This window comes from Anabas testudineus, chromosome 18 (assembly GCF_900324465.2).
Source record: "Anabas testudineus chromosome 18, fAnaTes1.2, whole genome shotgun sequence".
Taxonomy (NCBI): Eukaryota; Metazoa; Chordata; class Actinopteri; order Anabantiformes; family Anabantidae; genus Anabas; species Anabas testudineus.
In genome coordinates, this window is record NC_046627.1 from 13,521,749 (window position 1) to 13,593,837 (window position 72,089).

A 72,089-nucleotide genomic window follows, 5' to 3' on the forward strand; every position below is an offset into this window, starting at 1 on the left:
TTACATCTCAGTCAACCTTTTAATTTTACCTGAATTAGTGGGTAAAAATCCTAAAATCTTGTTTTAGGACACGGACAGATTTTAAGCTGGTGCCCCCTGCATCACAACCATACACTGTGTTCCTACCCTTACACATATATAAGTCATACAGATAGTCTTGTATGTTAGAATGAGAAATAAAAACAAAACTTATTATAAGGTAAAGGAGGCAGAAGAATGCAAAGCAGCATCAGTTGGCTGTGTAGAGGTGCAGGCTGAAAACAGGGGACCCAGTCATGGCAGGGGTTCAATTTAAATATTATAAAAGTGAGAAGAGGAGTGAATATCACTGCGTGTTACAATATTTGAATCAAAAAGCTGCTGATTGTAAAATCCAGTATAACAAGAATAGCACTAACCCACATTAAAGCGCCCATATTAGGCCCTTTTGTCCCTGTAATCCCAAAATGTGCCTGTACACCGTCATGCTGAAAAGCCATGTAGATCATAGTGAGCAGCATGTCTGAGAACGTGTGTGAACCGGCTCTCTGAAAAACGGCTGGATTTGAGGTCGACTGTGAGATTTTGAACCATGAATGAAGTTGAAAAACAAAAACAAACAAAACAAAACAAAAAAACACGGACACTCTGCGAGTTACAAAGGCACAGCGGCAGGATCACAGATCACAGCTCCTGCAACCTGCACTAAGTTGTAACGGTGTCATAAAAATAGCTTTAACCTTTCACATGACATCTCTGGGACATCCGGACTGTTAGCTGGTCACCATGTGACCCCGCCCAGCCACCAAGGGCGACCCCGGTGCCAGTCATGAACCCAGATAAAAAACTGGAGGGTTGCAGCAGGAAGGGTGGTGTAAAAACACATCAAGGTGTGGAACAAAACCCAAAGTGTTGGTGACACTTACGGGTTAAAACTTTGACTGATGTCCCAGAATCTGTATCTTTGAGCTTCATGTCACAGCTCTACTGTGGGGGAGCTAAGTGCCGCCCCTGGAGCTGGATGTGTCTCTGTGTATTGGCCTTAAATAAACCTAACCTCACTTTTGAACACAGTTTTCTGCCTCTTTGTCTGATTTTTATGAAGAACTTCTACAACGTTTTGACACTGAAACTGTGACATCACAACAGGGAGCTCCTTTCAAAACAAATCAGCTTTAGGAATAAAAAAGTCAGCAAAGTGGGCAAATTAGGTTTTACAATCCCCAAACCCACAGTCAGAGGGGGGGAAGAAACAAAATTATTGTGGTTGTGACCACGGCAGATAAAAAAAGCCATTAAAAAAGTTTAAAGGCTGCCCTTAACCTGGGTTTTATTATGAATCTCAGATATAACACCAAAATTGCAACACCAAAATTTCCCCTTGGGGATCAATAAAATATCTATCTATCTATCTATCTATCTATCTATCTATCTATCTATCTATCTATCTATCTATCTATCTATCTATCTATCTATCTATCTATATAATTTTCTCTGCTGCAAACCCAAGTTAATTACCTTGTATTTTAAAATGAGTTGAGAATCACCAAAGGAGACCGTGATGTTTAGAGCTTACCTGTAACATTGAGGCCACATGTTGTGTAGTTACTGTATCTGTCAACAGAGACAAAACACTGATACGTCCCTGTGTCGTCTAGTGTCACATTAGTAAAGACCACGTCAATCCGTCCTTTCCTGGCGAGCTCTGGATCGCACTGCACTCGTCCTCTGTAGAACTCATCTAGATACAGCGCGGTTTTAAATTCATAATGGAAAACCGTTCTGAAAGGTTCCACAAATATAATGTCTATGTACAGGGAGTCAGACATGTCAGCAGTGACAGAGAACAGCCATGTTAGTGTGATGTTACTGTGCTCCTCTGCCTGGTAGACGTCCTGAGATCCACTGACAGGGAACGGAGACTGACCTGCAGGATGTAGAAGATTACACAGATGCAAAATTAGAAAACAACTACAGAAATGTAGAATACAGGTCAAAATGAGGCTATGACTAAAGTGAAAAGTTTAGTTTCAGATCTTACACCTGGATAACTGCACATGTTGTTTAGAGCCACATTATTCTGATTAGATCAGTCAAGTTAGTGTGAATTTAATGATATACAATATTTATATACAGTATTTTTGTGATGACTTTTCAAAGCATTGCATGACACTGTCCATTAAGCAAAGGCAATCTTGATTGATCTGCATGAAAAGCCCATGTACTGATCGGTAGACAATGGGTCCCCAGGCACAGACAGCTACAAATCCTGCTTTAACTGATGTTGATAATGATTTCTAACTCACCCACAGTAGGAAAGGAGAGCAGCCATAGAGTTATCACCACCAAAACACCACCAGCAGCGTCCCAGGCTGTCATTCTTCACTGAGCCATCCTAAAGCAAACCAACACTGTGACTGTCAGCCTCTCACACATGGGAGTAATTGTTTTTGTTATGCAATAAGGAAAATAAGGAAATAAAAACTATGATTTTTAGTTTCACTTTTATTCAGGCTCAGCTCACAAAAGTAGCTCTCAGCCAAAAGACAGAAAGAAACAATCGAATACAATCCAGCAGCTCTGCCATGAATTCTACTTTCACATGTTGATCATTTATATCTTTTCCACTCTCTTTATATAACTGAAGTGGCCAAAACACCATAATGCCCTTTAGTAGGACTCCACCACCCACTATGCCCTTAATACTACACACACACAGTAGAATGATCACCTGTCTTGGTGGGAACTGCTTTATTCTCGTCGCTTTTATTTTTAAACCGAACAATGTCGGAGAAGAAACGCGTCCTACCTTCCACCGTGAGACCCGAAGACAATCCGGAGCTGGGACAGTGCCAAGATGCAGTGATCCGGACTTTCTGCTGTGTCTTCGTCCATTTCCAGGATGCAAACGTGAGTGTCGCCGCCCAAGAAGACGATAAAAAAGAAGAGGGTGAGTTAGTGCCCTTTAGAGAAATGTGGGAGAAAAAACATTCAATGGGCAAAAGGTGCACGCTGCTTTATAACTAGTGCGCTGTATTTTGCAGATATTTGAAAGTACAAATGTTTCTATGTGGTGTAATTACTCAACATAAAAGTGAGTAAATCAGTGTTTTATTTTGACGGGTCTGTAATAGACCACCTTAATGTGCTAAATTAATTTAATACCAAGCTTAAGGTTTAATGGCTTTTGGGATATTTTATTGACAATAAAGATTTCACAACACATTAGTAAACACATTAATTGTAATGCAAACAAGATGATGAGATTATCTGACAAGATGAAAAACATTAGAACAATGGATAAGAATTAATGGAAGCTTAAACACGACTTGAAAAACTTTTTGAATCCATGGTATCTGTGATCACTCTCGATTATACTAATTTCCAACTCATTCAACTAATTGTATTTCTTCATCATTTCTTATTCTGTTTCTTCTTCTCATTCAAAAAACATTTTAACTAACTTGTAACTCCTTGTTGTCAGTTTTATGTTGTGTTACTTTTGTTCTTCAATATTGCTTTTGAGTTCAGACAGTCCAGAAGTCAGAGATCTTTGTCCAATGAACCTGTCAATCTCCATATGACGTGAAGTTGGAGGAGGAATCATTCTGATCATCATGCAAAAACCAAAGGATATCATCCCGTCGTGGTCAGAACAAGTAGTCGATGCCAATCTGGTGCAACATTTGACTTGGACATGAGTTTTATTCACTTCTTGAATCACTGCAGGATACATTTCCTCATCATATTTCAGACGCCATCACTGGCTGATGATGTCTGAGTTTTGCCAAAGAAGCTGGGACCATTCCGGGTTTTGTCTTCCTGTGTGGATGCTGTTGCGTGAACCTTGAAGTAAAGGTTTTATAGGCAGCTCACAACACAGTAACTGATTACCGACAGAAACCGCCTGCCTGCCTGTATTGAGTTCATGTCCCATTACTGCAAAAATGCACCATGTTCACATTTGGACAGGAAGTTTTAACCAGGTCAGGAATTGGGGATAGATGGGTCCACGTTGCTGCTGGGTCTTGCTCCTTTGTTAGGCTGATTGTGGCAAATCTCAATTAGGTTTTGCAAAGTTGTCTCCGTTCTCTGTTTCACTGTGGTTCGACAGAAACTTTCACATTTTTGCCTTCTCTCTTTCAACATCATCTGTTTTCCACTGTGTAAGAAAACACTTGAGTCACAGCACATTAACTCTGCCATTTCCCCCCCCAGATGAGTTGGAGATAATATCAGGATTCTTTTTCTGTAATAAATGGCTGGACTACCTGGAAGGGCTGCAAATCGCAGTACAAACAATATAAGTCAGCAGTCAGAACTCTCAGAGGAATCCCCCAAGCAGATTTCACATGGTGTAATTTAAGAACCTTTTCTGTTTCTTAATTTTTCCACTTGTTATTGTTTGAGATTTTCCAGCTGTCAGGCGTCTGTTTGTATCTCTTGTTAAGACAGACAATATTTTGTTTTCTAATTTGTAGCATAAGGATCTATACTTCAACATGAAGGGGGATGGCTCAATGTAGCTCTGCTGTTCTCTTGAAATGGTTAAGGTGTCCTGAATTCTTTTTGAGAACTTGAACTGAAACAACAGCTGCAGTTACCCACTAGTTATTTTGTGTTTGGTGGAAATACTTCTTACTGATGTTGTCCACTCGGACATGATGGAAAATAAAAATTTGGTGCACTTCTGTAGACACAGGAAACCTTCCTAACAAGTGTTTGGTTTTTGATCTGGGTGACTCTGAATACTCCTGTAGTCTCTTGCATCTATTTCTGTATTTGTCGTTTTTTTTCTGTTAGTAGTAATAATTTCAGACCCTGAATCTCTGTGTAAAACCTGGACTCCCATCTCTTTCTTTTATGTCTGAAATGATGCAAAAATCATTAGTTAATTTAGAAATAATAATAGATACAGAGTAAAAAGACTTTCACCACTTCAACACACTGACCAAGATCAGTGTTACAAAAACGATTTTTTTTTCTAGCTTTTAAGTTTGAATTATTGACATAAATCAGTTTTTCATTTTTACTGTGTTGATGTACCAAAATATATTTAGCAAGAATAAAGAATCACAAGTGCAACAATTTGCTTTAACAGATTTTTTTTTTATCATATTCAAAAAGGAAAGTACATATCTTAATGAACGTGTGCACCAAATTTGGGTAAGAGATGCTGATGGAGAAGAAAGATACATTAATTTCTTGTAGTGACGCTCTTTGTTAAAATGCAGCTCACCAAACACTGAACTGCACGAGGACAACAACAATCAACAAGACAAATTTTAAATCAGATTTTTAGTGTTATAATATGTGTATTAGTATTATTATTTAGAGATAATTCTACTTCAGTAAAGTGCCTTCATTCTTCCGCCATCACATCTCATTTCACATTACCTTCTATTGGTTTTAAAAACAGGAACATTAATAATATGCAGCTTTTTATAAGCAACAAGCCGTAGATGGGATGGTGACTCATTGCTTTGTTTGAGGTCAGTTACTTGATGACACTGAGAAGGAAGGAGGAGAAGGAGAATGATGCAACTTCCATCCTAGGTCAAATCTGTAGGAGGGACGTGAGATGACAGTGAGAACAGAAGTAAATGACAACAAAGATATAAACGTATATACATATACCCACAGCGTAAACTACTAGCAGTGTCAGACAAAAGGCTCCAGGAACTGGTCCGACAGTGGTCAAATCACCTCGATTCTGCATTGGACATCCTGACGGACGTTTAACTCCTGTATAAACACATAAAGTGATAATGATTTCTGAGTTAGACAATAGTAAAATGCTTCTGAAAGGTGTATGAATACATATTATATACACTGCTCAAAAAAACTAAAGGAACACTTCAGATTTCAATGGGGGAAAAATCATGAGTTCGCTGCTTCTCTTACCATACTATCACAGGAACTAAAGCTCAGGTTTCCCAGCTCAAGTGTGCTCAGACTGATATGGTAGCAGTGGCTGAGCTAGTCGATAAAGGCTAATGGATGATGTGTTTGAAATGAAATGACGCCAAATCATTTAATAGAGATTAAAATGATCAACCTACAGAGGGCTGAATTCAAAAACACCATGAAAATCACAGTGGAAAATGATGCAGCAGGTTAGTCCATTTTAGTAGATTTCAGCTAGTCAAAATGGTTCTCAGTACTTTGTATGGCCCCGTAGTGCTTGTATGCACGCCTGACACCATCGGGGCATGCTCATAATAAGATGATGGATCATGCCCAGGTCCAGATCTGGTCCAAGGCATCACTGGGTTCCCAGAGAGTCTGAGGTAAAATCTGGGGGCATTGGATGGACAAAACCTAGTGTCCATTAGGTGTTTTATTAGATTTAGGTCAGGCGAGCATGGGGGTCAGTCAATGGCATCAATTCCTATATCCTCCAGGAACTAACAGCATACTCCCACCACATGAGCCCGGGCATTGTTGTCACCAGGAGCAGCTCAAGACCCACTGCATCAGTGTAGGTTTGACAGTGTGTCCAAGGGTTTCAACTTGATACCTACTGGCAATCAGGGTACTGTTGTCTAGCCTGAAGAGGTCTCTGCGTCCCTCCACCGATATTCCTCCCCAGACTATCACTGCCCCACCACCAAAACCATTCCTGTTTTGGGTGTTGTCTCATTGTTTCTCCTCTAGTTCACCTGTTGTTCATTTCATTAACACCAAAGCAGCTGAAACTGATTAACAACTCCCTCTGCTACTTAACTAACAGATCAACGTCCCAGAAGTTGCTATACTTTGATTTACTGTAAGTGATCCTTTACGTTTTGTTGAGCAGTGTGTATAATATACAGGAACAACCTGTACATAAAAACATTTAGCATTGTTATTTTGAATAGTTTGAATGTGTTTAGTAACATTTAAGAAATAATTGATGCAATATTCATCCTGACAGTGTTAGATGTGTGGACACATTTTTAATATTACAAGTTAATCATTGGTGGATCAGTAGAGTTTTCTATGTGAATATTAACAGTCATCCAACAATCCAATTTGCCATAAACTCTGTTGAATATTGTTGTTCCCCTGTTGCCATCTTCAAGAAAGAAGATGTTTGGTTCTTCAGCAGCTCTTTCCCCTCATATAGCGACCAGCGAGATTTTGGCTAACTTTAGGTACTTTTCTGGTTTCAGTACGTGTTGCGGAGAAGCTGCAGTCAGTAACCCACAAGAAACATGAATAACTAATATCTAACATCACAAGAACTGTAAATGACTAATTAACCGTGAAAGAATTTACAAAATTACCAGTTAAGATACACTGTTTGTCAAATAACCTTCTCCTTTGTCTTTGTTAAAGTTAAAATGACTTTTACCATTATGGTACTATAATTGTATTGATTATAAGAGTTAGTTAAATTCAGTGTTTACTAGAGATACTCTACAAGCGATACTCTTTAGGTGCATATTGATTTGGTTACAGCACATGAATGAATACAGGGGTGGACAATGACGGCAAAGTTTCACTCTGTGTCATGAAATCTTTCTGTTGTGGGATACTCATCTATGATTTGCGCGATGTTGCGTGAACATGCACAGAATTTAAGACCATGTTGTGTGTGATGGAGCTGATCTTTCCTTACGCTCAAACTCACTAAAGTGTGCAAAAATCTTCCCTCCAGTTGAAGTAAGTTTCAAATAATTTAACTATGTTGATGATTCATTTCCTGTGCACTTCTTGTCGACCTACCTGAAGCAGGTTCTTTTGTTGCTGTGTTGATGTTTTCGTCATCAGAGGTTTGAGTCACATTCAGGATGAAGTTTTCTGTACGGATCAGTATTACAGTAACATTACAGTAGAGTACATGTACAGTGATTAAATTGTGGATTTAAAAAAAGACAGCTTACTAGATGTATCCAGCTTCCATCTCTTCATGGACTTGTCATAATCAGCAACCAGATCACACCAGTATTTTCCAGAGTCTTCAGATGTGACTGTGGACAGATGGAGTCTGATTCGTCCTTCTCTCAGAGCGTCTTTGTCCAACTGAACCCGTCCAGCAAACTGCTGATGCTGAGACGCTGTGTGCTCATTGCCATTGGTCATTTCATACAAAACCTTACTAGTGTTTGACTGTAAAACACAAAAGAAGTTGGCGAGAGTCAAGTCAGTTTTAGTGTGAGCTTCCCATTCGATAGTGATGTTGTTGTTTTCCTCTGTGTGATAAAAGTTTGGAGTTTCTGTGATGACAAACGTCCCTGTGGAGAAAGGAAAGGAAACAAAAACCAAAGATTCATATTGTTGACTGAAAAACAGGGCTGTCGATTGAAATATGAATAAAATTCTAAAATAAAACAGAAAACCAACCACAGATGCAGATCACTTGAATAAGAATCCACATCATGTTCGCTCTGTGAAAAGAGACAATGCATGACAGGTTTAAGATTTTATTAAAGGGACAGTTCAACATTTTAATAGTTTATGTTATATGCCACATGGGGAAATAATAATCGATAATAAAAGCTAATTTCTTATTAGCAAATGACAAATTTGTTCTTTGATAAGGACATGAAGACAAACACACCACTATCGCATTTGTTTTGTTTTAAACAATATAATAAATATTACAAATGGAAAGATTTATCTTCTTTGTATGTTTATGCATTATACGTAATTATGAACTAGAATAGTATCTTCAATAAGCTGCTTTAGTTTATTTGTTTTTAACTGTTTAATCCTTTTAGACATTTTTCACATCAAGCCTATTAAACCTGTAACTCTAAGTCACCACTGGAATCTCCGTCATGGTTTTATCTACTGCAAATCTCTTTTTGCAGAACCTTCCACTAGCTGCTCTATGTAAAAGCTGTTAATTGTGAACTCCCACCCTTTAATGATTGATCACGCTTCCTGTGTCACGTTAGTTTTGAGGTTTTCACTTCCCCTACATCTTAATGCAGTGAACACGAGGAAAATTACAAAATCAGACATAAAAGCATCCCATGTTTCTTTAAAATACTCTGTTTGCGGTAGGTTAAGTGTCCCTTTGTCCTGCGGACAGACAGAAGCACAGACTGCTGCTCTCCTGGTGCAGCTCGGAGCTGAATTTAACCTAGTTTCTGCAGTGGTTACCTACACCTAACGTCTCGCTCTGAGAGTGAATTCCCAGAATGACTCGTCAAATCTAGAGCGGACTCTTTCACAGCTTTGGGTTTGAGAAACGCTTTTGAACTAACTGTTGTTGTCCAGGTGAAGAAAACTCACCAATTCGCAATTTTCAAGTTTCATGAAACATTTTGAATTTTGAACTATATGTGGATCTGAAATTGTCGCCAACTGTCATAGAAGTTGCATTTGAAGATCAGCTATCTTACATTTTTTGGTTGTTAGACTTCATTTAAACTGAATTCTTTCTGTTCAGTAAGTAGAACCTGTCCTTTACAACCTCAGGCGGGTTGACGTGCATTTAAAAACCTGTAACTCTGAGTGATGTTCCAGCTGTTTCATCCTAACCTGAGGACTCCTTCCTGCATCACCTCACAATACAAGCTTATTTTAAAATCCAAGTTTTCCAGGATGTGTGTAAATGTTGATAAATTAGAAAATACATGTTTAATACAAGTCTACATCATGCTGATGGATATATGTTGTAATTACAGAATGAATACTGCCTGTTTTGTCATACAAATGTGGCGTGATGTCTTTTGTAGCTTATAAAATATATAAAATACTTTACATCAGACAAGTTTAAGTATGTAAAACAATAAACCATTCATTGGCTGGTATATAACACAAGTTCTTATCACTGTTAATTATCCACTGCCCTTCATGTTTCTGTGAAATTAATTTTTTTTTAATTTTTTTACTGTAAAATGTACTGTTAGTATGTTAGATAGTACTGATAATGAAAACTACAGTATGAACTTGTATTTTGACTTTCACAGTATTCACAGTTAACTGAACTGCTTACAAATATATTATTCAGCTGAACTTAACATCCACTTATTTCTTCAAGTTTTGTATTTTACACACATTTTAACCATCTTTTGTTTTAGAAGTTGAACACATAGCAATAGTCGGCCTTCACACATTTAAATGTACTGTAGCAAGGAAAATAATATTGTAATAGTCTATAGTTGTTGTTCACAGCTGGCTAAAAGGGAAACAATTACAAACAGCTTTTTATTACACTTTACATTTTATTTTGAAATCAACAACTACAAACACAAATCAGAGAAGAAAAGTTTCCTCTCTCAGTGGCTTTTTGCTGAAAACAGGCTCAGAAATATTAACATGAAAGATTTTATACAACATTTGATGATAACAGACAACGTTTCTGAATTCATAGCATTTCTGACGATGCTGAACTATGAATCTGGTTTTTGTGGTGTAGCCACAGTTACAGCTACACCAAAGCACATAGTATTGCACCCTGTTTCATGTGAATCTACAAAAGATTTCAGTAATTAAAAATGTTTTGTACTTGAAATTAAAATAAAACGCACAGCAGCAGCCATGTTACATGATGTCCTAATATAAGCTGAATGTTCTAACAAAGCACATGGTTAAGTACATGTTCTTGATTGGACGAAGGGAGGAAAGTCAGAGACTGACTGCTGTTTATTTCAAACAGCCTTGATGGACCTCTGATTGTGAGTGTGTGTGTTCAGCAGATAGATAGATATACAAACTCAGCAGGTGACTCTCATACATATCAATACAACATCACATATATATATTAACATCATAACATATTTAGACTGAATACAAAAAAATACAATGAGAAGCAGTGAAAAAGTGTGAGAAATAAACAATTAGGGGATAAATATCTGATGAATGTACGTTACCTTCTTCGACAAAGTCCCACTCATAGTTCATTAGTTTCCTCAGATAAACGTGAATTCACTGCTGTTGCCTTTTCGTTTGTGGCTTTGCCCCATCCAGTCCTCGTTCTTCTTCTTCTCTCAGGGTTTATTCCAGTAAAAAGCCTGAAAAATGATGTTTCGTCATCAACTATGTAAAAATCGAGATGTGACTAAAGACTCAGTTCAAGTTTACATGCTGCATGTTCTTCATTTTGGAGTTTTTGGAGGTTAAAGGTGCAGAAAGTGGAAAGTAACTTGTTCAATAAATGTCCACGTTAGCTTGGATACAGAAATGAGCTCCTTTAAATTAATTTTTAATTTATTACTGGCCGGGAGCTGAATCTTTCTATCATAATGTGCACATGTTTAACAAAGGTAATAAACTGGAAACATCACCAAACAGTTCTCACAGATGAGGAAGAGAACTGATGCAGCTTCACATGTGCTCATGGTGAATTTATCACAAGGTGCAAAAAGATACTGCTTAATACTGCTGCTTAAGAAAGCAGGTTTACTTTTATTAAACAGTAAAGTGATGCATTTAATATTCTAATGTAAAACTATGTGAACATGGTGTTTTTATGCAGCAATGTGCAGTAACCTGCTCAGACATATGTAAGGATACATATAATTAAAAATGCATTCATCAGTGATGCTTACTGGGAAGTGATAAAGACTATATCTCCACAATTAGAATAAAATCATAATAAGAAACAACGTGACAAACATTTTTCTCATCTCTACTCACTGTGTTTGCGCAGCAGCGCGATGATGGCGGTGATTTTAAATGTTGAGTCTGACGAGGAAGTAAAATTCAGACAGCACCGAAAAGAACCGCACACGAGAAATATTCGCGCTATTTTCACCTTTAAAGTCCTCTGTGTGGAACTAGTCGCACGCAAAAGTGAATAAACGTCTTCATCCGTAAAAATTTAACAAGCGAAAATGTGAATATTTGTGGAGGAGCGACATGTACAGACGGACACAAACGCATCACATGCACCGTGTGAGCCGGTGACAGCTGGTTGATCAGAGGGAGGAGGAAGGACACCACCTGACATCTGGAGCTGCTTTGTAGACAAATAAACCACGGTGTATTATTTTACTTCAGAATAAACTAAATTCCTTTTATAAAGAAATCAGCAATAATAATAAAAAAGCTCCATTTTCTTTAGCTGCACAGTGAAAGTAGAGATGTCCACATGTTAAGGTCTTTGATTGAGGCTCACTACTAATAATTAGTCACAAAAATATTCTCATTAAGTTTTGGAGCTATTGCAATTTTAACAGACTGATACCTGAAGGGCTGGACGGAGCAAAGCATGAAGAATCATTATTTAGTTAAATAACCCCAAATGTTTTTCCAAGGGGGGTCAATAAAGTTTTCATTATTATTATGTCCATTTGCTGCTTAAAGTAAAGGTTCTGAGTTCTTCCACCAGCTGTGTTGTCTCCAAACACTGAAACTGTGTTGATGGTGCTGATAGTCAGAATTTCAGATGAACTTTGAAGCACAAAAAAGAAACTAAAGTTACCGGCTGAAGCAAAGTTCATGAGCTCCACTTTCCAGCAGTGTGAACCATTTAGTGTTTTAAGTACTGTACAGTAATGCTTGGATCATTATTCAATTTATACTGAAGAGTAAGTAATTAAACAAGATTAGTTTAGTTTAAAGTGGTAACACTGTGTTCAATTTAGAGTTTTTGTTTTAGCTTAAAGCTCCATTACTGCTGGATTATACAGTTTTCAAGTTATAAAAAAAAAAAAAAAACTGCTAATACATGTAATAATTCCTCTCAAGACTCAGAGGTAGCAGCTCACCTGAGACGGTAGATGGGGCGACGTGTAGCAGCCCCCAACAGATTTTCAGTGGAACTTCACCAACTCCTGACAAAGCATTTTCAGAAACAAACTGATCAGAGTGAAACCGGGGTGTATCACTAAACAAACGTTCACGTTCAGCTTTGGGTCTCTGACTGTCTCTAACATGGGACTCCAACTTTACATGTAAAGCACAGACTCTGAAAAGCATATTATGAGTGTTTTTATTGGTTCACTAATGGAAATAAATCTACAGAACATTTGACAGTCAGGTTAAGTTATGTAAGGTCAGTTCTGAAACCTTCGTTGTGATTTGGCGCCACATAAATGAACTGAACTGAACTGAACTGATAGCAGCATATAGACCTGTTGTCATTTTAATTCTCTTAAATTCCTTTAATGCAATTCAATTCATTTTAATTTTCATGGCGCCAATTCGTAACAGAAGTCATCTCAAGACACAGGTTTAGGACCTTACAGAGTATAATTATACAAAAAAATGATATAGAAAACCCAAAAATCCCATTTGAGCAAGCTTTTAGGCAACAGTGGAGAGGAAAAACTCCCTTTAGAGGAAGAAACCTCCAGCAGAACCAGGCTCATAGTGGGTGGCCATCTGCCTCGACCGGTTTATTTGATTGTCTGTTACCTTTGTTAAAACACGTTTTCTGATATTCGAATTTAGGGCACCTTAATGTCTATTTAAATTAAATAGAGAGGGGCTTTACCCACCTTTTCTTAAAGCCATCTTTAACTAATAACAATACTAACACGAATAGTTGGATTGAATGAGCTCAGATTGTCTGATGTCCTCAACTCTGTGTGATTGTTTCTCAGGAAAAGTAAAATGGTTTCAGTATTAAGCCAATTAACTGTTCTAATATGAGTCAGACACGCTACAGTACAAACGTAACAAACTTATATTAAATGTGATAAATTGTGCTCATTGTTAACTGATAACTAAAATTGTTTTATCTGATCATTTTAATATTGTGATATGTGAAATTACTGATGAAAACATCCCTGATAATGTTGTTTCACTATGACATCACTATTTCAGGAGCACGTCGTCCACATTAATGAAAGTCTGATGACACAAAATACAGCAGCTACTTCATTTCCCCTAAACAGCTCAGACTGTGTCTAAAAACCGCAACACAGCTTTTTTTTTTTTGTCTTTTCTATTTCTGAATCAGTGAAACTTTTGGTGGAGTTTGTGGCAGTTGATTAGCGTTACTGAGGGACGTTTGACTTTTGATCTGCAAGGCCTCGTCTGTCACTTTGGCTTCAAGGTTATGGAATGTAATCAAACACAAATCACACATGGTGAGTTTAGTTCATATCAAAGATCTGGTTGATTTGCAGCATTGATTTGTGCAAAGAAGACACATATTTTAAGACTACTACTCAGTTTGCAATCAACTCTGTCTGTTGACTGCAAATCAAAAGCAGACATAGAGTTAAATGAAATATGTAGTAATAAAACTACAATATGTCTACGTTTGCATTTACATAATACATTTATTTACTTCAGGTGCATTTAAAGAAAACTATAGAAAGATGTGGCAAAGACATCATAAACAAGGTGGGCAGGAACAGATGAATATACAGTCGGGACTGTCCCCTGATCATGGGACTTGCTGAGCAAATTCCAGGCACTTCATGTATGAATGTCAGTGTGCATAAAAACACAGTGAAACAAAAGCAAAACAAAGCAATTTAATCCAAATCCAACTAATTAGAATAATTTAAAGCTAAATGTTGTCTTATGTTGTAAAACAGATGCAGATTTTCCCAACAGGATGACAACAAACCAAAGTCTGGAGTCTGGCAGTAGCTAAAAATTGAATGGAAACACTTGGTAAAGAAATCACAATAATCATCATCAACATCAACATGAAATGAAATATAATGGAAAAAATGTTCAATTGTACATTTCCTTGGTTCGATGGTTTACTTGTGATGACATCGTGCCCAGACGCCCACAACATGAAACCAATGCTCTGCTCTCGGTAGTAGGTGTTAGATATACACTATGCAAAAGAGATCTGAAAATTAGAGTAAGAGTTTTTCCAACACACCTAAACCAACACATCTACACTTGCCCTTACGGGCCGTGCGTTTTCCTGTTATAAGGTTTTCTGAATTCTCACTATTGGTGATGCAACTTTCAGACACCTGGAACTTCATAAAGGTCGTCATCCATCACAGTAAACAACAACAACTACTGCTACTTTATTCATGTTTTCTCCGTGATTTATTAGCCTTACTAATACAGTGGGAAATTTACACTTATTAAATGAACATTGAACATTTCACAAGAAAGATGTTCAGTCAACTTTAAGATAACACATTTGGATGAATGAATGAGAATCTTCACAGACTTTATTAAGATATTTTCAGACATCAGTAAAAATCTTTTACAGACGCCTTTTTAAAAACATGATGCTGAGTTGGACTGATAAATTCTGAAAAACGTTGGAAAAATGTTTTGCAAATGTTTGGTATTTTGTTTATTTCTAATAGTACCCCCACATACCCATATGTCAGGCCTGAGTCATCAGCCCTGAGTCTGGAAAGTTAAAAAAACTTCTAGCACCACTTCTGGGGGTCTCTTTAAGATACATGAAGGTGGGGGAACTATTCAGTTTGAATGTGAACGGCAACCTCAGGCATACTGAATCAAACTATATTGTCACCAATAACAAACACAATCCAATCAATGACTGAGGATAAAGTATGTCTCTGATTTTCATTAGGGGTACCCATACATTTCTTTTAACTATTACATTCATGTTAACACGAGTAAACATGTGCTTTGGATGCCTTATTTAAACTCCTTTTGCATCCTACTATTTCAAATAACAGCAACCTTTCATCTAAAAGCAAAAGCCCTTCAAATGCCCTTGCAGTTTTTCCTCCATGTATTTTGCTAATTTAGGCAAAAACACCTCACTTTGCACATTTATGAAGCCAAAAGTGCAAAATCCACATCATGTGCTATTTTGCTTTTGAAGACACTGTGCTCAGAGTACACCCTTAGTAGATCAGCATGTTAAGTTTGATGTTGTGACGTTCGCATGTGATTGAGTGCAGTCAATCTTTAGTAAACTAGACCAGAGGGTATTGTTGTGAATCAGCCAAGGTTGGATGGACTAAGGGGAGGACATTATAGGACACACGGAGTAGAAACGTGGTGTAGTACAAATCTTCCTACCAGAGGTCAGTCCGTGTGATTTGATCTCCACCTTGAAGACCTGGAAAAAAGGACAGAATTAGCAAGAGAGTAAGGGAGAAGGGGAGGCAAACAGCGAAGACGCTCATGAGCTTGAGAGAAAATGAGTAAGAGAGATGTAGTGAATTGTAGAACAGTACAGGACTGTTGGCAGGACTACCTAGATTATACTGCATCCATGTAGTATACTCCTCTTGATTCAGTGTCACATTTTAAGAAATGTTGTTCCACGTGGTCTGTTTGTTTTTTTTCCTATCTGACATAATTAGTTTCAGTAGAAATGGATCTGGGTTATCTTGGTTTAAAATTGATACAGACCCACTGGCTACGATTGGTAATAGGTACAAACTCTGCAACTATGTCACAGATGGAAAGTTATGGCAGATTAATTAGTTTTAAATGTTTATTGCAACAGTCTGTTCACCTGTCTCAGCCATAAATCTATTAATCGGCTCCAGATTGTTCAGATTTCAGCTGCAAGACTCTTAACTAGAAAAAGAAAATACGATCACATCACTCCTGTCTTAGCTTCCCTACACTGGCTGCCAGTATGTTTTAGGATAGATTTTAAGATTTTATTAATAACTTTTAAAGCTTTGCATGGCCTTTCTCCCAGCTATTTATCCCAGCTTTTAAAGCCTTATGAGCCGGCACGTAGCCTGAGATCCTCTGGTAGAAATCTTTTGTATGTCCCTGATGTCAGAATGACTACAATAGGTGACAGAGCCTTTTCAGTTAGAGCCCCTAAATTCTGGAACAGCTTACCCGAGGATATAAGATCAGCTGACTCAGTAACATCTTTTAAAACTCTCCTTAAAACATACCTCTACCGGCGAGCCTTTTGCGATCTTCTGTAAGCTAAAACAAATCTGTCCTTGGGAGGACTCTCCATTAGATTACAATGTCTTTACATTGGAACTGGTCTCCCCAAGGACTGACGTGGTAGTTGTTTGCATTATTGTTTTGTTTGTATAACTGTTTCCTGCTCCCCAACCGGTCGAGGCAGATGGCCGTTTAACTTGAGCCTGGTTCTGCTGGAGGTTTCTTCCCCTAGGGGCAGTTTTTCCTCTCCACTGTTTGCCTAGTACTTGCTCAAGTTGATCTTGTTGGGCTACATGTGTTTCTTGTCTGTCTTGTGAAGCACTTTGTAACATATGTTTAGAAAAGTGCTCTATAAATAAATGTATTATTATTATTATTATTTATGTTTAAACTCTTTATTTTCTGTAAGTAGTACATGAGAGGAGTATGTGAATGTTTAGGATTTATTTTTAATTGTAGGTGAGAATAGGGAGAGGTATTTGAATTAGAGGAATTTAAAATCAGGTGTTTTGGGACTGATCCTAGCTAACGGCTCACAAGGAAGTCATAAACAAATTAAACCACTAGCTTGGCTTCCAGCTCCCTGTGGGTCTTTCCCCTACGCAACGATAGCTCATAGAAAGGAGCAAAGAGAACGTGCTGTAAGCTGCTTTAAATGAGGCGGTTTGAGAGGTTGCTGAGCAAAGCCATAAAACCACAGTGTCTTCCTTCCTCTCTTTGTCCCCATTTTTTTTTATTCCCTTAAGTAATTTACTTAAATACAGTACTTAAACAGAGTTGTGCACTATACTAGATAAAATACTTAAGTATTTCCATTTTATGTTGTTTTTATTCCACTGCAGTGGAATACAAATTTTTTCATTCCACTGCATTTTCACTGCAAGTACTAAATGTATTTGTCAGCCCAGTTAAAATAGATACTTTACAGATATAATAAGCTAATAAATTATAATGTGTTATTATGTATTAACCATCTGTCAGTACATAAAGTTTGTTATATGAGTTAAAAATATATATGTTCTGTTTAAAAAGCTTTTATTTCACTGGGGTGCAGCCACCAGAATTAGCTTAGTCTAAATTTCTTCCAAACAATGAAATGGATATTTATGATTTTTTAAAGTAAATTCATAGCAACAAGGTTTGTGAAGTCATTATCTGAGTACCTCTATCACCTCTGCAAAAAAAGAGTGTTACCATGGTTACTAATTAATTAATTTAATAAAATATGCATGGATAAATATGTTTAATAAAATAAGGAGCAGTCTGTACTTTGTAAACAATATGCTGGACTAGATACTGGATTAAGACCTGGACGAGGTCTCACTGCATTGTGGATTTGGGTTTTTTTGGGGTTTGCATAAAGGTTTTTCTGGTTAAATGTGGTTTGGATCACTCACCAGTCCTGGACAGACTCTTCACTGCTCAACCTGCTCCAACTTCATCATCATTTTTCATCATCGTTAAATCATCCGTTGATTCTACAGCAAGAGTTCATGTGAGACATTGATCAGAATCAGACTGAAACGTCTTGATTTACTGTCACAAATCACTGTCAAGAATGTAAACTTCATAAACGTCATTTTAATTGAATCCACAATTTTAAAGTCTGGATGTAAATGTTTTTACAATTAGTTCATCCAGATAAGTCAGATGATAACAATAAAGCACTTTGTGATACATCAGATACATTTTAACAAGCTTAATGATCTAAAGAAGACAAAACAATAAAAAGCTCTTTTAGTGATTTAGGGAAATAATAAACAACTGTTAACTAACAAACAGAAAATCTTCATTGTAGCTACATTTCAATATGTGTAACAGGTAATGCTCTATATTTATTTTGGACCAAAGGTAGAACTCACAATGAGAAGGGTCAATATAAATATTTCCTTAGGTTACATTCTGCTGGAGTCATGTTTGATAGTATTTATTAGTATTTAAATAACTTATTTTGTTTTGGAAATTTAAGAATAGGAGGAAATTGTTATGGACCTCTTCTACATTCAAGATGCTACTCGGACATTTATAGTGTTGTCCAAGGACACTGGGAATCAAACCACAGATCCTGAGCCACAAACAACAAAAGCTTTTGTTCTAAGTTGAAAAACAAATAAACAACAACAAACAGCTGCTGCTGTCAGTCCCAGTCCACAGTAAAGACCGATCCATCCTCGATTTACTGTGTTTAGTTCAATTTCTTCCTGAGGTTCAGACGAGTCTCTCACTGCTGTAAAGAAGCAAACACATCTGTGTCATTCATGAGGAGAAATAAACATTTCTCTAAAGAAGAAACTAAATTATAACCAAAGAATAAAGTGGAACATAGTTCAGATTTACAAGAAGGAAAAGTCCAAACTTTAAATAAACTGTTTCTCCTTAGGTTTTTAACAACCTGCTGATTTGTTAATAAAGTTTTACTGAATCTACTCACCAGTGATGTTGAGTCGACATCTGTCAGAGCTCCAACCTTGATCTGTTTTCACTTCACACAGGTACAGTCCTGAGTCATTAGTCCTGAGTCTGGACAGTTGGAGTCTGATTCGTCCTTCTCTGAGGACGTCTTTGTCAAACTGGACTCTTCCTGAAAACTGTTGATCCTGAGACTCTGAGACCTCAACAGCGTCATGGAGATGAAACAGACCAAAACGTCTAAGTTTATTTATCAGTTCACAGTAGATAATAATAAAGGTGATGGATCTGTCAGGTCTGATAGTGAACGTCCACTCCAGTGTGATGTTGTGGTTCTCCTCTGCCTGATAGGAGGTCTGTGTCACATTCACTACAAATGTTCCTGTTGAGGAGACACAGACACAAAGTGACAACTTCAACATGTGAACATTTACATTGATGGTCACATAAAAAATGAAACCACTTAATCACTATCTGTGGTGAAGATGTGAACTAACCAGAGACACATGAGATCAGGTTGATGAGCAGCAGGATCCTGAAGATCCTAAAAGTAATCATCATCACATCTAAACCTGTAAGAGGAGAAAGATATGAGATCAAAGTTGCCTTATATTAAGACACCTGATGCTACAATACAGATACATAATAATATAAAGCAGCTGAATTACAGTGCGCACACAGCTCAATCTCTCCTGCGTGTTTTCAGTCATCAGCCCACATATCAACACGACTCATCTCATATCATTACCCACATTCAACCAAGCAACAGGAAAAGCAGAGTAGCTACACATTTGATAGAGTAAAACAATTCCCACACAAGTTTTACGCTTTCTCATCACTACACCAGTAAAACCAGTCTGGTCCCTGGTCTCCATGATAAAACCAGTTATTACATTAAACATATTCACCTCTACCTATGCTGTTTATCTATTAATAAAATATATCAATAACAACTTATAATGAAGTTACTACGTTTTGTTTTAACGCTGTATGAATAAAGGTACCTTTTATGGACCAGATCTAAAGTCGACATGAAAGTTGAGGCTGATCGTACAGAACCAACACGTGGAGCGTTTATTTCCTTGTTTTTACGACCAGGAAGTTTTGATATATTCATTCATTCAAAATCACATCGCTAAAAACAAACAATGAGACTCGGAGCGCAGCGTTTTAGAACAGTGTGTTGTTTAAAGTGATTAGTGTGTTAAAAGAAAGAAGTTTGGTAGTTTTAAGGAATAAATAAATACATAAAACGGTCTTTATTGAATTATAGTGTGTCGCGCTCTTCATGGAACACCATTTCCCATAAGCGTTTGCGGGCTAGACGTCACTCCTCGCAAAATACGAGCAGAATTTGTCATAAATAACATAAATAATAGACATGTGTAAAAACAGCAAGACAGAGAAGACTGGACTGTAAACAGACTGTCTCTGGACAACAGAAAATAAAGCTAGAATTGATTTTTAGGTTTTATATTGAACTTTGAACTACTTCACAAATTGCTTGAAGTTAAAACCATCGTTTACTACTCAAAGGCCTGGTTACACTGAAAATACCAAAGCAACAGTGCTCTTACTGTTCATAACATCAACACACAGATACGTTCCTGTGTCGTTCAGTCTCAGATCAGTAAAAAAACATTCAATTTGTTCCTTCCCCTGTAGAACTCATCCTGATATGGCTCAACTTTAGATCTACTGTCATTAATTAATTAATGAACAGGGAGTCAGACATGTCAGCAGTGACAGAGAACAGCCATGTTAGTGTGATGTTACTGTGCTCCTCTGCCTGGTAGACGTCCTGAGGTCCACTGACAGTGAACAGAGTCTGACCTGCAGGAGGTAGAAGATGTTGCTTATAAGAGTAAAAGACCGAGTGGTGACACATGGGAACAGCAGTAAGGAAATCATGTGGAGGTTTGAGGCTTCAAAAACCAACAGGACAGTGACATCTGGTGGAAGTAACTAACCTTCAAAACCTGCAGTAACTTGTTCACATGTGCTGCAGTAAAAATAATAAATGTCCAAAGTGTCCAACATCAAAACTCCCCTCTTCTTATTCAACAAAGATACGAATCATTCAGCTGCAAATGTTTCAACGCTACTAAAACTGAATGAGAAACTTTCTACAACTACAAAGTTTCAGCTTTTACAAACCACTGGTCCACAGCAGCTTGATTTATTGTAAGGGTTCAGTTTAGACCTGGTAACAGTCCCCACAGAGCACAATTAGTTTTACAACTACGTCATCTGTTAACATCACATAAGCTAATGATGCTGTAAAAAGATTTACCACAGAGAGAGTGTGTGAGACTTCAGAGGAGAGTGAAAGAAAAATAACAAAGGGGGGACATATGTGGGCTGGTATAAATTGTTTTTATTTCTAGTAATATTTTAATCACAAATACACTGAAATATGAACAAGTTAAAACAGGAAAATTATCCTTTCATGTTTTTCAATTCATTTCAATTTTATCTGTATAGCGATTTTAACAATTGTCATTGTAGCAAAGCAGCTTTACCCAACCAAAGAAACTACGGAAGTTAATATGAACAGTGAATGTGTATGAATCATAATAGTCACATTGTCCCTGATGAGCAAGCCGAGGGCGACAGTGGCAAGAAAAACTGCCTGAGAAGGCAACAGGAAGAAACCTTGAGAGGAACCGGACTCAACAGGGAACCCATCCTCATTTGGGTAACAACAGAAATCAGGAACTAAGCATTCATAATGTGTGTTAGGCAGCAGGCAGTTCAGTATAACAGCTAATGTCTTTAAGTTAATGTAGAGTCCAGTTAGTTATTGGAGGCTCACGAACTATTGAGTGAACCATCGAGCAACTGTTGTTAAGTCAAGACCTCAGAGAAACAGCTGTCAACATCAGCAGGGGCCAGGACCGTCTTCATGGTGGCGTGGAGCCAACCCCAGTCACCACACGCATTCCAAGACACCACATAGACCATCCAGGCGACAAGATCTCCAACCAGAAGCGGGGCATCAGGACAAGTCAGACAAGTCCAGAGGGCAGAGGGTGGTTGGCAGCTCAGGAATGACATGTGTAGCTCGACAGAGAGACAGAAAGGTTTTAATTGTGGTTCGTTGAATGTACGAATGTTTTCAATGTGTCATACTTTGTCAAGTCAAGTTTAATGTAATAAAATATCTGCTAATAATAAGATTTGCAAGCTTCGGTAGGATTTGAGCTCCTCACACTTTTGCGTAAATGAATTTTCACTTTCAGCCTAAAATAATCTAAAAGATGGACAAATGACAAATGGCATTTTGTCTTGTCATCTTTCAGCTTTTTCAGCGGATGCATCACTGGACGTGTGCGCCGGTGGGATGGTCTTAGCCCAAGCTTTGGCTGAGTGATTATGCCGGAGAGTCGTCACCCACTCGCCCCACGATGAGGGCTCTAACGCCGGAGTCGTGGACTGGCTATCTCCACCTGTGGAAACTCTCTAACCCTCTCTAGAGTCTGGATGTGCTCCTCAAACGCTGATATCTATCCTTCAGAGTGCTAACACAAATAAAATTATCACTAATGACGGAGGAAGACTGACTAAACATCCTGCACTTCACACGCTGAACAAGCTCAAAAAAACCATTACAGCGTACTTGAGTCGGAGTTATGTTGTATAGAGTTGGATTCCGCTTGTTGTTCTTAGATAGAACCGCAGCTGAACTGAGGTTTCCTGTCTGATCAGTAGATTTACTCCAACTACTCAGCTACACAGAGTTTGACCAGTAGAGCAGCAGCTGTTAGTCCAAGAACAGTGTGGAGGCTGCTCCCCCCACGACTCTCTGGTTGTGAACTCACAGTCGGTCTCTGGGTTTCATGCTGATCAGCAGCTGCTGTACAAAAATAACACAGAACATTAAAAGTTGGTGATTGAAGTGGAAAGATTTTGTATTTCTCTAGTGACACTTTGATTTAATTCACCCTTAGAAAAGGTTTGTGTTTAGGAAAAATCAGTGAGAGAAAGTGAACTACTGAGTTTTTCTAAATCAACTCACCAGTGACGCTGAGTCGACATCTGTCAGAGCTCCAACCTTGATGTGTTTTCACTTCACACAGGTACAGTCCTGAGTCATTAGTCCTGAGTCTGGACAGTTGGAGTCTGATTCGTCCTTCTCTGAGGACGTCTTTGTCAAACTGGACTCTTCCTGAAAACTGTTGATCCTGAGACTCTGAGACCTCAACACCTTCATGGAGATGAAACAGGACTAAGTCACTGTGGTCAGTAAACATGTCACAGAAGATGTTCACTGAGTTAGAGGATGTGTGAGGTCTGATAGTGAACGTCCACTCCAGTGTGATGTTGTGGTTCTCCTCTGCCTGATAGGAGGTCTGTGTCACATTCACTACAAATGTTCCTGTTGAGGAGACACAGACACAAAGTGACAACTTGAATTATTGAACTATAAATAATTGTTGAGTTGGTGGAGAATAAAGTGAAGATGTGAACTAACCAGAGACACATGAGATCAGGTTGATGAGCAGCAGGATCCTGAAGATCATCTTCTACCTGTGAGAGGAGACATTGGTTCAGAGTCTACCATATTCAGGTAGTCAGATGACCTAATTCTTTGGACACATAGACCACACCTATACTTAGAATGCTTCCTCCCCGTAGATCATTCTGAATTAACTTCCGTAATTAATTCCTCTAAACCATAAACATGTCTCTTAGATCCCATCCCAACTAGACACCTCAAAGATGTCTTACCTCTGGTAATGGTCTACTCTCTATACTCATCTTGTTAGATCTTAGTGCTGCATTCAACACTATAGATCACAACATTTTATTACACAGACTGGAACATGTCATTGGAATCAAAGGAACAGCACTAGAGTGGTTTAAATCGTATCTATCAGAGAGATTTCAGTTTTCACATGTTAATGATGAATCTTCCATGCACAGCAAAGTCAGCTATGGAGTTCCACAGGGATCTGTGCTTGGACCTATTCTTTTCAATGTATATATGTCCCCTTTAGGCAATATTATTAGGAAACACTCTATAAATTTCCATTGTTATGCAGATGATACCCAGCTATATTTATCTATGAAACCAGGAGAAACTAATCAATTAGTTAAACTTCAAGAATGCTTAAAAAACATAAAGACCTGGATGTCCTCCAATTTCCTTCTCCTAAATCCAGACAAGACAGAGGTTATCCTGTTTGGGCCTAAAAATCTCAGAGACACTATGTCTAATCACATTTCTCACTTTAGATGACTTAGTTCTGGCCTCAAGTAATACTGTAACAAGTCTCTGAGTTATCTTTGACCAGGATATCTCCTTCACTTCATACAACAAAGATATCTCTAGAACTGCCTTTTTTCACCTGAGAAACATTGTTAAAATTAGGAGCATCCTGTCCCAAAGTAATGCTGAAAAACTAGTCCATGCATTTGTTACTTCCAGACTGGACTATTGTAATTCATTATTAATAGTTTGTCCCAATAACTCATTAAAAAGCCTCCAGTTAATCCAAAATGCTGCAGAGTTCTGACTGGAATTAGCAAGAGAGATCATATTTTTCCTACGTTAGCTTCTCTCCATTGGCTCCCTGTAAAATCCAGAATTGAATTTAAAATTCTCCTCACTTATATTGCCTAAAGCTTGCTCAGATGGGATTGTTGGGTTTTCTGTATCATTTTTTTTGTATAATTATTCTCTGTAAGGTCTTAAACCTTACACTGTAAAGTGCCTTGAGACAACATCTGTTGTGAATTGGCGCTATAGTATTACATTTTTATATTATATACTATATATTGAATTGAATTTTAACATAGTGTTTCTGAACATAGACCTGACCAACTGCAGCAACCCTAGATCATAACACTGCCCCCAAAGGCTTGTACAGTGGACGCTAGACATGACTGGTGCATCACTTCAACCCCCTCTCTTCTTATGCTGATGCACCATCACTCTGGAACAGGGTAAATCTGGACTCATCAGACCACATGACCTTCTTAACTGGACAGATCAGTTTAGTAGTTTCATCAATCTCTTTAGATGTTATTTTTATTTGATTCATGCCATTAATTTGACCCTTCTGAAACATATTAAAATTAACCCTAACCCTAACCCTGAAGATCATCACCTACCTGTTAGAGGAGACAGAGGTGAAGAACAAACTACAAATAATAAAAGTGTTTTTCCAGGAGCTACACTCATCAAGTGAGAAAGCAAGGAAGGACTGTCAAGTAGAAAACATGGGGATCCTGTGTGGGTTGATTTCTTTAAAGTTACTACTAAATACAGATAGTAGAAACTGAATGTTGGACTGCACAGTCTGTTTTCAACCAGTTATTTTAGATCATTTCAGTAGAAATAAAATAGAAAGCCCCAACACGTATTTAAGATAATTTAAAGTTTTCATCAAAAGGTAAATATATTCTGTTGACAGAGACAGACATGACAGATATGTCAGCATGGTACAAGCAGCAGTCGCTTACTCACTGAAAAGATCAGAGGAGGAGGACTGGTTCCAATCAGTACAAAAAACAAAACCAAACTGTAAAACATAAATGGTAACCAGAGTTATGAATAACACTCCAACTACAACGTAACAGAAGATCCTCTCCCGGCCTGCTGGTGATGAGTTCTCCTGTGGAGGCTGACGACTGACGGCTGCAGAGATAATTAAAATATGTGTTATTTGTGTGCAAAGTGCAACGATTGAATTTTTCTGGAAAGCAGCAAATATACCTATAAATTATGTAATTTCTTTAGGATAAGACTACAGCTGATGTTGTTCGTTAAGCACAGATACAGTAGGAGTTTATCTCAGCAGTACATGAAGAAAGAACGTGTTTGACTGATGATGTGACTGTAACCAGAACTAGTTGGTGTGGCAACTGGTATAAAAGAAACTTAATGTTAAACTTGTTTTAGCATGTCAAAATTACCTAAAAATGTCTTTTTAATAATGCAGATAAAAAGATGTGAAATTGACTCATCATCTAATCATTTTTAGTAAAGTTAGTTTTCAAGTAACATATTAATAAAATGTAGTATCAGTTTATTTATCTGTGCACACAAGGCTGTAGTAGGAGAGACAATCTGAATCCAAAGTCTTTGAAAGATGGTGCAAACAACAAATAAACAAACACAGAGTGAATGTCAAACACTGCGTGTTACGATATTTGAATAAAAAAGCTGCTGATTGTAAATCCAGTAAAATATAAGAATAGCACTAAACCACATTAAAGTGCCCATATTTAGACCCTCTTTGTCCCTGTAATCCCCAAAATGTGCCTGTACACCGTCATGCTGAAAAGCCATAGTGAGCAGCATGTCTGAGAACGTGTGTGAACCGGCTCTCTGAAAAACGGCTGGATTTGAGGTCGACTGTGATATTTGTGAACCATGAATGAAATTGAAAAACAAAAACAAACAAAACAAAAAAACACGGACACTGCGTGAGTTACAAAGACACAGTGGTAAGATCACAGATCACAGTGTCTCTTTGTATTGGCCTTAAATTAACCTAACCTCACTTTTGAACACAGTTTTCTGCCTCTTTGTCTGATTTTTATGAAGAACTTCTGCAACGTTTTGACAATAGAGTGAAACCGTGACACCACAACAGGGAGCTCCTTTCAAAACAAATCAGCTTTAGGCATTAAAAAGTCAGCAAAGGGGGCAAATTAGGTTTTACAATCCTAAAACCCACAGCAAGAGATGGGAACTGAACAAAATTGTTGTGGTTGTGACCACGGCAGATAAAATACCGGTAAAAGCTAAAAGGCTGCATTTAAACTGGGTTTATTATGAATTTCAGATATAATTTTCTCTGCTGCAAACCCAAGTTAATTACCTTGTATTTTAAAATGAGTTGAGAATCACCAAAGGAGACCGTGATGTTTAGAGCTTACCTGTAACATTGAGGCCACATGTTGTGTAGTTACTGTGTCTGTCAACAGAGACAAAACACCGATACGTCCCTGTGTCGTCTAGTGTCACATTAGTAAAGACCACGTCAATCTGTCCTTTCCTGGCGAGCTCTGGATCACACTGCACTCGTCCTCTGTAGAACTCCTCTGGATACAGCGCGCTTTCACGTTTATGGTTATAATGGAAAACCATTCTCAAAGGTTCCACATATACAACGTCTATAATCAGTGAGTCAGACATGTCAGCAGTGACAGAGAACAGCCATGTTAGTGTGATGTTACTGTGCTCCTCTGCCTGGTAGACGTCCTGAGGTCCACTGACAGTGAATGGAGACTGACCTGCAGGACGTAGAAGATTACACAGATGCTAAATTAGAAAACAACTACAGAAATGTAGAATACAGGTCAAAATGAGGCTATGACTAAAGTGAAAAGTTTAGTTTCAGATCTTACACCTGGATAACTGCACATGTTGTTTAGAGCCACATTATTCTAATTAGATCAGTCAAGTTAGTGTGAATTTAATGATATACAATTGTATTATTGTGATGACTTTTCAAAGCATTGCATGACACTGTGCATTAAGCAAAGGCAATCTTGATTGATCTGCATGAAAAGCCCATGTACTGATCAGTTATCAATGGGTCCCCAGGCACAGACAGGTCCAAATCCTGCTTTAAATAATGCAAATAATGATTTCTAACTCACCCACAGTAGGAAAGGAGAGCAGCCATAGAGTTATCACCACCAAAACACCACCAGCAGCGTCCCAGGCTGTCATTCTTCACTGAGCCATCCTAAAGCAAACCAGCACTGTGACTGTCAGCCTCTCACACATGGGAGTAATTTTTTTTGGTTATGTAACAAGAAAAAAACAAAACAAAAAAAAGAAACGCGTGTGCAACAAAAGTGTGTGTTAGTGCCCTTTAGACAAATGAAGGAGAAAAACCATTCAATAGCTAAGAAGTGCACGCAGCGTTATAACTACTGCCCAGTATTTGCTGATATTTGCAAGTACAAATATCTCTATGTGGTGTAATTACTCCAAGTTTCACTGTCACATTCAGTTTAATTTTGGGGTAAATTTCATATCAACCAAGAAGTGAGGAAATCAGTGTTTTATTTTGACGGGTTTGTAATAGAACACCTTAATGTGCTAAATTAATTTATTACCAAGCTGAAGGTTTAATGAATTCTGGGATATTGTATTGACAATAAAGATTTCACAACACATTAGTAAACACATTAATTGTAATGCAAACAAGATGATGAGATTATCTGACAAGATGAAAAACATAGATAAGAGTTAATAGAAGCTTAAACACAACTTGAAAAACTTTTTGAATCCATGGTATCTGTGATCACTCTCTATTATACTAATTTCCAACTCATCCAACTAATTGTATTTCTTCATCATTTCTTATTCTGTTTCTTCTTCTCATTTAAAAAACATTTTAACTCACTTGTAACTCCTTGTTGTCAGTTTTATGTTGTGTTACTTTTGTTCTTCAATATCGCTTTTGAGTTCAATCAAACTCCATATGACGTGAGATCAACATTTGACTGTTTTGTAATTTGTAGCATAAGGATCTATACTTCAACATGAAGGGGGACGTCTCAATGTAGCTCTACTGTTCTCTTGAAATGGTTAAGATGTCCTGAATTCTTTTTGAGAACTTGAACTGAAACAACAGCTGCAGTAACCCGCTAGTTATTTTGTGTTTGGTGATACTTTTGCTGATGTTGTCCACTCAGACATGATGGAAAATAAAAAATTTGGTGCACTTCTGTAGACACAGGAAACCTTCCTAACAAGAATTTGTTTTTTGATCTGGGTGACTCTGAATATAGCTGCAGTCTCTTGCATCTATTTCTGTATTTGTCGTTTTTTCTTTTCTGTTCCTTGAGTAATAGTTTCAGACCCTGAATCTCTGTGTATAACCTGGACTCCCATTTCTGTCTTGTCTGTCTGAAATGATGTAAAAATCATTATTTAATTTAGAAATAATAATAGATACAGAGTGAAAAAACCTTCACCACTTCAACACACTGACCAAGATCAGTGTTAGATAAACGATAAACGTTTTTCTACCTTTTAAGTTTGAATTATTGACATGAATCAGTTTTTCATTTTTTGTTGATGTACCAAAATATATTTAGCAAGAATGAAGAATCACAAGTGCAACAATTTGCTTTAACTGAATTTTTCTTTAACTTATCCAAAAGGAACTTTGAAAAGTGTAAAAAGTACATATCATAATAAACGTGTACACTAAATTTGGGTAAGAGATGCTGACAGAGAAGAAAGATACTTTAATTTCTTGTAGTGACGCTCTTTGTTAAAATGCAGCTCCCCAACACTAAACTGCACGAGTACAACAACAATCAACAAGACAAATTTTAAATCAGATCTTAAATAACTTTTAGTGTCATAATGTGCGTAGTATTATTATTATTCAGAGATAATTCTACTTCAGTAAAGTGCCTTCATTCAAGACTCAAAGGAAAGATCTACAAGACAGTGGTGAGACCAGCTCTGCTCTATGGGTTAGAGACGGTAGCAGTGAGAAAGAGACAAGAGGCTGAGATGGAGGTAGCAGAGATGAAGATGTTGAGGTTCTCCTTAGGAGTGACCAGGTTAGACAGAATAAGGAACGAGTACATCAGAGGGACGGCTCACGTTGCCTGTGTTAGCGACAAAGTCAGAGAGGCCAGACTGAGATGGTTTGGACATGTTCAGAGGAGGGATAGTGAATATATTGGTAGAAGGATGTTGGAGATGGAGCTGCCAGGCAGGAGGTCAAGAGGAGCTATATGGATGTGTTAACAGAGGACATGAGGTTGGCTGGTGTTAGGGTAGAAGATGTTCATGATAGAGTGAGGTGGAAAAGGATGATTCGCTGTGGCGACCCCTGATGGGAAAAGCCGAAAGAGAAGAAGAAGAAGAAGTAAAGTGCCTTCATTCTTCCTCCATCATATCTCATTTCAAATTCCCTGCTATTGGTTTTAAAATCAGGAACATTAATAATATGCAGCTTTTTATAAGCAACAAACTGTAGATGGGATGGTGACGCATTACTTCTTTTGAGGTCAGTTACTTGATGACACTGAGAAGAAATGATGCAGCTTCCATCCTAAGTCAAATCTGTAGGATGGACGTGAGACAACAGTGAGAACAGAAGTAAATGACAACAAAGAGATAAACGTGAAACACCAGACTCTTCACTAAGCAAAGTAACAACAAACGTACGTAACGTGATTTCTGAGTTAGACGATAGTAAAATGCTTCTTAAAGGTGTATTAATACATATTATATACACTGCTCAAAAAAACTAAAGGAACACTTCTGATTTCAATGGGAAAAGTCATGCTAGATATTTATATTGATTTGGAATGGGTGATGTGTTTAAAATAAAATGATGCCAAATCATTTCATGGAGATTAAAACGATCAACCTACCGAATTCAAAAACACCATGAAAATCAAAGTGGAAAATGATGCAGCAGGTTAGTCCATTTTAGTAGATTTCAGCTAGTCAAAATGGTTCTCTATTAAACTTGTAACTCTAAGTCACCACTGGAATCTCCGTTATGGTTTTATCTACTGCAAATCTCTTTTTGCAGAAACTTCCACTAGCTGCTCTATGTAAAAGCTGTTGCTTTTGAACTCCCACCCTTTAATGATTGATCACGCTTCCTGTGTCACGTTAGTTTTGAGGTTTTCACTTCCCCTACATCTTAGTGCAGGGAACACGCGGAAAATGACAAAACCAGACATAAAAGCATCCAATCTTCCTTTAAAATACTCTGTTTGCAGTAGGTTGAGTGTTTGTTTGTCCCTTTGCTTGGTCCCTTACAGTCCTGCTGACAATCAGAAGCACAGACTGCTGCGGAATTTAACCAAGTTTCTACCGCAGTTACCTACACCTCACGTCTCGCTCTGACAGTGGATTCCCAGAATGACTTCTCAAATCTAGAGCAGATACAAGTACACAGTATGTACTTGTATTTTGACTTTCACGGCATTCACAGTTAACTCAACTGCTTAAAAATATTCTATACAGCTGTACTTTACATGCACTTATTTCTTTAACTTTTGTAATTTCCACACATTTTAACCATCTTTTGTTTTAGAGGTTGAACACATAGCAATAGTCGGCCTTCACACTGTTAAATGTACTGTAATAAGAAAAATAATATTGTAATAGTCTATAGTTGTTGTTCACAGCTGGCTAAAAGGGAAACAATTAAAAACTGCCTCTTATTACATTTTATTTGGAAATCAACAACTACATGTGCACTGCTAACACAAATCAGAGATTTATGATGAAAACAGGCTCAGAAATATTAACATGAAAGATTTTATACAACACTTGATGATAACAGACAACGTTTCAGAATTCATAGCATTTCTGACGATGCTGAACTATGAATCTGGTTTTTGTGGTGTAGCCACAGTTACAGTTACACCAAAGCAGATGGTATCTCACCCTGTTTCATGTGAATCTACAAGAGATTTCAGTAACTAAAAATGTTTTGTACTTGAAATTAAAATAACAACGCACAGCAGCAGCCATGTTACATGATGTCCTAAAATAAGCTGAATGTTCTAACAAGCACATGGTTAAGTACATGTTCTTGATTGGACGAAGGGAGGAAAGTCAGAGACTGACTGCTGTTTATTACAAACAGCCTTGATGGACCTCTGATTGTGAGTGTGTGTGTTCAGCAGATAGATAGATATACAAACTCAGCAGGTGACTCTCATACATATCAATACAACATCACATATTAACATCATAACATATTTAGACTGAATACAAAAAAATACAATGAGAAGCAGTGAAAAAGTGTGAGAAATAAACAATTAGGGGATAAATATCTGATGAATGTACGTTACCTTCTTCAACAAAGTCCCACTCATAGTTCATGAGTTTCCTCAGATAAACGTGAATTCACTGCTGTTGTCTTTTTGTTTGTGGCTTAGCCCCATCCAGTCCTCGTTCTTCTACTTCTCTCAGGGTTTATTCCAGTAAAAAGCCTGAAAAATGATGTTTCGTTATCAACTATGTAAAAATCGAGATGTGACTAAAGACTCAGTTCAAGTTTACATGCTGCATGTTCTTCATTTTGGAGTTTTCAAAGGTGCAGAAAGTGGAAAGTGACTTGTTAAATAAATGTCCACGTTAGCTTGGATGCAGAAATGAACTCTTTTTGTTAATTCATTACTGGCCGGGAGCTGAATCTTTCTATCATAATGTGCACATGTTTAACAAAGGTAATAAACTGGAAACATCACCAAACAGTTCTCACAGATGAGGAAGAGAACTGATGCAGCTTCACATGTGCTCATGGTGAATTTATCACAAGGTGCAAAAACATACTGCTTAATACTACTGCTTAAGAAAGCAGGTTTACTTTTATTAAACAGTAAAGTGATGCATTTAATATTCTAATGTAAAACTATGTGAACATGGTGTTTTTATGCAGCAATGTGCAGTAACCTGCTCAGACACATGTAAGGATACATATAATTAAAAATGCATTCATCAGTGATGCTTACTGGGAAGTGATAAAGACTATATGTCCACAATTAGAATAAAATCATAATAAGAAACAACGTGACAAACGTTTTTTCTCATCTCTACTCACTGTGTTTGCGCAGCAGCGCGATGATGGCGGTGATTTTGAATGTTGAGTCTGACGAGGAAGTAAAATTCAGACAGCACCGAAATGAACCGCACACGAGAAATATTCGCGCTTTTCTCACCTGTAAAGTCCTCTGTGTGGAACTAGTCGCACGCAAAAGTGATTAAACGTCTTCATCCGTAAAAATTTAACAAGCGAAAATGTGAATATTTGCAGAGGAGCGACATGTACAGACGGACACAAACGCATCACATGCACCGTGTGAGCCGGTGACAGCTGGTTGATCAGAGGGAGGAGGAAGGACACCACCTGACATCTGGAGCTGCTTTGTAGACAAAATAAACCACGGTGTATAAATTTACTTCAGAATAAACTCAATTCCTTTTATAAAGAAATCAGCAATAATAATAAAAAAGCTCCATTTTCTTTAGCTGCACAGTGAAAGTGGAGATGTCCACATGTTAAGGTCTTTGATTGAGGCTCACTACTAATAATTAGTCACAAAAATATTCTCATTAAGTTTTGGAGCTATTGCATTTTTAACAGACTGATACCTGAAGTGTTGGACGGAGCAAAGCATGAAGAATCATTATTTAGTTAAATAACCCCAAATGTTTTTCCAAGGGCGTCAATAAAGTTTTCTTTATTATTATGTCCATTTGCTGCTTAAAGTAAAAGATCTGAGTTCTTCCACCAGCTGTGTTGTCTCCAAACACTGAAACTGTGTTGATGGTGCTGATAGTCAGAATTTCAGATGAACTTTGAAGCACTTGTTAAAAAAAAGAAACTAAAGTTACCGGCTGAAGCAAAGTTCATGAGCTCCACTTTCCAGCAGTGTGAACCATTTATTGTTTTAAGTACTGTAGTAATGTTTGGATCATTATTCAATTTATAATAAAGAGTAAGTAATTAAACAAGATTAGTTCAGTGGTCACACTGTGTTCAATTTAGAGTTTTTGTTTTAGCTTAAAGCTCCATCACTGCAGGATTATACAGTTTTCAAGTTATAAAAAAAAAAAAAAACTGCTAATACATGTAATAATTCCTCTCAAGACTCAGAGGTAGCAGCTCACCTGAGACGGTAGATGGGGCGACGTGTAGCAGCTCACAACAGATTATCAGTGGAACTTCACCAATGCCTGACAAAGCATTTTCAGAAACAAATTGATCAGAGTGAAACCGGGGTGTTATCACTAAACACACGTTCATGTTCAGCTTTGGGTCTCTGACTGTCTCTAACATGGGACTCCAACTTTACATGTAAAGCACAGACGCTGAAAAGCATAATATGAGTTATATGTTTTTATTGGCTCACTAATGGAAATAAACCTACAGAACATTTGACGGTCAAGTTAAGTTATGTAAGGTTCTTCTAATTCTCTAAAATTATTAATTATTAATTCAATTCAATTACAAAATTCAAAGTATAATTATACAAAAAAATTATATAAAAAACCCAACAATCCCATTTAAACAAGCTTTAGGCAACAGTGGAGAGAAAAAACTCCCTTTAGAGGAAAAAACCTCCAGCAGAACCAGGCGGCCATCTGCCTCGACTGATTTATTTGATTGTCTATTACCTCTGTTAAAACTGACATGTGAACATGTTTTCCGATATTAACTGTTCTAATATGAGTCAGACACGCTACAGTACAAACTTAACAAACTTATATTAAATGTGATAAATTGTGCTCATTGTTAACTGTTTGTGTTATCTGATCATTTTAATATTGTGATATGTGAAATTACTGATGAAAACATCCCTGATAATGTCGTTTCACTGTGACATCACAATTTCAGGAGCCCGTTGTCCACATTAATGAAAGTCTGATGACACAAAATGATAAAAACAGCAGCTACTTTATTTCCCCTAAACAGCTCAGACTGTGTCTAAAAACCACAACACAACGTTTTTTTTGTGTCTTTTCTATTTCTGAATCAGTGAAACTTTTGTGGCAGTTGATCAGCGTTACTGAGGGACGTTTGACTTTTGATCTGCAAGGCCTTGTCTTTCACTTTGGCTTCAAGATTATGAAATGTAATCAAACACAAATCACACATGGCTAGTTTAGTTCACATTCAAAGATCTGGTTGATTTGCATCATTGATTTGTGCAAAGAAGACAAATATTTTAAGACTACTACTTAGTTTGCAATCAACTCTGTCTGTTGACTGCAAATCAAAAGCAGACATAGAGTTAAATGAAATATGTAGTAATAACACTACAATATGTTTACATTTGCATTTACATAATACATTTATTTACTTCAGGTGCATTTAAAGAAAACTATAGAAAGGAGTGGCAAAGACATCATAAACAAGGTGGGCAGGAACAGATGAATATACAGTCGGGACTGTCCCCTGATCATGGGACTTGCTGAGCAATTCTAAGCACTTCATGTATGAATGTCAGTGTGCATAAAAACACAGTGAAACAAAAGCAAAACAAAGCAACAGGATGACAACAAACCAAAGTCTGGAGTCTGGCAGTAGCTAACAATTGAATGGAAACATTAGGTTAGGAAATCACATTAATCAATAACAGATGATTTTTAAGAACATGAAATGAAATATAATGGAAAAAATGTTCAATTGTACATTTCCTTGGTTCAATTGTTTACATGCGATGACATCGTGTCAGGACGCCCACAACATGAAACCAATGCTCTACTCTCGGTAGTAGGTGTTAGATATACACTATGCAAAAGAGATCTGAAAATTAGAGTAAGAGTTTTTCCAACACATCTACACTTGCCCTTACGGGCCGTGCGTTTTCCTGTTATAAGGTTTTCTGGATTCTCACTATTGGTGATGCAACTTTCAGACACCTGGAACTTCATAAAGGTCGTCATCCATCACAGTAAACAACAACTACTACTACTGCTAATTTATTCATGTTGTCTCTGGGATTTATTAGCCTTACTAATAGAGTGTGAAATTTACACTTATTAAATAAACATTGAGCATTTCACAAGAAAGATGTTCAGTCAACTTTGAGATAACAAACATGGATGGATGAATGAGAATCTTCACAGACTTTATTAAGATATTTTCAGACATCAGTAAAAATCTTTTACAGACGCCTTTTTAAAAAAATGATGCTGAGTGGGACTGATAAATTCTGAAAAACGTTGGAAAAATGTTATATATCAATATTTTGTTTATTTCTAATAGTACCCCCACATACCCATATGTCAACCCTGAGTCATCAGCCCTGAGTCTGGAAAGTTGAAAACTTCTACCGTCGCTTTTGAGGGTCTCTTTCAGATACATGAAGGTGGGGGAACTATTCAGTTTCTGTTTACGTTACCCTCAGGCATACTGAATCAAACTGTATATTGTCACCAATAACAAACACAATCTAATCAATGACTGAGGATAAAGGATATATCTAATTTTAATCAGGGGTATCCATACATTTTTTTTAACTATTACATTCATATTAACATGAAGGCAAAAGTGCAAAATCCACATCATGTGCTATTTTGCTTTTGAAGACACTGTGCTCAGAGTACACCCTTAGTAGATCAGCATGTTAAGTTTGATGTTGTGACGTTCGCATGTGATTGAGTGCAGTCAATCTTTAGTAAACTAGACCAGAGGGTATTGTTGTGAATCAGCCAAGGTTGGATGGACTAAGGGGAGGACATTATAGGACACACGGAGTAGAAACGTGGTGTAGTACAAATCTTCCTATCAGAGGTCAGTCCGTGTGATTTGATCTCCACCTTGAAGACCTGGAAAAAAGGACAGAATTAGCAAGAGAGTAAGGGAGAAGGGGAGGCAAACAGCGAAGACGCTCATGAGCTTGAGAGAAAATGAGTAAGAGAGATGTAGTGAATTGTAGAAAAGTACAGGACTGTTGGCAGGACTACCTAGATTATACTGCATCCATGTAGTATACTCCTCTTGACTGGGTGTCATTTATTTAATTGTAGGTGAGAATAGGGAGAGGTGTTTGAATTAGCTCATAGAAAGGAGCAAAGAAAACGTGCTGTAAGCGACTTTAATTCCTTCCTCTTTTAGTCCCCATTTTTCCTTTTAATTCCTTAAGTCATTTACTTAAATACAGTACTTAAACAGAGTTGTGCACTATACTAGATAAAATACTCAAGTATTTCCATTTTATGTTGTTTTTATTCCACTGCAGTGGAATAAATACTAAATGTATTTGTCAGCCCAGTTAAAATAGATACTTCAGCTATTCAGCTAATAACTATAATGTGTTGTTATGTTTTAACCATCTGTCAGTACATAAAGTTTGTTATATGAGTTAAAAATATATATGTTCTGTTTAAAAAGCTTTTATTTCACTGGGGTGCAGCCACCAGAATTTGCTTAGTCTAAATTTCTTCCAAACAATGAAATGGATATTTATGATTTTTTAAAGTAAATTCATAGCAACAAGGTTTGTGAAGTCATTATCTGAGTACCTCTATCACCTCTGCAAAAAAAAGAGTGTTACCATGGTTACTAATTAATTAATTTAATAAAATATGCATGGATAAATATGTTTAATAAAATAAGGAGCAGTCTGTACTTTGTAAACAATATGCTGGACTAGATACTGGATTAAGACCTGGACGAGGTCTCACTGCATTGTGGATTTGGGTTTTTTTTTTTGGGTTTGCATACAGGTTTGTCTGGGTAATGTGGTTTGGATCACTCACCAGTCCTGGACAGACTCTTCACTGCTCAACCTGCTCCAACTTCATCATCATTTTTCATCATCGTTAAATCATCCGTTGATTCTACAGCAAGAGTTCATGTGAGACATTGATCAGAATCAGACTGAAACGTCTTGATTTACTGTCACAAATCACTGTCAAGAATGTAAACTTCATAAACGTCATTTTAATTGAATCCACAATTTTAAAGTCTGGATGTAAATGTTTTTACAATTAGTTCATCCAGATAAGTCAGATGATAACAATAAAGCACTTTGTGATACATCAGATACATTTTAACAAGCTTAATGATCTAAAGAAGACAAAACAATAAAAAGCTCTTTTAGTGATTTAGGGAAATAATAAACAACTGTTCACTAACAAACAGAAAACCTTCATTGTAGCTACATTTCAATATGTGTAACAGTTAATGCTCTATATTTATTTTGGACCAAAGGTAGAACTCACAATGAGAAGGGTCAATATAAATATTTCCTTAGGTTACATTCTGCTGGAGTCATGTTTGATAGTATTTATTAGTATTTAAATAACTTATTTTTTGGAAATTGAAGAACAGGAGGAAATTGTTATGGACCTCTTCTACATTCAAGATGCTACTCGGACATTTATAGTGTTGTCCAAGGACACTGGGAATCAAACCACAGATCCTGAGCCACAAACAACAAAAGCTTTTGTTCTAAGTTGAAAAACAAATAAACAACAACAAACAGCTGCTGCTGTCAGTCCCAGTCCACAGTAAAGACCGATCCATCCTCGATTTACTGTGTTTAGTTCAATTTCTTCCTGAGGTTCAGATGAGTCTCTCACTGCTAAAAGAGACAAACACATCTGTGTCAGTCATGAGGAGAAATAAACATTTCTCTAAAGAAGAAACTAAATTATAACCAAATAATAAAGTGGAACATAGTTCAGATTTACAAGAAGGAAAAGTCCAAACTTTAAATAAACTGTTTCTCCTTAGGTTTTTAACAACCTGCTGATTTGTTAATAAAGTTTTACTGAATCTACTCACCAGTGACATTGAGACGACATCTGTCAGAGCTCCAACCTTGATCTGTTTTCACTTCACACAGGTACAGTCCTGAGTCATTAGTCCTGAGTCTGGACAGTCGGAGTCTGATTCGTCCTTCTCTGAGGACGTCTTTGTCAAACTGGACTCTTCCTGAAAACTGTTGATCCTGAGACTCTGAGACCTCAACAGCGTCATGGAGATGAAACAGACCAAAACGTCTAAGTTTATTTATCAGTTCACAGTAGATAATAATAAAGGTGATGGATCTGTCAGGTCTGATAGTGAACGTCCACTCCAGTGTGATGTTGTGGTTCTCCTCTGCCTGATAGGAGGTCTGTGTCACATTCACTACAAATGTTCCTGTTGAGGAGACACAGACACAAAGTGACAACTTGAATTATTGAACTATTAATAATTGTTGAGTTGGTGGAGAATAAAGTGAAGATGTGAACTAACCAGAGACACATGAGATCAGGTTGATGAGCAGCAGGATCCTGAAGATCCTAAAAGTAATCATCATCACATCTAAACCTGTAAGAGGAGAAAGATATGAGATCAAAGTTGCCTTATATTAAGACACCTGATGCTACAATACAGATACATAATAATATAAAGCAGCTGAATTACAGTGCGCACACAGCTCAATCTCTCTCTCTCTGTTTTCAGTCATCAGCCCACATATCAACACGACTCATCTCATATCATTACCCACATTCAACCAAGCAACAGGAAAAGCAGAGTAGCTACACATTTGATAGAGTAAAACAATTCCCACACAAGTCCCCGCTTTCTCATCACTACACCAGTAAAACCAGTCTGGTCCCTGGTCTCCATGATAAAACCAGTTATTACATTAAACATATTCACCTCTACCTATGCTGTTTATCTATTAATAAAATATATCAATAACAACTTATAATGAAGTTACTACGTTTTGTTTTAACCCTGTATGAATAAAGGTCTTTTATGGACCAGATCTAAAGTCGACATGAAAGCGGCTGATCGTACAGAGTCAACACGTGGAGCGTTTATTTCCTTGTTTTTACGACCAGGAAGTTTTGATATATTCATTCATTCAAAATCACATCGCTAAAAACAAACAATGAGACTCGGAGCGCAGCGTTTTAGAACAGTGTGTTGTTTAAAGTGATTAGTGTGTTAAAAGAAAGAAGTTTGGAAGTTTTAAGGAATAAATAAATACATAAAACGGTCTTTATTGAATTATAGTGTGTCGCGCTCTTCATGGAACACCATTTCCCATAAGCGTTTGCGGGCTAGACGTCACTCCTCGCAAAATACGAGCAGAATTTGTCATAAATTACATAAATAATAGACATGTGTAAAAACAGCAAGACAGAGAAGACTGGACTGTAAACAGACTGTCTCTGGACAACAGAAAATAAAGCTAGAATTGATTTTTAGGTTTTATATTGAACTTTGAACTACTTCACAAATTGCTTGAAGTTAAAACCATTGTTTACTATTCAAAGGCCTGGTTACACTGAAAATACCAAAGCAACAGTGATGTTAACTTACCTGTAACATTGAGGTAACATAGTTTAGAGCTGCTCTTACTGTTCATAACATCAACACACAGATACGTTCCTGTGTCGTTCAGTCTCAGATCAGTAAAAAAAACATTCAATTTGTTCCTTCGCCTGTAGAACTCATCCTGATATGGCTCAACTTTAGATCTACTGTCATTAATTAATTAATGAACAGGGAGTCAGACATGTCAGCAGTGACAGAGAACAGCCATGTTAGTGTGATGTTACTGTGCTCCTCTGCCTGGTAGACGTCCTGAGGTCCACTGACAGTGAACAGAGTCTGACCTGCAGGAGGTAGAAGATGTTGCTTATAAGAGTAAAAGACCGAGTGGTGACACATGGGAACAGCAGTAAGGAAATCATGTGGAGGTTTGAGGCTTCAAAAACCAACAGGACAGTGACATCTGGTGGAAGTAACTAACCTTCAAAACCTGCAGTAACTTGTTCACATGTGCTGCAGTAAAAATAATAAATGTCCAAAGTGTCCAACATCAAAACTCCCCTCTTCTTATTCAACAAAGATACGAATCATTCAGCTGCAAATGTTTCAACGCTACTAAAACTGAATGAGAAACTTTCTACAACTACAAAGTTTCAGCTTTTACAAACCACTGGTGCACAGCAGCTTGATTTATTGTAAGGGTTCAGTTTAGACCTGGTAACAGTCCCCACAGAGCACAATTAGTTTTACAACTACGTCATCTGTTAACATCACATAAGCTAATGATGCTGTAAAAAGATTTACCACAGAGAGAGTGTGTGAGACTTCAGAGGAGAGTGAAAGAAAAATAACAAAGGGGGGACATATGTGGGCTGGTATAAATTGTTTTATTTCTAGTAATATTTTAATCACAAATACACTGAAATATGAACAAGTTAAAACAGGAAAATTATCCTTTCATGTTTTTCAATTCATTTCAATTTTATCTGTATAGCGATTTTAACAATTGTCATTGTAGCAAAGCAGCTTTACCCAACCAAAGAAACTACGGAAGTTAATATGAACAGTGAATGTGTATGAATCATAATAGTCACATTGTCCCTGATGAGCAAGCCGAGGGCGACAGTGGCAAGAAAAACTGCCTGAGAAGGCAAGAGGAAGAAACCTTGAGAGGAACCGGACTCAACAGGGAACCCATCCTCATTTGGGTAACAACAGAAATCAGGAACTAAGCATTCATAATGTGTGTTAGGCAGCAGGCAGTTCAGTATAACAGCTAATGTCTTTAAGTTAATGTAGAGTCCAGTTAGTTATTGGAGGCTCACGAACTATTGAGTGAACCATCGAGCAACTGTTGTTAAGTCAAGACCTCAGAGAAACAGCTGTCAACATCAGCAGGGGCCAGGACCGTCTTCATGGTGGCGTGGAGCCAACCCCAGTCACCACACGCATTCCAAGACACCACATAGACCATCCAGGCGACAAGATCTCCAACCAGAAGCGGGGCATCAGGACAAGTCAGACAAGTCCAGAGGGCAGAGGGTGGTTGGCAGCTCAGGAATGACATGTGTAGCTCGACAGAGAGACAGAAAGGTTTTAATTGTGGTTCGTTGAATGTACGAATGTTTTCAATGTGTCATACTTTGTCAAGTCAAGTTTAATGTAATAAAATATCTGCTAATAATAAGATTTGCAAGCTTCGGTAGGATTTGAGCTCCTCACACTTTTGCGTAAATGAATTTTCACTTTCAGCCTAAATAATCTAAAAGATGGACAAATGACAAATGGCATTTTGTCTTGTCATCTTTCAGCTTTTTCAGCGGATGCATCACTGGACGTGTGCGCCGGTGGGATGGTCTTAGCCCAAGCTTTGGCTGAGTGATTATGCCGGAGAGTCGTCAACCCACTCGCCCCACGATGAGGGCTCTAACGCCGGAGTCGTGGACTGGCTATCTCCACCTGTGGAAACTCTCTAACCCTCTCTAGAGTCTGGATGTGCTCCTCAAAACGCTGATATCTATCCTTCAGAGTGCTAACACAAATAAAATTATCACTAATGACGGAGGAAGACTGACTAAACATCCTGCACTTCACACGCTGAACAAGCTCAAAAAAACCATTACAGCGTACTTGAGTCGGAGTTATGTTGTATAGAGTTGGATTCCGCTTGTTGTTCTTAGATAGAACCGCAGCTGAACTGAGGTTTCCTGTCTGATCAGTAGATTTACTCCAACTACTCAGCTACACAGAGTTTGACCAGTAGAGCAGCAGCTGTTAGTCCAAGAACAGTGTGGAGGCTGCTCCCCCCACGACTCTCTGGTTGTGAACTCACAGTCGGTCTCTGGGTTTCATGCTGATCAGCAGCTGCTGTACAAAAATAACACAGAACATTAAAAGTTGGTGATTGAAGTGGAAAGATTTTGTATTTCTCTAGTGACACTTTGATTTAATTCACCCTTAGAAAAGGTTTGTGTTTAGGAAAAATCAGTGAGAGAAAGTGAACTACTGAGTTTTTCTAAATCAACTCACCAGTGACGCTGAGTCGACATCTGTCAGAGCTCCAACCTGATCTGTTTTCACTTCACACAGGTACAGTCCTGAGTCATTAGTCCTGAGTCTGGACAGTTGGAGTCTGATTCGTCCTTCTCTGAGGACGTCTTTGTCAACTGGACTCTTCCTGAAAACTGTTGATCCTGAGACTCGGAGACCTCAACACCTTCATGGAGATGAACAGGACTAAGTGACTGTGGTCAGTAAACATGTCACAGAAGATGTTCACTGAGTTAGAGGATGTGTGAGGTCTGATAGTGAACGTCCACTCCAGTGTGATGTTGTGGTTCTCCTCTGCCTGATAGGAGGTCTGTGTCTCATTCACTACAAATGTTCCTGTTGAGGAGACACAGACACAAAGTGACAACTTGAATTATTGAACTATAAATAATTGTTGAGTTGGTGGAGAATAAAGTGAAGATGTGAACTAACCAGAGACACATGAGATCAGGTTGATGAGCAGCAGGATCCTGAAGATCATCTTCTACCTGTGAGAGGAGACATTGGTCAGAGTCTACCATATTCAGGTAGTCAGATGACCTAATTCTTTGGACACATAGACCACACCTATACTTAGAATGCTTCCTCCCCGTAGATCATTCTGAATTAACTTCCGTAATTAATTCCTCTAAACCATAAACATGTCTCTTAGATCCCATCCCAACTAGACACCTCAAAGATGTCTTACCTCTGGTAATGGTCTACTCTCTATACTCATCTTGTTAGATCTTAGTGCTGCATTCAACACTATAGATCACAACATTTTATTACACAGACTGGAACATGTCATGGAATCAAAGGAACAGCACTAGAGTGGTTTAAATCGTATCTATCAGAGAGATTTCAGTTTTTCACATGTTAATGATGAATCTTCCATGCACAGCAAAGTCAGCTATGGAGTTCCACAGCGATCTGTGCTTGGACCTATTCTTTTCAATGTATATATGTCCCCTTTAGGCAATATTATTAGGAAACACTCTATAAATTTCCATTGTTATGCAGATGATACCCAGCTATATTTATCTATGAAACCAGGAGAAACTAATCAATTAGTTAAACTTCAAGAATGCTTAAAAAACATAAAGACCTGGATGTCCTCCAATTTCCTTCTCCTAAATCCAGACAAGACAGAGGTTATCCTGTTTGGGCTCTAAAAAATCCTCAGAGACACTATGTCTAATCACATTTCTCACTTTAGATGACTTAGTTCTGGCCTCAAGTAATACTGTAACAAGTCTCTGAGTTATCTTTGACCAGGATATCTCCTTCACTTCATACAACAAAGATATCTCTAGAACTGCCTTTTTTCACCTGAGAAACATTGTTAAAATTAGGAGCATCCTGTCCCAAAGTGATGCTGAAAAACTAGTCCATGCATTTGTTACTTCCAGACTGGACTATTGTAATTCATTATTAATAGTTTGTCCCAATAACTCATTAAAAAGCCTCCAGTTAATCCAAAATGCTGCAGAGTTCTGACTGGAATTAGCAAGAGAGATCATATTTTTCCTACGTTAGCTTCTCTCCATTGGCTCCCTGTAAAATCCAGAATTGAATTTAAAATTCTCCTCACTTATATTGCCTAAAGCTTGCTCAGATGGGATTGTTGGGTTTTCTGTATCTTTTTTTTGTATAATTATTCTCTGTAAGGTCTAAACCTTACACTGTAAGTGCCTTGAGACAACATCTGTGTGAATGGCGCTATAGTATTACATTTTTATATTATATACTATAATTGAATGAATTTTAACATAGTGTTTCTGAACATAGACCTGACCAACTGCAGCAACCCTAGATCATAACACTGCCCCAAAGCTTGTACAGTGGACGCCTAGACATGACTGGTGCATCACTAAACCCCCTCTCTTCTTATGCTGATGCACATCACTCTGAACAGGGTAATCTGGACTCATCAGACCACATGACCTTCTAACTGGACAGATCAGTTTAGTAGTTTAATCAATCTCCTAGATGGTCTATTTTATTGATTCCATGCCATAATTTGACCCTCTGAAACATATTAAAATTAACCCTAACCCTAACCCTGAAGATCATCACCTACCTGTTAGAGGAGACAGAGGTGAAGAACAAACTACAAATAATAAAAGTGTTTTTCCAGGAGCTACACTCATCAAGTGAGAAAGCAAGGAAGGACTGTCAAGTAGAAAACATGGGGATCCTGTGTGGGTTGATTTCTTTAAAGTTACTACTAAATACAGATAGTAGAAACTGAATGTTGGACTGCACAGTCTGTTTTCAACCAGTTATTTTAGATCATTTCAGTAGAAATAAAATAGAAAGCCCCAACACGTATTTAAGATAATTTAAAGTTTTCATCAAAAGGTAAATATATTCTGTTGACAGAGACAGACATGACAGATATGTCAGCATGGTACAAGCAGCAGTCGCTTACTCACTGAAAAGATCAGAGGAGGAGGACTGGTTCCAATCAGTACAAAAAACAAAACCAAACTGTAAAACATAAATGGTAACCAGAGTTATGAATAACACTCCAACTACAACGTAACAGAAGATCCTCTCCCGGCTGCTGGTGATGAGTTCTCCTGTGGAGGCTGACGACTGACGGCTGCAGAGATAATTAAAATATGTGTTATTTGTGTGCAAAGTGCAACGATTGAATTTTTCTGGAAAGCAGCAAATATACCTATAAATTATGTAATTTCTTTAGGATAAGACTACAGCTGATGTTGTTCGTTAAGCACAGATACAGTAGGAGTTTATCTCAGCAGTACATGAAGAAAGAACGTGTTTGACTGATGATGTGACTGTAACCAGAACTAGTTGGTGTGGCAACTGGTATAAAAGAAACTTAATGTTAAACTTGTTTTAGCATGTCAAAATTACCTAAAAATGTCTTTTTAATAATGCAGATAAAAAGATGTGAAATTGACTCATCATCTAATCATTTTTAGTAAAGTTAGTTTTCAAGTAACATATTAATAAAATGTAGTATCAGTTTATTTATCTGTGCACACAAGGCTGTAGTAGGAGAGACAATCTGAATCCAAAGTCTTTGAAAGATGGTGCAAACAACAAATAAACAAACACAGAGTGAATGTCAAACACTGCGTGTTACGATATTTGAATAAAAAAGCTGCTGATTGTAAATCCAGTAAATATAAGAATAGCACTAAACCACATTAAAGTGCCCATATTTAGACCCTCTTTGTCCCTGTAATCCCCAAAATGTGCCTGTACACCGTCATGCTGAAAAGCCATAGTGAGCAGCATGTCTGAGAACGTGTGTGAACCGGCTCTCTGAAAAACGGCTGGATTTGAGGTCGACTGTGATATTTGTGAACCATGAATGAAATTGAAAAACAAAAACAAACAAAACAAAAAAACACGGACACTGCGTGAGTTACAAAGACACAGTGGTAAGATCACAGATCACAGTGTCTCTTTGTATTGGCCTTAAATTAACCTAACCTCACTTTTGAACACAGTTTTCTGCCTCTTTGTCTGATTTTTATGAAGAACTTCTGCAACGTTTTGACAATAGAGTGAAACCGTGACACCACAACAGGGAGCTCCTTTCAAAACAAATCAGCTTTAGGCATTAAAAAGTCAGCAAAGGGGGCAAATTAGGTTTTACAATCCTAAAACCCACAGCAAGAGATGGGAACTGAACAAAATTGTTGTGGTTGTGACCACGGCAGATAAAACCGGTAAAAGCTAAAAGGCTGCATTTAAACTGGGTTTATTATGAATTTCAGATATAATTTTCTCTGCTGCAAACCCAAGTTAATTACCTTGTATTTTAAAATGAGTTGAGAATCACCAAAGGAGACCGTGATGTTTAGAGCTTACCTGTAACATTGAGGCCACATGTTGTGTAGTTACTGTGTCTGTCAACAGAGACAAAACACCGATACGTCCCTGTGTCGTCTAGTGTCACATTAGTAAAGACCACGTCAATCTGTCCTTTCCTGGCGAGCTCTGGATCACACTGCACTCGTCCTCTGTAGAACTCCTCTGGATACAGCGCGCTTTCACGTTTATGGTTATAATGGAAAACCATTCTCAAAGGTTCCACATATACAACGTCTATAATCAGTGAGTCAGACATGTCAGCAGTGACAGAGAACAGCCATGTTAGTGTGATGTTACTGTGCTCCTCTGCCTGGTAGACGTCCTGAGGTCCACTGACAGTGAATGGAGACTGACCTGCAGGACGTAGAAGATTACACAGATGCTAAATTAGAAAACAACTACAGAAATGTAGAATACAGGTCAAAATGAGGCTATGACTAAAGTGAAAAGTTTAGTTTCAGATCTTACACCTGGATAACTGCACATGTTGTTTAGAGCCACATTATTCTAATTAGATCAGTCAAGTTAGTGTGAATTTAATGATATACAATTGTATTATTGTGATGACTTTTCAAAGCATTGCATGACACTGTGCATTAAGCAAAGGCAATCTTGATTGATCTGCATGAAAAGCCCATGTACTGATCAGTTATCAATGGGTCCCCAGGCACAGACAGGTCCAAATCCTGCTTTAAATAATGCAAATGATTTCTAACTCACCCACAGTAGGAAAGGAGAGCAGCCATAGAGTTATCACCACCAAAACACCACCAGCAGCGTCCCAGGCTGTCATTCTTCACTGAGCCATCCTAAAGCAAACCAGCACTGTGACTGTCAGCCTCTCACACATGGGAGTAATTTTTTTTGGTTATGTAACAAGAAAAAAACAAAACAAAAAAAAGAAACGCGTGTGCAACAAAAGTGTGTGTTAGTGCCCTTTAGACAAATGAAGGAGAAAAACCATTCAATAGCTAAGAAGTGCACGCAGCGTTATAACTACTGCCCAGTATTTGCTGATATTTGCAAGTACAAATATCTCTATGTGGTGTAATTACTCCAAGTTTCACTGTCACATTCAGTTTAATTTTGGGGTAAATTTCATATCAACCAAGAAGTGAGGAAATCAGTGTTTTATTTTGACGGGTTTGTAATAGAACACCTTAATGTGCTAAATTAATTTATTACCAAGCTGAAGGTTTAATGAATTCTGGGATATTGTATTGACAATAAAGATTTCACAACACATTAGTAAACACATTAATTGTAATGCAAACAAGATGATGAGATTATCTGACAAGATGAAAAACATAGATAAGAGTTAATAGAAGCTTAAACACAACTTGAAAAACTTTTTGAATCCATGGTATCTGTGATCACTCTCTATTATACTAATTTCCAACTCATCCAACTAATTGTATTTCTTCATCATTTCTTATTCTGTTTCTTCTTCTCATTTAAAAAACATTTTAACTCACTTGTAACTCCTTGTTGTCAGTTTTATGTTGTGTTACTTTTGTTCTTCAATATCGCTTTTGAGTTCAATCAAACTCCATATGACGTGAGATCAACATTTGACTGTTTTGTAATTTGTAGCATAAGGATCTATACTTCAACATGAAGGGGGACGTCTCAATGTAGCTCTACTGTTCTCTTGAAATGGTTAAGATGTCCTGAATTCTTTTTGAGAACTTGAACTGAAACAACAGCTGCAGTAACCCGCTAGTTATTTTGTGTTTGGTGATACTTTTGCTGATGTTGTCCACTCAGACATGATGGAAAATAAAAAATTTGGTGCACTTCTGTAGACACAGGAAACCTTCCTAACAAGAATTTGTTTTTTGATCTGGGTGACTCTGAATATAGCTGCAGTCTCTTGCATCTATTTCTGTATTTGTCGTTTTTTCTTTTCTGTTCCTTGAGTAATAGTTTCAGACCCTGAATCTCTGTGTATAACCTGGACTCCCATTTCTGTCTTGTCTGTCTGAAATGATGTAAAAATTATTTAATTTAGAAATAATAATAGATACAGAGTGAAAAAACCTTCACCACTTCAACACACTGACCAAGATCAGTGTTAGATAAACGATAAACGTTTTTCTACCTTTTAAGTTTGAATTATTGACATGAATCAGTTTTTCATTTTTTGTTGATGTACCAAAATATATTTAGCAAGAATGAAGAATCACAAGTGCAACAATTTGCTTTAACTGAATTTTTCTTTAACTTATCCAAAAGGAACTTTGAAAAGTGTAAAAAGTACATATCATAATAAACGTGTACACTAAATTTGGGTAAGAGATGCTGACAGAGAAGAAAGATACTTTAATTTCTTGTAGTGACGCTCTTTGTTAAAATGCAGCTCCCCAACACTAAACTGCACGAGTACAACAACAATCAACAAGACAAATTTTAAATCAGATCTTAAATAACTTTTAGTGTCATAATGTGCGTAGTATTATTATTATTCAGAGATAATTCTACTTCAGTAAAGTGCCTTCATTCAAGACTCAAAGGAAAGATCTACAAGACAGTGGTGAGACCAGCTCTGCTCTATGGGTTAGAGACGGTAGCAGTGAGAAAGAGACAAGAGGCTGAGATGGAGGTAGCAGAGATGAAGATGTTGAGGTTCTCCTTAGGAGTGACCAGGTTAGACAGAATAAGGAACGAGTACATCAGAGGGACGGCTCACGTTGCCTGTGTTAGCGACAAAGTCAGAGAGGCCAGACTGAGATGGTTTGGACATGTTCAGAGGAGGGATAGTGAATATATTGGTAGAAGGATGTTGGAGATGGAGCTGCCAGGCAGGAGGTCAAGAGGAGCTATATGGATGTGTTAACAGAGGACATGAGGTTGGCTGGTGTTAGGGTAGAAGATGTTCATGATAGAGTGAGGTGGAAAAGGATGATTCGCTGTGGCGACCCCTGATGGGAAAAGCCGAAAGAGAAGAAGAAGAAGAAGTAAAGTGCCTTCATTCTTCCTCCATCATATCTCATTTCAAATTCCCTGCTATTGGTTTTAAAATCAGGAACATTAATAATATGCAGCTTTTTATAAGCAACAAACTGTAGATGGGATGGTGACGCATTACTTCTTTTGAGGTCAGTTACTTGATGACACTGAGAAGAAATGATGCAGCTTCCATCCTAAGTCAAATCTGTAGGATGGACGTGAGACAACAGTGAGAACAGAAGTAAATGACAACAAAGAGATAAACGTGAAACACCAGACTCTTCACTAAGGCAAAGTAACAACAAACGTACGTAACGTGATTCTGATTCGTTGACGAGATAGTAAAATGCTTCTTAAAGGTGTATTAATACATATTATATACACTGCTCAAAAAAACTAAAGGAACACTTCTGATTTCAATGGGAAAAGTCATGCTAGATATTTATATTGATTTGGAATGGGTGATGTGTTTAAAATAAAATGATGCCAAATCATTTCATGGAGATTAAAACGATCACCTACCGAATTCAAAAACACCATGAAAATCAAAGTGGAAAATGATGCAGCAGGTTAGTCCATTTTAGTAGATTTCAGCTAGTCAAAATGGTTCTCTATTAAACTTGTAACTCTAAGTCACCACTGGAATCTCCGTTATGGTTTATCTACTGCAAATCTCTTTTTGCAGAAACTTCCACTAGCTGCTCTATGTAAAAGCTGTTGCTTTTGAACTCCCACCCTTTAATGATTGATCACGCTTCCTGTGTCACGTTAGTTTTGAGGTTTTCACTTCCCCTACATCTTAGTGCAGGGAACACGCGGAAAATGACAAAACCAGACATAAAAGCATCCAATCTTCCTTTAAAATACTCTGTTTGCAGTAGGTTGAGTGTTTGTTTGTCCCTTTGCTTGGTCCCTTACAGTCCTGCTGACAATCAGAAGCACAGACTGCTGCGGAATTTAACCAAGTTTCTACCGCAGTTACCTAACCTCACGTCTCGCTCTGACAGTGGATTCCCAGAATGACTTCTCAAATCTAGAGCAGATACAAGTACACAGTATGTACTTGTATTTTGACTTTCACGGCATTCACAGTTAACTCAACTGCTTAAAAATTCTATACAGCTGTACTTTACATGCACTTATTTCTTTAACTTTTGTAATTTCCACACATTTTAACCATCTTTTGTTTTAGAGGTTGAACACATAGCAATAGTCGGCCTTCACACTGTTAAATGTACTGTAATAAGAAAAATAATATTGTAATAGTCTATAGTTGTTGTTCACAGCTGGCTAAAAGGGAAACAATTAAAAACTGCCTCTTATTACATTTTATTTGGAAATCAACAACTACATGTGCACTGCTAACACAAATCAGAGATTTATGATGAAAACAGGCTCAGAAATATTAACATGAAAGATTTTATACAACACTTGATGATAACAGACAACGTTTCAGAATTCATAGCATTTCTGACGATGCTGAACTATGAATCTGGTTTTTGTGGTGTAGCCACAGTTACAGTTACACCAAAGCAGATGGTATCTCACCCTGTTTCATGTGAATCTACAAGAGATTTCAGTAACTAAAAATGTTTTGTACTTGAAATTAAAATAAAACGCACAGCAGCAGCCATGTTACATGATGTCCTAAAATAAGCTGAATGTTCTAACAAGCACATGGTTAAGTACATGTTCTTGATTGGACGAAGGGAGGAAAGTCAGAGACTGACTGCTGTTTTTACAAACAGCCTTGATGGACCTCTGATTGTGAGTGTGTGTGTTCAGCAGATAGATAGATATACAAACTCAGCAGGTGACTCTCATACATATCAATACAACATCACATATTAACATCATAACATATTTAGACTGAATACAAAAAATACAATGAGAAGCAGTGAAAAAGTGTGAGAAATAAACAATTAGGGGATAAATATCTGATGAATGTACGTTACCTTCTTCAACAAAGTCCCACTCATAGTTCATGAGTTTCCTCAGATAAACGTGAATTCACTGCTGTTGTCTTTTTGTTTGTGGCTTAGCCCCATCCAGTCCTCGTTCTTCTACTTCTCTCAGGGTTTATTCCAGTAAAAAGCCTGAAAAATGATGTTTCGTTATCAACTATGTAAAAATCGAGATGTGACTAAAGACTCAGTTCAAGTTTACATGCTGCATGTTCTTCATTTTGGAGTTTTCAAAGGTGCAGAAAGTGGAAAGACTTGTTAAATAAATGTCCACGTTAGCTTGGATGCAGAAATGAACTCTTTTTGTTAATTCATTACTGGCCGGGAGCTGAATCTTTCTATCATAATGTGCACATGTTTAACAAAGGTAATAAACTGGAAACATCACCAAACAGTTCTCACAGATGAGGAAGAGAACTGATGCAGCTTCACATGTGCTCATGGTGAATTTATCACAAGGTGCAAAAAGATACTGCTTAATACTACTGCTTAAGAAAGCAGGTTTACTTTTATTAAACAGTAAAGTGATGCATTTAATATTCTAATGTAAAACTATGTGAACATGGTGTTTTTATGCAGCAATGTGCAGTAACCTGCTCAGACACATGTAAGGATACATATAATTAAAAATGCATTCATCAGTGATGCTTACTGGGAAGTGATAAAGACTATATGTCCACAATTAGAATAAAATCATAATAAGAAACAACGTGACAAACGTTTTTTCTCATCTCTACTCACTGTGTTTGCGCAGCAGCGCGATGATGGCGGTGATTTTGAATGTTGAGTCTGACGAGGAAGTAAAATTCAGACAGCACCGAAATGAACCGCACACGAGAAATATTCGCGCTTTTCACCTTTAAAGTCCTCTGTGTGGAACTAGTCGCACGCAAAAGTGATAAACGTCTTCATCCGTAAAAATTTAACAAGCGAAAATGTGAATATTTGAGGAGCGACATGTACAGACGGACACAAACGCATCACATGCACCGTGTGAGCCGGTGACAGCTGGTTGATCAGAGGGAGGAGGAAGGACACCACCTGACATCTGGAGCTGCTTTGTAGACAAATAAACCACGGTGTAATTTACTTCAGAATAAACTCAATTCCTTTTATAAAGAAATCAGCAATATAATAAAAAAGCTCCATTTTCTTTAGCTGCACAGTGAAAGTGGAGATGTCCACATGTTAAGGTCTTTGATTGAGGCTCACTACTAATAATTAGTCACAAAAATATTCTCATTAAGTTTTGGAGCTATTGCATTTTAACAGACTGATACCTGAAGTGTTGGACGGAGCAAAGCATGAAGAATCATTATTTAGTTAAATAACCCCAAATGTTTTTCCAAGGGCGTCAATAAAGTTTTCTTTATTATTATGTCCATTTGCTGCTTAAAGTAAAAGATCTGAGTTCTTCCACCAGCTGTGTTGTCTCCAAACACTGAAACTGTGTTGATGGTGCTGATAGTCAGAATTTCAGATGAACTTTGAAGCACTTGTTAAAAAAAAGAAACTAAAGTTACCGGCTGAAGCAAAGTTCATGAGCTCCACTTTCCAGCAGTGTGAACCATTTATTGTTTTAAGTACTGTAGTAATGTTTGGATCATTATTCAATTTATATAAAGAGTAAGTAATTAAACAAGATTAGTTCAGTGGTCACACTGTGTTCAATTTAGAGTTTTTGTTTTAGCTTAAAGCTCCATCACTGCAGGATTATACAGTTTTCAAGTTATAAAAAAAAAAAAAAACTGCTAATACATGTAATAATTCCTCTCAAGACTCAGAGGTAGCAGCTCACCTGAGACGGTAGATGGGGCGACGTGTAGCAGCTCACAACAGATTATCAGTGGAACTTCACCAATGCCTGACAAGCATTTTCAGAAACAAATTGATCAGAGTGAAACAGGGGTGTTATCACTAAACACCGTTCATGTTCAGCTTTGGGTCTCTGACTGTCTCTAACATGGGACTCCAACTTACATGTAAAGCACAGACGCTGAAAAGCATAATTGAGTTATATGTTTTTTATTGGCTCACTAATGGAAATAAACCTACAGAACATTTGACGGTCAAGTTAAGTATGTAAGGTTCTTCTAATTCTCTAAAATTATTAATTATTAATTCAATTCAATTACAAAATTCAAAGTATATATACAAAAAAATTATATAAAAAACCCAACAATCCCATTTAAACAAGCTTTAGGCAACAGTGGAGAGAAAAAACTCCCTTTAGAGGAAAAAACCTCCAGCAGAAACCAGGCGGCCATCTGCCTCGACTGATTTATTTGATTGTCTATTACCTCTGTTAAAACTGACATGTGAACATGTTTTCCGATATTAACTGTTCTAATATGAGTCAGACCACGCTACAGTACAAACTTAACAAACTTATATTAAATGTGATAAATTGTTGCTCATTGTTAACTGTTTGTGTTATCTGATCATTTAATATTGTGATATGTGAAATTACTGATGAAAACATCCCTGATAATGTCGTTTCACTGTGACATCACAATTTCAGGAGCCCGTTGTCCACATTAATGAAAGTCTGATGACACAAAATGATAAAAACAGCAGCTACTTTATTCCCCTAAACAGCTCAGACTGTGTCTAAAACCACAACACAACGTTTTTTTTGTTGTCTTTTCTATTTCTGACTCAGTGAAACTTTTGTGGCAGTTGATCAGCGTTACTGAGGGACGTTTGACTTTTGATCTGCAAGGCCTTGTCTTTCACTTTGGCTTCAAGATTATGAAATGTAATCAAACACAAATCACACATGGCTAGTTTAGTTCACATTCAAAGATCTGGTTGATTTGCATCATTGATTTGTGCAAAGAAGACAAATATTTTAAGACTACTACTTAGTTTGCAATCAACTCTGTCTGTTGACTGCAAATCAAAAGCAGACATAGAGTTAAATGAAATATGTAGTAATAACACTACAATATGTTACATTTGCATTACATAATACATTTATTTACTTCAGGTGCATTTAAAGAAAACTATAGAAAGGAGTGGCAAAGACATCATAAACAAGGTGGGCAGGAACAGATGAATATACAGTCGGGACTGTCCCCTGATCATGGGACTTGCTGAGCAATTCTAAGCACTTCATGTATGAATGTCAGTGTGCATAAAAACACAGTGAAACAAAAGCAAAACAAAGCAACAGGATGACAACAAACCAAAGTCTGGAGTCTGGCAGTAGCTAACAATTGAATGGAAACATTAGGTTAGGAAATCACATTAATCAATAACAGATGATTTTTAAGAACATGAAATGAAATATAATGGAAAAAATGTTCAATTGTACATTTCCTTGGTTCAATTGTTTACATGCGATGACATCGTGTCAGGACGCCCACAACATGAAACCAATGCTCTACTCTCGGTAGTAGGTGTTAGATATACACTATGCAAAAGAGATCTGAAAATTAGAGTAAGAGTTTTTCCAACACATCTACACTTGCCCTTACGGGCCGTGCGTTTTCCTGTTATAAGGTTTTCTGGATTCTCACTATTGGTGATGCAACTTTCAGACACCTGGAACTTCATAAAGGTCGTCATCCATCACAGTAAACAACAACTACTACTACTGCTAATTTATTCATGTTGTCTCTGGGATTTATTAGCCTTACTAATAGAGTGTGAAATTTACACTTATTAAATAAACATTGAGCATTTCACAAGAAAGATGTTCAGTCAACTTTGAGATAACAACATGGATGGATGAATGAGAATCTTCACAGACTTTATTAAGATATTTTCAGACATCAGTAAAAATCTTTTACAGACGCCTTTTTAAAAAAATGATGCTGAGTGGGACTGATAAATTCTGAAAAACGTTGGAAAAATGTTATATATCAATATTTTGTTTATTTCTAATAGTACCCCCACATACCCATATGTCAACCCTGAGTCATCAGCCCTGAGTCTGGAAAGTTGAAAACTTCTACCGTCGCTTTTGAGGGTCTCTTTCAGATACATGAAGGTGGGGGAACTATTCAGTTTCTGTTTACGTTACCCTCAGGCATACTGAATCAAACTGTATATTGTCACCAATAACAAACACAATCTAATCAATGACTGAGGATAAAGGATATATCTAATTTTAATCAGGGGTATCCATACATTTTTTTTAACTATTACATTCATATTAACATGAAGGCAAAAGTGCAAAATCCACATCATGTGCTATTTTGCTTTTGAAGACACTGTGCTCAGAGTACACCCTTAGTAGATCAGCATGTTAAGTTTGATGTTGTGACGTTCGCATGTGATTGAGTGCAGTCAATCTTTAGTAAACTAGACCAGAGGGTATTGTTGTGAATCAGCCAAGGTTGGATGGACTAAGGGGAGGACATTATAGGACACACGGAGTAGAAACGTGGTGTAGTACAAATCTTCCTATCAGAGGTCAGTCCGTGTGATTTGATCTCCACCTTGAAGACCTGGAAAAAAGGACAGAATTAGCAAGAGAGTAAGGGAGAAGGGGAGGCAAACAGCGAAGACGCTCATGAGCTTGAGAGAAAATGAGTAAGAGAGATGTAGTGAATTGTAGAAAAGTACAGGACTGTTGGCAGGACTACCTAGATTATACTGCATCCATGTAGTATACTCCTCTTGACTGGGTGTCATTTATTTAATTGTAGGTGAGAATAGGGAGAGGTGTTTGAATTAGCTCATAGAAAGGAGCAAAGAAAACGTGCTGTAAGCGACTTTAATTCCTTCCTCTTTTAGTCCCCATTTTTCCTTTTAATTCCTTAAGTCATTTACTTAAATACAGTACTTAAACAGAGTTGTGCACTATACTAGATAAAATACTCAAGTATTTCCATTTTATGTTGTTTTTATTCCACTGCAGTGGAATAAATACTAAATGTATTTGTCAGCCCAGTTAAAATAGATACTTCAGCTATTCAGCTAATAACTATAATGTGTTGTTATGTTTTAACCATCTGTCAGTACATAAAGTTTGTTATATGAGTTAAAATATATATGTTCTGTTTAAAAAGCTTTTATTTCACTGGGGTGCAGCCACCAGAATTTGCTTAGTCTAAATTTCTTCCAAACAATGAAATGGATATTTATGATTTTTTAAAGTAAATTCATAGCAACAAGGTTTGTGAAGTCATTATCTGAGTACCTCTATCACCTCTGCAAAAAAAGAGTGTTACCATGGTTACTAATTAATTAATTTAATAAAATATGCATGGATAAATATGTTTAATAAAATAAGGAGCAGTCTGTACTTTGTAAACAATATGCTGGACTAGATACTGGATTAAGACCTGGACGAGGTCTCACTGCATTGTGGATTTGGGTTTTTTTTTTGGGTTTGCATACAGGTTTGTCTGGGTAATGTGGTTTGGATCACTCACCAGTCCTGGACAGACTCTTCACTGCTCAACCTGCTCCAACTTCATCATCATTTTTCATCATCGTTAAATCATCCGTTGATTCTACAGCAAGAGTTCATGTGAGACATTGATCAGAATCAGACTGAAACGTCTTGATTTACTGTCACAAATCACTGTCAAGAATGTAAACTTCATAAACGTCATTTTAATTGAATCCACAATTTTAAAGTCTGGATGTAAATGTTTTTACAATTAGTTCATCCAGATAAGTCAGATGATAACAATAAAGCACTTTGTGATACATCAGATACATTTTAACAAGCTTAATGATCTAAAGAAGACAAAACAATAAAAAGCTCTTTTAGTGATTTAGGGAAATAATAAACAACTGTTCACTAACAAACAGAAAACCTTCATTGTAGCTACATTTCAATATGTGTAACAGTTAATGCTCTATATTTATTTTGGACCAAAGGTAGAACTCACAATGAGAAGGGTCAATATAAATATTTCCTTAGGTTACATTCTGCTGGAGTCATGTTTGATAGTATTTATTAGTATTTAAATAACTTATTTTTTTGGAAATTGAAGAACAGGAGGAAATTGTTATGGACCTCTTCTACATTCAAGATGCTACTCGGACATTTATAGTGTTGTCCAAGGACACTGGGAATCAAACCACAGATCCTGAGCCACAAACAACAAAAGCTTTTGTTCTAAGTTGAAAAACAAATAAACAACAACAAACAGCTGCTGCTGTCAGTCCCAGTCCACAGTAAAGACCGATCCATCCTCGATTTACTGTGTTTAGTTCAATTTCTTCCTGAGGTTCAGATGAGTCTCTCACTGCTAAAAAGAGACAAACACATCTGTGTCAGTCATGAGGAGAAATAAACATTTCTCTAAAGAAGAAACTAAATTATAACCAAATAATAAAGTGGAACATAGTTCAGATTTACAAGAAGGAAAAGTCCAAACTTTAAATAAACTGTTTCTCCTTAGGTTTTAACAACCTGCTGATTTGTTAATAAAGTTTTACTGAATCTACTCACCAGTGACATTGAGACGACATCTGTCAGAGCTCCAACCTTGATCTGTTTTCACTTCACACAGGTACAGTCCTGAGTCATTAGTCCTGAGTCTGGACAGTCGGAGTCTGATTCGTCCTTCTCTGAGGACGTCTTTGTCAAACTGGACTCTTCCTGAAAACTGTTGATCCTGAGACTCTGAGACCTCAACAGCGTCATGGAGATGAAACAGACCAAAACGTCTAAGTTTATTTATCAGTTCACAGTAGATAATAATAAAGGTGATGGATCTGTCAGGTCTGATAGTGAACGTCCACTCCAGTGTGATGTTGTGGTTCTCCTCTGCCTGATAGGAGGTCTGTGTCACATTCACTACAAATGTTCCTGTTGAGGAGACACAGACACAAAGTGACAACTTGAATTATTGAACTATTAATAATTGTTGAGTTGGTGGAGAATAAAGTGAAGATGTGAACTAACCAGAGACACATGAGATCAGGTTGATGAGCAGCAGGATCCTGAAGATCCTAAAAGTAATCATCATCACATCTAAACCTGTAAGAGGAGAAAGATATGAGATCAAAGTTGCCTTATATTAAGACACCTGATGCTACAATACAGATACATAATAATATAAAGCAGCTGAATTACAGTGCGCACACAGCTCAATCTCTCTCTCTCTGTTTTCAGTCATCAGCCCACATATCAACACGACTCATCTCATATCATTACCCACATTCAACCAAGCAACAGGAAAAGCAGAGTAGCTACACATTTGATAGAGTAAAACAATTCCCACACAAGTCCCCGCTTTCTCATCACTACACCAGTAAAACCAGTCTGGTCCCTGGTCTCCATGATAAAACCAGTTATTACATTAAACATATTCACCTCTACCTATGCTGTTTATCTATTAATAAAATATATCAATAACAACTTATAATGAAGTTACTACGTTTTGTTTTAACCCTGTATGAATAAAGGTCTTTTATGGACCAGATCTAAAGTCGACATGAAAGCGGCTGATCGTACAGAGTCAACACGTGGAGCGTTTATTTCCTTGTTTTTACGACCAGGAAGTTTTGATATATTCATTCATTCAAAATCACATCGCTAAAAACAAACAATGAGACTCGGAGCGCAGCGTTTTAGAACAGTGTGTTGTTTAAAGTGATTAGTGTGTTAAAAGAAAGAAGTTTGGAAGTTTTAAGGAATAAATAAATACATAAAACGGTCTTTATTGAATTATAGTGTGTCGCGCTCTTCATGGAACACCATTTCCCATAAGCGTTTGCGGGCTAGACGTCACTCCTCGCAAAATACGAGCAGAATTTGTCATAAATTACATAAATAATAGACATGTGTAAAAACAGCAAGACAGAGAAGACTGGACTGTAAACAGACTGTCTCTGGACAACAGAAAATAAAGCTAGAATTGATTTTTAGGTTTTATATTGAACTTTGAACTACTTCACAAATTGCTTGAAGTTAAAACCATTGTTTACTATTCAAAGGCCTGGTTACACTGAAAATACCAAAGCAACAGTGATGTTAACTTACCTGTAACATTGAGGTAACATAGTTTAGAGCTGCTCTTACTGTTCATAACATCAACACACAGATACGTTCCTGTGTCGTTCAGTCTCAGATCAGTAAAAAAAACATTCAATTTGTTCCTTCGCCTGTAGAACTCATCCTGATATGGCTCAACTTTAGATCTACTGTCATTAATTAATTAATGAACAGGGAGTCAGACATGTCAGCAGTGACAGAGAACAGCCATGTTAGTGTGATGTTACTGTGCTCCTCTGCCTGGTAGACGTCCTGAGGTCCACTGACAGTGAACAGAGTCTGACCTGCAGGAGGTAGAAGATGTTGCTTATAAGAGTAAAAGACCGAGTGGTGACACATGGGAACAGCAGTAAGGAAATCATGTGGAGGTTTGAGGCTTCAAAAACCAACAGGACAGTGACATCTGGTGGAAGTAACTAACCTTCAAAACCTGCAGTAACTTGTTCACATGTGCTGCAGTAAAAATAATAAATGTCCAAAGTGTCCAACATCAAAACTCCCCTCTTCTTATTCAACAAAGATACGAATCATTCAGCTGCAAATGTTTCAACGCTACTAAAACTGAATGAGAAACTTTCTACAACTACAAAGTTTCAGCTTTTACAAACCACTGGTGCACAGCAGCTTGATTTATTGTAAGGGTTCAGTTTAGACCTGGTAACAGTCCCCACAGAGCACAATTAGTTTTACAACTACGTCATCTGTTAACATCACATAAGCTAATGATGCTGTAAAAAGATTTACCACAGAGAGAGTGTGTGAGACTTCAGAGGAGAGTGAAAGAAAAATAACAAAGGGGGGACATATGTGGGCTGGTATAAATTGTTTTTATTTCTAGTAATATTTTAATCACAAATACACTGAAATATGAACAAGTTAAAACAGGAAAATTATCCTTTCATGTTTTTCAATTCATTTCAATTTTATCTGTATAGCGATTTTAACAATTGTCATTGTAGCAAAGCAGCTTTACCCAACCAAAGAAACTACGGAAGTTAATATGAACAGTGAATGTGTATGAATCATAATAGTCACATTGTCCCTGATGAGCAAGCCGAGGGCGACAGTGGCAAGAAAAACTGCCTGAGAAGGCAAGAGGAAGAAACCTTGAGAGGAACCGGACTCAACAGGGAACCCATCCTCATTTGGGTAACAACAGAAATCAGGAACTAAGCATTCATAATGTGTGTTAGGCAGCAGGCAGTTCAGTATAACAGCTAATGTCTTTAAGTTAATGTAGAGTCCAGTTAGTTATTGGAGGCTCACGAACTATTGAGTGAACCATCGAGCAACTGTTGTTAAGTCAAGACCTCAGAGAAACAGCTGTCAACATCAGCAGGGGCCAGGACCGTCTTCATGGTGGCGTGGAGCCAACCCCAGTCACCACACGCATTCCAAGACACCACATAGACCATCCAGGCGACAAGATCTCCAACCAGAAGCGGGGCATCAGGACAAGTCAGACAAGTCCAGAGGGCAGAGGGTGGTTGGCAGCTCAGGAATGACATGTGTAGCTCGACAGAGAGACAGAAAGGTTTTAATTGTGGTTCGTTGAATGTACGAATGTTTTCAATGTGTCATACTTTGTCAAGTCAAGTTTAATGTAATAAAATATCTGCTAATAATAAGATTTGCAAGCTTCGGTAGGATTTGAGCTCCTCACACTTTTGCGTAAATGAATTTTCACTTTCAGCCTAAAATAATCTAAAAGATGGACAAATGACAAATGGCATTTTGTCTTGTCATCTTTCAGCTTTTTCAGCGGATGCATCACTGGACGTGTGCGCCGGTGGGATGGTCTTAGCCCAAGCTTTGGCTGAGTGATTATGCCGGAGAGTCGTCACCCACTCGCCCCACGATGAGGGCTCTAACGCCGGAGTCGTGGACTGGCTATCTCCACCTGTGGAAACTCTCTAACCCTCTCTAGAGTCTGGATGTGCTCCTCAAACGCTGATATCTATCCTTCAGAGTGCTAACACAAATAAAATTATCACTAATGACGGAGGAAGACTGACTAAACATCCTGCACTTCACACGCTGAACAAGCTCAAAAAAACCATTACAGCGTACTTGAGTCGGAGTTATGTTGTATAGAGTTGGATTCCGCTTGTTGTTCTTAGATAGAACCGCAGCTGAACTGAGGTTTCCTGTCTGATCAGTAGATTTACTCCAACTACTCAGCTACACAGAGTTTGACCAGTAGAGCAGCAGCTGTTAGTCCAAGAACAGTGTGGAGGCTGCTCCCCCCACGACTCTCTGGTTGTGAACTCACAGTCGGTCTCTGGGTTTCATGCTGATCAGCAGCTGCTGTACAAAAATAACACAGAACATTAAAAGTTGGTGATTGAAGTGGAAAGATTTTGTATTTCTCTAGTGACACTTTGATTTAATTCACCCTTAGAAAAGGTTTGTGTTTAGGAAAAATCAGTGAGAGAAAGTGAACTACTGAGTTTTTCTAAATCAACTCACCAGTGACGCTGAGTCGACATCTGTCAGAGCTCCAACCTTGATCTGTTTTCACTTCACACAGGTACAGTCCTGAGTCATTAGTCCTGAGTCTGGACAGTTGGAGTCTGATTCGTCCTTCTCTGAGGACGTCTTTGTCAAACTGGACTCTTCCTGAAAACTGTTGATCCTGAGACTCGGAGACCTCAACACCTTCATGGAGATGAAACAGGACTAAGTGACTGTGGTCAGTAAACATGTCACAGAAGATGTTCACTGAGTTAGAGGATGTGTGAGGTCTGATAGTGAACGTCCACTCCAGTGTGATGTTGTGGTTCTCCTCTGCCTGATAGGAGGTCTGTGTCTCATTCACTACAAATGTTCCTGTTGAGGAGACACAGACACAAAGTGACAACTTGAATTATTGAACTATAAATAATTGTTGAGTTGGTGGAGAATAAAGTGAAGATGTGAACTAACCAGAGACACATGAGATCAGGTTGATGAGCAGCAGGATCCTGAAGATCATCTTCTACCTGTGAGAGGAGACATTGGTTCAGAGTCTACCATATTCAGGTAGTCAGATGACCTAATTCTTTGGACACATAGACCACACCTATACTTAGAATGCTTCCTCCCCGTAGATCATTCTGAATTAACTTCCGTAATTAATTCCTCTAAACCATAAACATGTCTCTTAGATCCCATCCCAACTAGACACCTCAAAGATGTCTTACCTCTGGTAATGGTCTACTCTCTATACTCATCTTGTTAGATCTTAGTGCTGCATTCAACACTATAGATCACAACATTTTATTACACAGACTGGAACATGTCATTGGAATCAAAGGAACAGCACTAGAGTGGTTTAAATCGTATCTATCAGAGAGATTTCAGTTTTCACATGTTAATGATGAATCTTCCATGCACAGCAAAGTCAGCTATGGAGTTCCACAGCGATCTGTGCTTGGACCTATTCTTTTCAATGTATATATGTCCCCTTTAGGCAATATTATTAGGAAACACTCTATAAATTTCCATTGTTATGCAGATGATACCCAGCTATATTTATCTATGAAACCAGGAGAAACTAATCAATTAGTTAAACTTCAAGAATGCTTAAAAAACATAAAGACCTGGATGTCCTCCAATTTCCTTCTCCTAAATCCAGACAAGACAGAGGTTATCCTGTTTGGGCCTAAAAATCTCAGAGACACTATGTCTAATCACATTTCTCACTTTAGATGACTTAGTTCTGGCCTCAAGTAATACTGTAACAAGTCTCTGAGTTATCTTTGACCAGGATATCTCCTTCACTTCATACAACAAAGATATCTCTAGAACTGCCTTTTTTCACCTGAGAAACATTGTTAAAATTAGGAGCATCCTGTCCCAAAGTGATGCTGAAAAACTAGTCCATGCATTTGTTACTTCCAGACTGGACTATTGTAATTCATTATTAATAGTTTGTCCCAATAACTCATTAAAAAGCCTCCAGTTAATCCAAAATGCTGCAGAGTTCTGACTGGAATTAGCAAGAGAGATCATATTTTTCCTACGTTAGCTTCTCTCCATTGGCTCCCTGTAAAATCCAGAATTGAATTTAAAATTCTCCTCACTTATATTGCCTAAAGCTTGCTCAGATGGGATTGTTGGGTTTTCTGTATCATTTTTTTTGTATAATTATTCTCTGTAAGGTCTTAAACCTTACACTGTAAAGTGCCTTGAGACAACATCTGTTGTGAATTGGCGCTATAGTATTACATTTTTATATTATATACTATATATTGAATTGAATTTTAACATAGTGTTTCTGAACATAGACCTGACCAACTGCAGCAACCCTAGATCATAACACTGCCCCCAAAGGCTTGTACAGTGGACGCTAGACATGACTGGTGCATCACTTCAACCCCCTCTCTTCTTATGCTGATGCACCATCACTCTGGAACAGGGTAAATCTGGACTCATCAGACCACATGACCTTCTTAACTGGACAGATCAGTTTAGTAGTTTCATCAATCTCCTTAGATGTTATTTTTATTTGATTCATGCCATTAATTTGACCCTTCTGAAACATATTAAAATTAACCCTAACCCTAACCCTGAAGATCATCACCTACCTGTTAGAGGAGACAGAGGTGAAGAACAAACTACAAATAATAAAAGTGTTTTTCCAGGAGCTACACTCATCAAGTGAGAAAGCAAGGAAGGACTGTCAAGTAGAAAACATGGGGATCCTGTGTGGGTTGATTTCTTTAAAGTTACTACTAAATACAGATAGTAGAAACTGAATGTTGGACTGCACAGTCTGTTTTCAACCAGTTATTTTAGATCATTTCAGTAGAAATAAAATAGAAAGCCCCAACACGTATTTAAGATAATTTAAAGTTTTCATCAAAAGGTAAATATATTCTGTTGACAGAGACAGACATGACAGATATGTCAGCATGGTACAAGCAGCAGTCGCTTACTCACTGAAAAGATCAGAGGAGGAGGACTGGTTCCAATCAGTACAAAAAACAAAACCAAACTGTAAAACATAAATGGTAACCAGAGTTATGAATAACACTCCAACTACAACGTAACAGAAGATCCTCTCCCGGCCTGCTGGTGATGAGTTCTCCTGTGGAGGCTGACGACTGACGGCTGCAGAGATAATTAAAATATGTGTTATTTGTGTGCAAAGTGCAACGATTGAATTTTTCTGGAAAGCAGCAAATATACCTATAAATTATGTAATTTCTTTAGGATAAGACTACAGCTGATGTTGTTCGTTAAGCACAGATACAGTAGGAGTTTATCTCAGCAGTACATGAAGAAAGAACGTGTTTGACTGATGATGTGACTGTAACCAGAACTAGTTGGTGTGGCAACTGGTATAAAAGAAACTTAATGTTAAACTTGTTTTAGCATGTCAAAATTACCTAAAAATGTCTTTTTAATAATGCAGATAAAAAGATGTGAAATTGACTCATCATCTAATCATTTTTAGTAAAGTTAGTTTTCAAGTAACATATTAATAAAATGTAGTATCAGTTTATTTATCTGTGCACACAAGGCTGTAGTAGGAGAGACAATCTGAATCCAAAGTCTTTGAAAGATGGTGCAAACAACAAATAAACAAACACAGAGTGAATGTCAAACACTGCGTGTTACGATATTTGAATAAAAAAGCTGCTGATTGTAAATCCAGTAAAATATAAGAATAGCACTAAACCACATTAAAGTGCCCATATTTAGACCCTCTTTGTCCCTGTAATCCCCAAAATGTGCCTGTACACCGTCATGCTGAAAAGCCATAGTGAGCAGCATGTCTGAGAACGTGTGTGAACCGGCTCTCTGAAAAACGGCTGGATTTGAGGTCGACTGTGATATTTGTGAACCATGAATGAAATTGAAAAACAAAAACAAACAAAACAAAAAAACACGGACACTGCGTGAGTTACAAAGACACAGTGGTAAGATCACAGATCACAGTGTCTCTTTGTATTGGCCTTAAATTAACCTAACCTCACTTTTGAACACAGTTTTCTGCCTCTTTGTCTGATTTTTATGAAGAACTTCTGCAACGTTTTGACAATAGAGTGAAACCGTGACACCACAACAGGGAGCTCCTTTCAAAACAAATCAGCTTTAGGCATTAAAAAGTCAGCAAAGGGGGCAAATTAGGTTTTACAATCCTAAAACCCACAGCAAGAGATGGGAACTGAACAAAATTGTTGTGGTTGTGACCACGGCAGATAAAATACCGGTAAAAGCTAAAAGGCTGCATTTAAACTGGGTTTATTATGAATTTCAGATATAATTTTCTCTGCTGCAAACCCAAGTTAATTACCTTGTATTTTAAAATGAGTTGAGAATCACCAAAGGAGACCGTGATGTTTAGAGCTTACCTGTAACATTGAGGCCACATGTTGTGTAGTTACTGTGTCTGTCAACAGAGACAAAACACCGATACGTCCCTGTGTCGTCTAGTGTCACATTAGTAAAGACCACGTCAATCTGTCCTTTCCTGGCGAGCTCTGGATCACACTGCACTCGTCCTCTGTAGAACTCCTCTGGATACAGCGCGGTTTCACGTTTATGGTTATAATGGAAAACCATTCTCAAAGGTTCCACATATACAACGTCTATAATCAGTGAGTCAGACATGTCAGCAGTGACAGAGAACAGCCATGTTAGTGTGATGTTACTGTGCTCCTCTGCCTGGTAGACGTCCTGAGATCCACTGACAGTGAATGGAGACTGACCTGCAGGACGTAGAAGATTACACAGACGCTAAATTAGAAAACAACTACAGAAATGTAGAATACAGGTCAAAATGAGGCTATGACTAAAGTGAAAAGTTTAGTTTCAGATCTTACACCTGGATAACTGCACATGTTGTTTAGAGCCACATTATTCTAATTAGATCAGTCAAGTTAGTGTGAATTTAATGATATACAATTGTATTATTGTGATGACTTTTCAAAGCATTGCATGACACTGTGCATTAAGCAAAGGCAATCTTGATTGATCTGCATGAAAAGCCCATGTACTGATCAGTTATCAACGGGCCCCAGGCACAGACAGGTCCAAATCCTGCTTTAACTAATGTTGATAATGATTTCTAACTCACCCACAGTAGGAAAGGAGAGCAGCCATAGAGTTATCACCACCAAAACACCACCAGCAGCGTCCCAGGCTGTCATTCTTCACTGAGCCATCCTAAAGCAAACCAGCACTGTGACTGTCAGCCTCTCACACATGGGAGTAATTTTTTTTGGTTATGTAACAAGAAAAAAACAAAACAAAAAAAAGAAACGCGTGTGCAACAAAAGTGTGTGTTAGTGCCCTTTAGACAAATGAAGGAGAAAAACCATTCAATAGCTAAGAAGTGCACGCAGCGTTATAACTACTGCCCAGTATTTGCTGATATTTGCAAGTACAAATATCTCTATGTGGTGTAATTACTCCAAGTTTCACTGTCACATTCAGTTTAATTTTGGGGTAAATTTCATATCAACCAAGAAGTGAGGAAATCAGTGTTTTATTTTGACGGGTTTGTAATAGAACACCTTAATGTGCTAAATTAATTTATTACCAAGCTGAAGGTTTAATGAATTCTGGGATATTGTATTGACAATAAAGATTTCACAACACATTAGTAAACACTTTAATTGTAATGCAAACAAGATGATGAGATTATCTGACAAGATGAAAAACATAGATAAGAGTTAATAGAAGCTTAAACACAACTTGAAAAACTTTTTGAATCCATGGTATCTGTGATCACTCTCTATTATACTAATTTCCAACTCATCCAACTAATTGTATTTCTTCATCATTTCTTATTCTGTTTCTTCTTCTCATTTAAAAAACATTTTAACTCACTTGTAACTCCTTGTTGTCAGTTTTATGTTGTGTTACTTTTGTTCTTCCATATCGCTTTTGAGTTCAATCAAACTCCATATGACGTGAGATCAACATTTGACTGTTTTGTAATTTGTAGCATAAGGATCTATACTTCAACATGAAGGGGGACGTCTCAATGTAGCTCTACTGTTCTCTTGAAATGGTTAAGATGTCCTGAATTCTTTTTGAGAACTTGAACTGAAACAACAGCTGCAGTAACCCGCTAGTTATTTTGTGTTTGGTGATACTTTTGCTGATGTTGTCCACTCAGACATGATGGAAAATAAAAAATTTGGTGCACTTCTGTAGACACAGGAAACCTTCCTAACAAGAATTTGTTTTTTGATCTGGGTGACTCTGAATATAGCTGCAGTCTCTTGCATCTATTTCTGTATTTGTCGTTTTTTCTTTTCTGTTCCTTGAGTAATAGTTTCAGACCCTGAATCTCTGTGTATAACCTGGACTCCCATTTCTGTCTTGTCTGTCTGAAATGATGTAAAAATCATTATTTAATTTAGAAATAATAATAGATACAGAGTGAAAAAACCTTCACCACTTCAACACACTGACCAAGATCAGTGTTAGATAAACGATAAACGTTTTTCTACCTTTTAAGTTTGAATTATTGACATGAATCAGTTTTTCATTTTTTGTTGATGTACCAAAATATATTTAGCAAGAATGAAGAATCACAAGTGCAACAATTTGCTTTAACTGAATTTTTCTTTAACTTATCCAAAAGGAACTTTGAAAAGTGTAAAAAGTACATATCATAATAAACGTGTACACTAAATTTGGGTAAGAGATGCTGACAGAGAAGAAAGATACTTTAATTTCTTGTAGTGACGCTCTTTGTTAAAATGCAGCTCCCCAACACTAAACTGCACGAGTACAACAACAATCAACAAGACAAATTTTAAATCAGATCTTAAATAACTTTTAGTGTCATAATGTGCGTAGTATTATTATTATTCAGAGATAATTCTACTTCAGTAAAGTGCCTTCATTCAAGACTCAAAGGAAAGATCTACAAGACAGTGGTGAGACCAGCTCTGCTCTATGGGTTAGAGACGGTAGCAGTGAGAAAGAGACAAGAGGCTGAGATGGAGGTAGCAGAGATGAAGATGTTGAGGTTCTCCTTAGGAGTGACCAGGTTAGACAGAATAAGGAACGAGTACATCAGAGGGACGGCTCACGTTGCCTGTGTTAGCGACAAAGTCAGAGAGGCCAGACTGAGATGGTTTGGACATGTTCAGAGGAGGGATAGTGAATATATTGGTAGAAGGATGTTGGAGATGGAGCTGCCAGGCAGGAGGTCAAGAGGAGCCATATGGATGTGTTAACAGAGGACATGAGGTTGGCTGGTGTTAGGGTAGAAGATGTTCATGATAGAGTGAGGTGGAAAAGGATGATTCGCTGTGGCGACCCCTGATGGGAAAAGCCGAAAGAGAAGAAGAAGAAGAAGTAAAGTGCCTTCATTCTTCCTCCATCATATCTCATTTCAAATTCCCTGCTATTGGTTTTAAAATCAGGAACATTAATAATATGCAGCTTTTTATAAGCAACAAACTGTAGATGGGATGGTGACGCATTACTTCTTTTGAGGTCAGTTACTTGATGACACTGAGAAGAAATGATGCAGCTTCCATCCTAAGTCAAATCTGTAGGATGGACGTGAGACAACAGTGAGAACAGAAGTAAATGACAACAAAGAGATAAACGTGAAACACCAGACTCTTCACTAAGCAAAGTAACAACAAACGTACGTAACGTGATTTCTGAGTTAGACGATAGTAAAATGCTTCTTAAAGGTGTATTAATACATATTATATACACTGCTCAAAAAAACTAAAGGAACACTTCTGATTTCAATGGGAAAAGTCATGCTAGATATTTATATTGATTTGGAATGGGTGATGTGTTTAAAATAAAATGATGCCAAATCATTTCATGGAGATTAAAACGATCAACCTACCGAATTCAAAAACACCATGAAAATCAAAGTGGAAAATGATGCAGCAGGTTAGTCCATTTTAGTAGATTTCAGCTAGTCAAAATGGTTCTCTATTAAACTTGTAACTCTAAGTCACCACTGGAATCTCCGTTATGGTTTTATCTACTGCAAATCTCTTTTTGCAGAAACTTCCACTAGCTGCTCTATGTAAAAGCTGTTGCTTTTGAACTCCCACCCTTTAATGATTGATCACGCTTCCTGTGTCACGTTAGTTTTGAGGTTTTCACTTCCCCTACATCTTAGTGCAGGAAACACGCGGAAAATGACAAAACCAGACATAAAAGCATCCAATCTTCCTTTAAAATACTCTGTTTGCAGTAGGTTGAGTGTTTGTTTGTCCCTTTGCTTGGTCCCTTACAGTCCTGCTGACAATCAGAAGCACAGACTGCTGCGGAATTTAACCAAGTTTCTACCGCAGTTGCCTACACCTCACGTCTCGCTCTGACAGTGGATTCCCAGAATGACTTCTCAAATCTAGAGCAGATACAAGTACACAGTATGTACTTGTATTTTGACTTTCACGGCATTCACAGTTAACTCAACTGCTTAAAAATATTCTATACAGCTGTACTTTACATGCACTTATTTCTTTAACTTTTGTAATTTCCACACATTTTAACCATCTTTTGTTTTAGAAGTTGAACACATAGCAATAGTCGGCCTTCACACTGTTAAATGTACTGTAATAAGAAAAATAATATTGTAATAGTCTATAGTTGTTGTTCACAGCTGGCTAAAAGGGAAACAATTAAAAACTGCCTCTTATTACATTTTATTTGGAAATCAACAACTACATGTGCACTGCTAACACAAATCAGAGATTTATGATGAAAACAGGCTCAGAAATATTAACATGAAAGATTTTATACAACACTTGATGATAACAGACAACGTTTCAGAATTCATAGCATTTCTGACGATGCTGAACTATGAATCTGGTTTTTGTGGTGTAGCCACAGTTACAGTTACACCAAAGCAGATGGTATCTCACCCTGTTTCATGTGAATCTACAAGAGATTTCAGTAACTAAAAATGTTTTGTACTTGAAATTAAAATAACAACGCACAGCAGCAGCCATGTTACATGATGTCCTAAAATAAGCTGAATGTTCTAACAAGCACATGGTTAAGTACATGTTCTTGATTGGACGAAGGGAGGAAAGTCAGAGACTGACTGCTGTTTATTACAAACAGCCTTGATGGACCTCTGATTGTGAGTGTGTGTGTTCAGCAGATAGATAGATATACAAACTCAGCAGGTGACTCTCATACATATCAATACAACATCACATATTAACATCATAACATATTTAGACTGAATACAAAAAAATACAATGAGAAGCAGTGAAAAAGTGTAGGAAATAAACAATTAGGGGATAAATATCTGATGAATGTACGTTACCTTCTTCAACAAAGTCCCACTCATAGTTCATGAGTTTCCTCAGATAAACGTGAATTCACTGCTGTTGTCTTTTTGTTTGTGGCTTAGCCCCATCCAGTCCTCGTTCTTCTACTTCTCTCAGGGTTTATTCCAGTAAAAAGCCTGAAAAATGATGTTTCGTTATCAACTATGTAAAAATCGAGATGTAACTAAAGACTCAGTTCAAGTTTACATGCTGCATGTTCTTCATTTTGGAGTTTTCAAAGGTGCAGAAAGTGGAAAGTGACTTGTTAAATAAATGTCCACGTTAGCTTGGATGCAGAAATGAACTCTTTTTGTTAATTCATTACTGGCCGGGAGCTGAATCTTTCTATCATAATGTGCACATGTTTAACAAAGGTAATAAACTGGAAACATCACCAAACAGTTCTCACAGATGAGGAAGAGAACTGATGCAGCTTCACATGTGCTCATGGTGAATTTATCACAAGGTGCAAAAACATACTGCTTAATACTGCTGCTTAAGAAAGCAGGTTTACTTTTATTAAACAGTAAAGTGATGCATTTAATATTCTAATGTAAAACTATGTGAACATGGTGTTTTTATGCAGCAATGTGCAGTAACCTGCTCAGACACATGTAAGGATACATATATTTGAAAATGCATTCATCAGTGATGCTTACTGGGAAGTGACAAAGACCATATGTCCACAATTAGAATAAAATCATAATAATACGTTTTTTCTCATCTCTACTCACTGTGTTTGCGCAGCAGCGCGATGATGGCGGTGATTTTGAATGTTGAGTCTGATGAGGAAGTAAAATTCAGACAGCACCGAAAAGAACCGCACACGAGAAATATTCGCGCTTGTTTCACCTTTAAATTCCTCTGTGTGGAACTAGTCGCACGCAAAAGTGAATAAACTTCTTCATCCGTAAAAATTTAACAAGCGAAAAAGCGAATATTTGTGGAGGAGCGACATGTACAGACGGACACAAACGCATCACATGCACCGTGTGAGCCGGTGACAGCTGGTTGATCAGAGGGAGGAGGAAGGACACCACCTGACATCTGGAGCTGCTTTGTAGACAAAATAAACCACGGTGTATTATTTTACTTCAGAATAAACTAAATTCCTTTTATAAAGAAATCAGCAATAATAATAAAAAAGCTCAATTTTCTTTAGCTGAACAGTGAAAGTGACAAATCAAACAATAAGAACTGTGAATATACATAATCTGAAATAACATCTGAAAATTGCTCAGTCTACAGAATTAAACTGCTAAATGCTGTTACTTAAAACTATGTTAATGTATTTCCTAATGGTGCGTTCAGGGGCTTGTGTGCAGCAGTGCAGAGATGTCCACATGTTAAGGTCTTTGATTGAGGCTCACTACTAATAATTAATCACAAAAATATTCTCATTAAGTTTTGGAGCTATTGCATTTTTAACAGACTGATACCTGAAGGGTTGGACGGAGCAAAGCATGAAGAATCATTATTTAGTTAAATAACCCCAAATGTTTTTCCAAGGGGGTCAATAAAGTTTTCATTATTATTATGTCCATTTGCTGCTTAAAGTAAAAGATCTGAGTTCTTCCACCAGCTGTGTTGTCTCCAAACACTGAAACTGTGTTGATGGTGCTGATAGTCAGAATTTCAGATGAACTTTGAAGCACAAAAAAGAAACTAAAGTTACCGGCTGAAGCAAAGTTCATGAGCTCCACTTTCCAGCAGTGTGAGCCATTTATTGTTT

The 72,089-nt window shown here is 37.5% G+C and overlaps 1 protein-coding gene and 4 long non-coding RNA genes across 5 annotated transcripts; all 5 read right to left on the reverse strand.

Moving 5' to 3' along the window:
• Positions 1–19,243: 19,243 nt before the first annotated feature.
• On the reverse strand, positions 19,244–20,151 carry LOC113157162. The gene is made up of 3 exons (XR_003298435.1): positions 20,097–20,151; positions 19,590–19,664; positions 19,244–19,474 (listed from the first exon to the last, which is right to left on the reverse strand). It is a non-coding gene; the product is annotated as an uncharacterized LOC113157162 (long non-coding RNA).
• A 7,022-nt stretch (positions 20,152–27,173) lies between these two features.
• On the reverse strand, positions 27,174–32,898 carry LOC113157648. Its single transcript, XR_003298509.1, has 4 exons — positions 32,652–32,898; positions 31,900–32,040; positions 27,709–27,797; positions 27,174–27,339 (listed from the first exon to the last, which is right to left on the reverse strand). It is a non-coding gene; the product is annotated as an uncharacterized LOC113157648 (long non-coding RNA).
• A 13,510-nt stretch (positions 32,899–46,408) lies between these two features.
• LOC113157759 lies at positions 46,409–51,975 on the reverse strand. Its single transcript, XR_003298527.2, has 4 exons — positions 51,875–51,975; positions 51,125–51,265; positions 46,941–47,029; positions 46,409–46,574 (listed from the first exon to the last, which is right to left on the reverse strand). It is a non-coding gene; the product is annotated as an uncharacterized LOC113157759 (long non-coding RNA).
• Positions 51,976–55,069: 3,094 nt separating this feature from the next.
• On the reverse strand, positions 55,070–57,607 carry LOC113157760. The gene is made up of 3 exons (XR_003298528.2): positions 57,549–57,607; positions 56,518–57,345; positions 55,070–55,587 (listed from the first exon to the last, which is right to left on the reverse strand). It is a non-coding gene; the product is annotated as an uncharacterized LOC113157760 (long non-coding RNA).
• Positions 57,608–63,655: 6,048 nt separating this feature from the next.
• Positions 63,656–71,331, reverse strand: LOC113157738. Its single transcript, XM_026353367.2, has 5 exons — positions 71,092–71,331; positions 70,354–70,494; positions 66,163–66,251; positions 65,438–65,794; positions 63,656–64,190 (listed from the first exon to the last, which is right to left on the reverse strand). Exons 3-5 carry the CDS (start codon positions 66,233–66,235, stop codon positions 64,012–64,014), a joined length of 609 nt encoding a protein of 202 aa, XP_026209152.1. The 5' UTR covers positions 66,236–66,251; positions 70,354–70,494; positions 71,092–71,331; the 3' UTR covers positions 63,656–64,011.
• Positions 71,332–72,089: the final 758 nt, after the last annotated feature.

Coding starts and splice junctions, on each gene's coding strand:
- LOC113157738 (XM_026353367.2), bottom strand. CDS start 66,235: ATGACAGCCTGGGACGCTGCTGGTGGTGTTTTGGTGGTGATAACTCTA. Junction 65,795..66,162: donor GCTCTCCTTTCCTACTGTGG/GTGAGTTAGAAA, acceptor TACGTCCTGCAG/GTCAGTCTCCATTCACTGTC. Junction 64,191..65,437: donor ATGTGGCCTCAATGTTACAG/GTAAGCTCTAAA, acceptor TTATCTCTGCAG/CCGTCAGTCGTCAGCCTCCA.